Below are 72,089 nucleotides of genomic sequence, written 5' to 3' on the forward strand. Positions count from 1 at the left end.
ATGTGCTGGCAGTAAAAAAGGGGGGTTGGCTGTGAAATTGGGAATAATAGGATTTTCCTGCTGAATCCAGTAGGAATATATAACCTCTTAGTTTAAGCTCACTGTTCACAATCTTTTTTGGATTAGAACAGCCACAGGGGTTGTAAGACAAGCTCTTCAGGAATGAGATTAGAAGAATTGGGCAATGTGAGTTATAATGTTTTAAAAGCTGCATTTTCTTTACTAGCTTTGTATTTTCTCCAATATCCAACTGTTATTTTCATTTGTTGTGATTTGTCCTCCTATCATATATCATTTTTCACAATGAATTTGTCTTTCTGTCTTTTCCTTTTATAGTGCGTAATTGTATTACATTGTTTATGGATAAAACAAGATATTTATATTTATATAAAAAAAGAAGAGAGATAAAAAAAAAAGAAAAAGAAAAGAAAACAGAACATGGTATTCTTTAGGTGTCTATTGAGATAATAACCATGACTTTTATGTTGGACTGGGCAATGATTGCTTGTCTTTGGGTACTGTGTAACCGATGCAAACATCTACTGGCTGTGTTGGATGGTTCCTGGATGTGGCATGAGATTAGGCTGGCAAACAAAATCTCTAAACCATCAGGTGAACATGTTTGTAGCAATATAGGATTACCCTAAGGCTCAGTTCACACTGGGGCAACTTGTCAGGTGGCTTAGTTGCCTGACAAGTCAAGCTCCATTCAGTGCAATTGAGCCATTTTAATCAGAGCGACTCAAGTCCCTCTGACTTAGAAAAAGGTTCCTGCATGACTTTGGGGTGACTTCAGAGCAGCTTGCATTGACTTCTATTAAATAAGTCAATTGCAAGCTGTGCTAAAGTCGCGCTGTACAAGGCAGCTTCAGAGTCGGGTGACTTTGAAGCCACCCCAGTGTGAACCAAGCCCAACTATTGCTATTAAGTGATCACCCTATATAGAAGTTGCTGTAAAAAAGGCCTAACGACACCTTTATTTTCTCAGGAGACTAAGGAATCAAAAATGTAAAAGTGTTACAGACTCTTTCTATGCTGCATGTAATATGCAATCGCAGAACATTGCAATGAGAAACAGCACTGGCATACAGTTTCCAACAATCTGGTTATGTTTAAGCTAGCCATACACTGATTAAAATGCAACCGGTTCTGGCAATTTTCAATCAGCGTGTGGTCAACAGAAGTCGTTCATTTAATCACGGGACATCTTGGAAAAATATTCTCAATCAGAGGCTGCTGATTGAGAAAGGATACATTCATACCAGTGAGCTATGGATATGCATAGTAATTTGGTGTCCCTGATGATGTCATACTGACAAAACATGTTGGGAGGAGCTATAGCAGTCCAGGAGACTGTGGGACCAACTGTGTGAGCTGCCTGTATCTGATCTATCAATGTCCAGTATTTCTTGTAGGAGAGTGATAATGGGTTTGCATTAGTGTATTGTACACAATGGGATTCATTTACTAAAGGCAAATAGATTGTACACTTTGCAAGTACAATTGTACTCATTTTCCACATTGCTTCATCATCCAATTATGTGCAAGCAAAATTCTGTTTTTTTTTTTTTCCTAGCACATGATTGGGTATTCTTTACAAAGTAAAGCTTTACCACATTTAGATTTATTAAGGTAAATGAGTACGACTGCACTTGCGAAGTGCAACAGTTTTTTTGCCTTTACTAAATCAATACCAGTGTTTGTTAATACTTTAATCTACTTTTGTGAATGCATATTTATCTGCCTTTCAATAAAATAGTTTTTAGCAGTAAGCACTATGAAATATTATTTTCTTTTAGCCTCTGCTACACACAGTTTAGCAGAGATAAGTTTATTTTATGTGATTGAATAACCCAAGCAGCACTGAGTATTTTTTGGAAGTGGTGGGAGAGAGCCTTCATGATCTTTGGGAGTATCCAAAAAGGAGTTTGTCAGGATAGCTATCTGTTCATGCTTGTTTGACCTTTCATAATGGAGGTCAAGCCATTAGGTCAGAGCACACCCTTGGCCAATTACTGGTGGAGGTGGCCCATGAGTTGAATTGTTTCACTATTAATACAGCACATTTTCAGCAACTTGTGTGGACTTAATCACATATACACTATTTCTAGCTGTTTTATTTGGACTTTATCACTGACCTCATCAATGGTATATGGCTACATAGATATGATTGTGCTTGTTATTCACAGGCTATTCAGCTCTTTTATGTGGATTTTATCACAGATTGTTTTGGACAATATTTATGATACCTTGTAATATTGGTTTTATCGCACTTGTTAACCACAGTTGTGGTTTCATTTTCAGTTGCTGTGCACTGCAAATATACTTTTATTTTTTTGTTTATTTCTCATACAGCACAGCACTTTTTATACGTGAATGCAGGTTAAATGAGTTTGTGCACTGCAGTCCTATTCATTGTAAATGACATCTCAACTCACCTGTTTTGCAGAACACTGCACAGCATGGCAGTGCACTACTGTGCATATCTGTATGCTGTACTCACTAAATTTGGTGCTGGAGTGATTTTCAGCCAGTCATGGTGCCTTTGTAGCCCAGGCAAATAATTGGGCTGCCCTAATGTAATGGCGCTAAAGTGGTTGCAAACGCTTACCTATACACACTAAAGTGACAGAGATCAAATAAATCCTCCTATATAAGGTATACCTATTTATCTACAGTCCTGTCTTCTCTACAGCCTCCTAAATCACCCATTTTACTCAACATTTCTGAGCTTCAGAAGGCAGGGGGAAGGGATCTTATGTTACACACTGCACAGCACAAAGGGTGAGTGTAAAATGTAAGCTGAGTGTAATCTGTGACCTGAGTGGGGACACATGCACAGCTGAGGCTGTCAATCACCTGCTATGTGTTGGAGGGGAAGCAGGGCTGTCTCTCGGGATTCTGTGGTGTCAGCATAGTCAGAAGTGACTCATGCAGAAAGCAGAGGAATGACAGAGCAGACAGAAATCACTAAGTGCTTTGGATTGAGGCACATACACACTATAAAAGGAAATGCTTTGTTCATTTTTAATTTCAGAGGTTTACAACCATTAAAATGTGCAACACAACATAAATTAAACCAGTTCATTAAACACCACACAACTGGCCTCTCTGATGTGGATGGGCCCTACATAGACATCCCTGCCTCACAGCCCATCTAATCTCCCTCGACCCAGGTTCAGTTTTTACAATAGCTGAAGAAAAATAGATATTATTAAAATAGATAAAGTCAAAGTTCCTGATAAACCTTAAAGTGGAGCGTCAGTTACTACAAGAAATTCTGCTGAATGTCCTCCTCCCCCCTCCTCTGTGTGTATTGAATGGGTACCTAGCTTTGATAAGTTCATCCCCCCTCATTGCCTGCAACCTCCCGATGCATGTCACAGGTCCCAGGAGCCTGCAGGACCATTCACAGAGTGCTGTGCAGTTTGCACATGCGCAGTAAGGAGATGGCTGTGAAACCAAAGGGAGTCACAACTGTTTCCTACCGTCAACATCGCGACACTGGGGACCCAAAGACCGGTGAAGAACCAGCATGTGTGAAGATAACACTGGTTCCCTGAGCTTATAAGTGTCTTTTTATTAAAAGTCAGCAGCTATAGCATTTGTAGCTGATGATTTTTATTTATTGATTTATTTATGTATTTTTAAGCTTAAGCCCCTTTTTAAACTATACACGGAATCCTATGGGATAGAGCAACTGCAATACTGGGGAAAGAATGCTGGCAAAAAAAGATGTTCCTCTTAATGTAGCGTAAGGGAAGTGGCATAAAAGCAATTTTTCAGCAAAATCTTTAAAGGACCAAAATAAAATGAATGTGGTGTAAAAACATAGTTGTGCAGTGATGGCAAAACACGTTTTTATTCTCCAATATAGTTTATTGGTTAAATCTCTCTTATCACTTTATTGATCTTTAAAGCAATCTATCAGGTTAACACAATCCATCTCGAAAGGTGATTTCTAATCCACAACTTTCTTACCTTGGTTTGCTGCATCTCTTCTTCCATGATCTCTAATATTAGCTCATGTGACAGTCAACAGTCATCTTTCTGTACACCTATATATTTTCTAAAGGTATACAGAGGACCATCCCTGTGTGATTTCATTTCAGGTTTCCATGAAAATATGATAGTGATACATGCTATGCTAACAGTACAGAATGAATGTTTGCTAAAAAATGCATTCTCCAATTTTCTCCAGTAAAACATCTCATTTCCTTTCTAAACTTTCCTGCAATATAATTTTTTTTACAGTTTATATTGGATCCAGTTATTTCAGCTGCTGAGCCACCATTAGAGACGTTTTTCCAATTTTCTTCTTTTTTTTTTTATTCCAAGGCCTCTGACCTCCACCCATTCTCAGCCACTTCTTATCTAAATGCATGCACTCCAGCTATTGTATTATTAACCATTGTGCATCATGTCTGTGCAATGTTGGCACAGACATTTTTTTTACCCTCAGTCAAGAGTGCATGTGACAGGGTCACCATGCAAGTGCACAGCTTTGATGAGAGACAATTATTACCTCAAGGACCTTCATGGAAAGATAACTAGACATTCTATTATTGGGAGCTACTGATAAAAAAGAAGCACATTTTGATGTTGTAATAACAGGTTAAAACATGCTTAAACTAAAGGTGATGTTTCATTATAGAGTAACAGAGGGTTATTACCCCTGTCAGGTTTTTGTTTGCTACCTGTCACTTATTGGGGAGATTTTCCTTCACTTCCTGTCCCAACCAAAACCGGAAGGAAATTACTCCTTAAGTGAGAGAATCACCAAGGTCACCCAAACTAGTGTCCCCATTGAAATGTTCCCCCCTACTCCTGTTCTGGTGACAACCCACAATTTGGGATTTTCTTTCTCTTTCAGTGATAACGGTAAACATGACAAATAGAGAGTGTGAATCTTTCTAATGGGGCACAGACAGCAAAAAAAAAAAAAAGCAGACAGGTGTTCTAATCTCTCTGTACTCTGTCCAAAACGAAAATAAAAGTTTTGCTTGTAGTTGTACTGTAACCACTTGCTGATTGCCTTAGATACATTTACTGCGTCAGGTCAGCTCTATTGTGCAAAATCACGTACCTATACGTCATTTCATGCAATAGCCACTAGGGAGCGCATGCGCCGACGGTAGCGCCCTTGCGCGCTGATTGGACAGAGGGGGAGAATATCAGCAGATCCGGCGGCCACCCACGATCGCTCACAAGAGAGGCAGAAAAGTGGTCTGCCTATGTAAACAAGGCAGATTGTCATTCTGACAGGTGAGAAGATAGAGATCTTGTGTTCCTGCTAAGTAGGAACATGGATCTGTCATCCCCCAGTCAGAGCAACCACAACACATTTAGCATGCACCCCCTAGAGACATATTAAACCCTATGATCACCCTTGATGTTATCCCCTTCCCTACTAGTGTCACTAGTACAGTAACAGTGCCAAAAAGTGTCAAAAGTGTTAGGTGTCTGAATTTTCTGCCGCAATGTTACAGCCCCATTAAAAATTGCTGATTGCTGCCATATTACTATTACTATAAAAAGTAAATAAATAAAAATGCCATAAAAATATCCCATAGTTTGTAGATGCGATAACTTTTGTGAAAATCAATCGATATACGTCTATTGGATGTTTTTTTTTTTTATTAAAAAATATGTAACAAAATACATTTTGGCCTAAATTGGTGAGGAAATTTGATTTTTTACATTTTTTTTTTATTGGATGTGTTTTATAGCAGAAAGTAAAAAATATTGTTATTTTTTTCCAAATTGTCACTATTTTTTTGTTTATAGCACAAAAAATAAAAACTGCAGAGGTGATCAAATACCACCAAAAGAAAGCACTATTTGTGAGAAAAAAAGGACAGCAAGTGTATTTGGGTACAGCATCGCATGGCCGCGCAATTGTCAGTTAAAGTTACGCAGTGCTGTATCGCAAAAAATAGCCTGGTCCCCTTAAGGGGGGGGGGGGGGTAAAACTTTCTGGGGCTGAAGTGGTTAATGCTAATATGAGATTCTAGTGATTGTGTTTTGATTGTATTTAAGGGGTGTAACGAGCAGGGCCCTCTGATTCCTCTTGTTCCAAATTGTAGTGTAACTGTAATGTCTGCCTTCATTTTGTTAAGCGCTGCGCAAACTGTTGGCGCTATATAAATCCTGTATAATAATATAATAATAATACTTAAAAAAATGCAGTTCTATTCATCCGGCAAAATGTATTGTATGTTTATTCTGTGTGAATGCCAAAAATTAAAATAAGAAATTTTACAAAATGTTTTTTTCTTCACAATGTATATTCCTCATTCATAGGAATAGCGTGAATCAGAAAAATACTGCATTATGGCCACTAGACAGAGCTGATGATCATAGGAAAAAATTAAAGTATTTTTCTGTTTCACACTATTCTTTTGAATGAAGATCATCTGTCCTTGAGGGAAAAAAGCCTGGTAACATTTTTCATAAATGCATCTCTTTATTTTTTTAAAGGGTATTGTATGTTTAGTAAATACTACAGCAATTACAAAAAATGTTTTTGTGCTATAATAAGACAAAGCTTATACAACAAAATAGTGTGCAGAGACACAACTTGGTTTAATATAGACAAAAGATAGGGAAAATCTTTTGTCTATATTTTTTTATTTTTATTGATACATAAATGCATCTCTAAGTTTGCTATTTACTGTACAGACGGTCCCCAGGTTACAAACAAGATAGGGACTGTAGGTTTGTTCTTAAGTTAAATTTGTTTGTAAGTCGAAACAGGTAAACATTTTAAGTGTAGCTCCAGCCAAAATAATAATTTGTACATTTTTTAAATAGCATAGGGAAGTGTTAACACCCCTGTGCCATTTGTTTTGCTGTCTGTGCCCCTGTTCAGAAGATGTCACCTCACTTTCTGTCCCAATGAAAACTACATTTTGAAAATTTTGGGTTGTTGTGGAAACAAGGATTGGTGATAAAGCTTCAGTGGAGACATCTTGTTCCCATGGGAACTCTTACAGGAATGAATGTCCCTTCCTAGGGCTAGATTTCTCTTCACTTTCTGTCCCTGTGATAATTCAACTTTGAAAAATGTTGGGTTGCTGTGGAAACAAGGATTGGTGATAAAGCTTCAGTGGAGACACCTTTTTCCCATGAGAAATCTTACAGGGGTGAATTTCCCTTCCTAGAGGGAGATTTCCTCTCACTTTCTGTTGTTTCCTCCATTTGTAAGTAGGAGTTGTTTGTAAGTCGGATGTTTGTAACCCTGGGATCGCCTGTACATGCTATTTGCCTCCACACATTGCAGAACTGTGTAGTATTGGATTTCTAGCACTGTACACAGTACTGTAATAAGTCAAAATAAGGAAACATGTTGTTTGTTGTCAAGTACTGTACACAGGGAATTTTTTAGCCAGGAAATAGGTGCAGGGACTCAACCATGCCCCTCCATAAGCCCCATTGACCACACTGTAGGAGGCTTCGTCTGTCTCACATGCAGGGAGATCATCCAGTAGGGGCATCAGCATCTGGACACCAGAGAAAAATGGGGATCGTAGAGTATGCAGCTTACCATGTGTCCTCTCCCACCCATGACTGCACTGCACCCTAGGCACTTACATTTCCCTTGTCCCTGTTATGCACTCAGTGGGATCTGCCCAGGAGATCTGATCTGTGGGAGCCACTGGGAGACAAGCTATAACTTATAAACACAGGAGCCAGACTTCTGTGTTTACAAGTGATGGTGATGAAGTATTGATGAGCTCAGCTATGAGGAAAGATTAGAGGAACAGAATTTATCTCTTGAGAAGAAGAGATAAGGGGAGATATGATCAACATGTGTAAATACATAAGTTGTCCATATAGTGAACTTGGTGTTGAGTCATTTACTTTAAGGTAATCACAGAGGACAAGGGGGCATTCTGTAGGTCTGGAGGTAAAATGATTTAATCTACAAATACAGAAAGGCATCTTCACAGTAAGAGCTATGAAAATGTGGAAAAGACTTCTTTAAGAGCCGTTACTGTCCAGCTCAGTAGATTGCTTTAAAAAGGCCTGGATTCTTTCCTAAATGTACATAAACTAACTGGATACTAACATTTATAGGTAAAGTTAATCCAGAGATGTTTTTTTTTCCCCGGCTGAAGCAAATTGGATCATGCTTTGCTGGTTTTTTTTGCCTTCCTCTGGGTCAACTATAGGTTTGTATATATAGGATTGTATATATTTGTTACCCTTTAATTGGAAGACTTGTGTCTTTTTTTCAACCTGACTAACTATGTAACTATGAAGAGCAGAGGCTAGAAAAGAGGCTAGAGCCAGAGTTGGCGGAACTGAGTTTCACCAAGTTCCATCTGAAAAAAAAGACATGACTATATATACACGATATTGTCAAAAGTATTTGGACAGCTTCAGCTCTTCTGGGAAGGCTGTCCACAAGGTTTAGGAGAGGGTCCATGGGAAGATTTGACCATTTTTCCAGAAGCGCATTTGTGAAGTCAGGCACTGATTTTGGACAAGAAGGTTTGGCTTGAAGTCTCTGCTCTAATTCATCCCAAAGGTGTTCTATTGGGTTGAGGTCAGGACTTGTGCAGGCCAATCAAGTTCCTCCACCCCTAACTCACTCATTTATGCCTTTATGGACCTCGCTTTGTGCACCGGTCCAAATTATTTGGTGGAGGGGGGATTATGGTGTGGGGTTGTTTTTCAGGGGTTGGGCTTGGCCCCTTAGTTCCAGTGAAGGGAACACTTAAGGCGTCAGCATACCAAGACATTTTGTAGAATTTCATGATCCCAACTTTGTGGGAACAGTTTGGGGATGGCCCCTTCCTGTTCCCACATGACTGCACACCAGTGCACAAAGCAAGGGCCATAAAGACATGGATGAGCGGGTTAGGGGTGGAGGAATTTGACTGGCCTGCACAAAGTCCTGACCTCAACCTGATAAAACGCCTTTGGGATGAATTAGAATGGAGACTGCGAGCCTTGTCCACATAAGTGCCTAACCTCACAAATGCTCTTCTGGAAGAATGATCAAGTATTCCCATAAAAAAACACTCCTAAACCTTGTGGGCAGCCTTCACAGAAGAGTTGAAGCTGCTATAGCTGCAAAGGGTGGCCACCTTTGGGATGCCATTAAAGTTCATGTACATGTAAAGGGAGGTGTCCCAATACTTTTGACAATATAGTGTATGTGTTAACATGGGAAAGATAAAGCTAGGTTTCACTGCAAAATTCTATTGAGTATAAAACCTCAAATTATAGCATTGTCAAACATTCTTAAAGCGGAGTTCCACTCATTTTTTTTTTTTAAAGTCAGCTTCTACAAAAAGTGTAGCTGCTTACTTTAATAAACACACACTCACCTGTCCCACATTACAGCAATGCGGCCGCCCGAAGCCTTGCATCTCTCCCTCTGCTTTCCGCTGTTCCAGCTTTGCAAGTGTGGGCACCGGGCTGTGACAGCTTGTGGCTTCACAGCCGAGTGCGCACTGCGCATGCGCGAGCCGCTCAGCACCTCTCCATTGATCGGGCAATCTTTTGGTACCTGTGACATGTCCAAAAAGATTGCAAAGAGGGAAGGGAAGAGGATAACTTCCTCTCAAGCCACCTGTGAGCAGGCCTGTCAAACAACTATGTACCTTTTTCCCCGGGGGGAGAATGCTTAAAGTGGAACTTCCCCTTTTGGCACCGCTTTAATACAGTCAGCCCCTTTTTTTTTTATTGCACCTATACTTCTCAGAAAAATTAAACGAACACTTATTAATCAGAGTACAGCATCAAATCAATTAAACTCCTGGGATATTGATCTGGTCAGTTACGTAGTAGAGTTTTTTTCACTAGTTGTTCACTAGTTTTGCATTTGGCTAGGGTCAGTGTCACTGCTGATAGCATGAGGCAATACCTGGACCATATAGAGGTGGCACAGGCAATCCAATTCCTCCAGGATGGTACATCAATAGATGCCAGTGTCAGAAGGTTTGCTGTGTCACCCAGCACAGTCTCAAGAGCATGGAGGAGATTCCAGGAGGCAGTCAATTACTCTAGGAGAGCTGGACAGGGCCAGAAAAGGTCCTTAACCCATCAGCAGGATTGGTATCTGTTCCTTTGTTTATGGAGGAACAGGATGTGCACTGCCAGAGCCCTACAAAATGATCTGCAGCAGGCCACTGGTGTGAATGCCTCTGACTAAACAATCATAAACAGTCTTCGTGACGGTGACCTGAGGGCTTGAGGGCCTGACGTCCTCTAGTTGTCCCTGTGCTCACTGCCTGGCACCGTGGAGCTTGATTGGCATTTGCCATTGATCACCAGAATTGTCAGGTCCACCACTGGTGCCCTGTGCTTTTCACAGATGAGAGCAGGTTCACCCTGAGCACATGTAACAGACGTGAAAGGGTCTGGAGAAGCCGTGGAGATTGTTATGCTGCTATAACATCGTTCAGCATGACCGGTTTGGTGGTGGGTCAGTGATGGTCTGTGGAGCAATATCCATAGAGAGATGCACAGACCTCTACAGACAATGGCACCCTGACTGCCATTAGGAATCGGGGTGAAATCCTTGGACCCATTGTCAAACCCAATGCTGGTGCATTGGGTCCTTGGTTCCCCCTGGTGCATGACAATGCCTGGCCTTATGGGGCGAGAGTATGCAGCCAGTTCCTAGAGAATGAAGGAATTGATATTATTGAATGGCCCCATGCTTGCCTGACTTAAATCTAATAAAACACCTCTGGGATATTATGTTTCAGTCCAACCAATGCCGCTAGGTTGCACCTCAATCTGTTTAGGAGCTCAGTGATGCTCTGGTCCAGATCTGGGAGGAAATACCCCAGGACACCATACATTGTCTCATTAGAAGCATGCCCCAAAGTTGTCAGGCATACAAGCACATGGGGGCCATGCAAACTACTGAGTATCATTTTGAGTTGCTGCAATTACATTTCAGGAAAAAATAGACTAGTCTGCTGCATCATTTTTTCACTTTGATTTTCAGGGTAACTTTGAGTTCAGCCCTCTGTAGGGTGAACATTTTAATTCCCATCAAACAATGTGGCATCCTTTCCTTCCTATCACATTACCCAGTCCATATGAGTATAGATATCCAGCATGATATTTTTCCCCATTGAGATCTGTTGTGTTTTTAAAGTGTTCCTTTATTTTTTTTGAGCTGTGTATATGTTTTCTATAGCTTCAAACCTTTTGTGCAATACCATTTTTTAAAAACACAAATACACGATTCTGTTGAGTTTTACAGAAGAAAAAAGTCAGCAAAAACCTCATGCTTTATATGTTAGGTAAAGTAACTACATGCTATAAAGGGATCATGGTAGCAGCATGTGGGAATTGGAGCAGACTGAAATATACCCTAGGCACCTTGAGCTTCATGTATCAAAGTGTCACTACTAAGAAACTATCATTATTTCCCCATGGGCACCAATCAGATTTCAATCTAGCCTGGAAAATGACAATTGTAATCAGAAAGTTTCAATCGGATTGGTGGCTGTGGGAAAAGAAGATAGTTCTTAGTACTGACATTTTGAAACCCAGTGTAGTGACCTGTTCATTTATATTCAACGTCATACACCGCCTATGTTTGTCCAGCTGTACTCTTTTAGATGAGTTGTATCAGCTCCTGCAGTATACTGAAAGCATGTTCCTATCTTTTGTTCATAACGTATTTATGTTCCAGATGTCATAAATGAAGTATTTGCAGTAGAACTCCTCAGTGAGATGGTCCTAAGACATTTTAATACAGATACGTTCCCTGAGTTTAGTGCAGAACTTGATTTATCTGTAACTTAGCCAATGATTCCCTTGTGTTATAACTGTGCCTCTAATATTTGTGCCTTGAGAACTTCAACTAGCACAGCGTACTCTGCTTTACTTTCTTTCTGGGTCATAGCAAGTATGTCATTGTCTTGAAACAAGGGAAAAAGAATGCATGCAATTTTTCATAGAAAACATTCACTCTGTTAATCATATACAAGGCTCTAGTTATGACTTACTTACAGAATGTCTTTGGGAACACATCTGCCCTTTGCTGACACTCCAATTTACCATATTCAAAGACATGATTGCACTAGAATATAATGTGTTAATAAATGCAGTATGTCAAAAAGCTTTCTAACTATGGAGGGACTGTTTACTTTGGCTCAAAGTTTGTACGGTTGACCTTTTGTTTTGTTTTAGTTTTTACTTCTCTTTTTTTTGTGTGTGCTATGGGACATTGACCTAAAAGACAGATAATATTTTCTTGTGATTTTTATTATGGCTGTGTAATGGTATTTGTACTGATCTTTAATAGTTACACATAAATATTGATCTTCAGCTATAAAACAGCTACATTACAAAAAAAAATGTTCTAAGTCAATTTAGTTACAGTAAGGTCCCAGAAACATTCATCTTAGCTGTGGTTCTTTTCTCTGGATGTTCACAAATAATGGGCGCCAACAACTTTAGTAGATTTTAAAGGCTGAGTTCACTTTTTTTTTTATATTCCAGATCCCTTATGTATCAATATAGCATTAATTTACATCTGTTGCAGAAATAAACAATCGTTGTATCTATCTTACACACCCTTACGCTAGCTGGCTGTAAGAAAAAAAAATGTCTCCTTTACTTTCTGGACAAACCTTGGGACATGACAAAGGAAGGAGTTCACCAACTGACCTCATTAGCACACACCTTGCATCTGCCCCCCCCCCTCCTTCCAGCAGATTACTACCACCCACCTCCTTGTGTGCACGTTTTTCCATGCAGTAAGTTGATTACCATTCTTACTAAATACACAGCCATAGATCGTTCATTTGGCAGAGTGTACAGGAGCTGAGCAATCATACACAACCTACAGTATGTGTACAGCTGCTGTATTGGAAACAGGAGAAGTATGCCCTGGGTTCTGTAAAGCTCACCATAGACAATACAATTTGATTTTAAAAAATGAAACAAAAAACTGCGCTTGGGTCTATTAAATAAAAAACAGCTGCTGCACATATGCTGGATAAAACATAAAAACAGTATAAAATTGAAAAGCAGCGCTATATAAAAAGTCCAGGTATAAGTAGGGTCCAGCTGATTGGTCTCCTTGAAGTGCCACCACCACCAGAGAGAGAGAGCAACCCCAATCACACTGCCGCTTACCGTCCCACTAATAAAAGAAGGCTCAAAGGTTCCACCAAACTGCTCCTCCAGAAATCCTAAGCGATTCCAGGATCAAGCCAATTAGGTGCGACTCCATACAGATGGTACAAGGCAGACTGATCACTCATATATACCAGAAAAAAGCAAAAAAGAAAACCATAGTGCAAAAGCTAATGAACTACCATTTAATTTCCTTATGCCAAATAAATGTTTACAGGTAATAAGAGTAAAAAGAGCTAATCTGCCAGAAATGTTTGACCGCCAACAAGATGACCGCTGCTTCACTCCGTAGTGATGTCCCACATCACAGGTCCCGCACAATTTGATTGTACAAGCTCCTTTAGATCTTTCATCATCTATGTAGTGCAAGGACTCATATGACAAAAAACTCCCTGCTCCTTGGAAAGTTTTTAACCATGGAATTGAATTACGTTATTGAAGCCATTTGGCTTTGTCCCAAGCAGGTTTATGGGATTTTGACTATGTTTAATGATTATTTAAACTACAGATATGCATATGTATCATTGGTTTGTGTTATATGAATTTTATATTATTTGGCACTTATTATTTGTTTTTTCAGGAAAATGTTGATAGTGCACCTGGTCAAGACATTTTCCTTAACACCTTAAGGGAAGATGTAGGAAAGTGGGTAGAAATTAAACAAGGGGTGGTTGTATAGTAATGATGGAGATGTGGTCCAGGATGGTAATACACGCCCTATTACACCCTTTTCTGTGATGCAACAACACAGTGAATGATGGGCGATGACCTACAGGAAATGATGCAAGCAGAAATAATTTATTTTAAAACTCAGAAACATGAAATTTCAAACCATCTGTGGATGTGAGAGATAAGAACATTGGGATAGCTGGGACAGAAATTATATTATAAAAGGATTCTATTTATTATAAAAAGTGAAATTCGGCCAGAAAAGGTGAACTTATCCTTTAAATATAATACACATGGCAGTATTGGAAGAAGGGTGAGGTAAGGATCAGAATATCTCTAAGCACACTTGATCTCAAACATCAGAGGTCCGGTCTGCTTACCAATTACAGTTAAAGTAATATTTCAATTTTCCATTCCAAGGCAGGACAACATGGAAAGGTTCATGTGTTTAACTTCACACTGAATTATGTTTCACAAGTCCAGATGTGGGAAATAAGTGCAGCTTTGCTTCCCCTTGGCGGTATAATGTTTGCTCAACAGCTAGTACTTTCAGGGGTTCCTACCAGGAGGGGAGATTCCTTTATCTACTCATGTGAATAGGACTAATACCTAGGAGATTTTGACCTCTTAGGCTGACATCCTCAGAGGAAAAAACCCCAGTAGGGAAGATAGTTTTTTCAGCATGCCTCAGCAGGGTCCACAGGCGTACTGAATGACCACACTATTAAGCATCTATAAGACATAATATAATCTCTCTTTCACCCAGCTGGAGCAAAGAACATGTGGCAGAGAAAAAAAAATCATGCTTAGCTTCTGTTGAGGTTGAGGTATGTTGAGGTAGACTACCTGATTAAAAAATAAAAAAACGTAAGCAAAATATTACATCATTACAGCAATGAGGATAAAAATGTTTTATTTTAAAGCAGACTATGTAGAGGGGAAGTGATGAAAGAGTTGGGAACTTAAACTTGCTTTCAGTCCTGTAACATGACAGTCTTATCTTGTCATATCAAGCTGTTGCTGGTTTTTACTTACGAGCTCTCTAGGTAACTTTTACCTACTAAAACCATTATTGTGAACCGTTTTATCCACCAAGAGAATTTAACTGCCCTCCCTCTCCTTTAACCACTTAAGCTTAGAAAGAATTTATGCCCTTCATGACCGGGCAATTTTTTTGCTGTTCGTCACTGCGATACTTTAACTGGCAATTGTGCGGTCATGCAACGCTGTGCCAAAATTACATGTACAGTATATGATTGTTTTCACACAAACAGAGCTTTCTTTTGCTGGTATTGGATCACCACTGGGTTTTTTTTTTTATTATATAAACCAAAAAAGTCTTAATTGGCAGTGAAGTACAATACCACCAGATTGGCTCAGAAGAGAGCTGGAGTGCCACTCGGTCATGAATAAGCAGCAACTTCTGAAAAAGATCCCTTACTGATCTGAGAAGAAGTGGCTATCGCTAAAATAGGGGCTATAAGGTGACAGTAGGGATAAGGTTATTTAGAATTAAGAAAAGGTGGAAGTGCACAGATTGTGCATAATAAAACACTTCAACAATACAATTTTATTCAACATAATAACAATAACAGTATGCACTTACAAGGGTCTACAGTAGACGATGCTTTGTAAGCAGCCATTGTAGTTTATAGAGATGAACAGCTGACACCAGGGCCAGCAGTGCCACTGGATGAGAGCTCAGTTATTCCTCCTCTTCTACCAGTTTGCTAGCAGAGTACACTGATAAGATGGTTTTGGGGTAACACACTTCAGGGATGGGTCCCCCTTTTACAAACCCTGGGAAAAGGCTAATAAAGGCTTCAGCAAGGTTTAAAAAAGTGGGACTCATCCACAAAAAGCATTTCCCCAACAACCAGTGTACCCCTTGCAGCAGGGCCATTTTACCAAATGGGCACGCTGGGCAGTTTCCTCTTGCCCAGGGGGCCCCTTCTGCCCAGAAACCCAGCACCAGCCAAGCATTAGTCTTGATTCCCATGTGCATCCCACTTAGCAGGTGGAAAGCGCCTGTTGGCCCTGCGCTGCTTTTAGGCCACTTGGGCCATGGAGGGGGGCCCACAACTGCAGAAATGCCTGTCCGCCTCCATGGGAACAGGCACACACAGGACAGTCGAGTCTGACTCCCGTCGTGTGTGTTCACCGGACCCAGCCGCCAAACTTGGAAGCTGTCATTAGCCTGGCACTGCTGTACCATTAAATATAGCCTTATTGATTATTTGCATTTTTATTCTCATGAGTGGTTGTGTAAGCAGGGCCCCAGAGCACTGCATTGCCTGGGGCCCTTTAATGCTCTTAAGATGGCACTGCCTTGCAGGAGGAGGGAAGATACATGCGCAGACCAGATCTGTCTGCTGTTTGTATAGAGCCTTGGCTTCTTATCAGTCCACCTGCCAGCAACACGGTAATAGAGAAGGTAGGACAGAGCCCTTATGCAGCAGCACCACTATCTGCAGTGTCAACTGACTTCCAGGAACTCTGGAAGCTGTGTGTTTGTGGAGTAAATCTCATGATGTCACGCCGCCACTCCAAACAATCGAAGGTTGCGTTTGATGTAAGTGTTTAAAGTGGTTCAAAAGGCTCAAGGATTTAATGCATGATGGTAAAAAAAAAAAAAAACCTTCTTTGTGCAGAAGTCCCCTAAGCCCACCTAATTATTGCCTGAGCTCAAACTTCCTAAAGTGATGTGCACGGGAGCCTTGGCTCTCAAGGGACTCTCCCTCCTCATTGGTTGAGACAGCAGCAGGTGTCATTGGCTCCCAATGCTGTCAATCACAGCCAGTGAGCCAATGAGGAACGAGAGGGGGCAGGTAAGTATAACATGTTTGTTATTTTTTTTTTTAACCCTGTAGGTAGTTTTTGCTGTGTTTTTTTAATGGAATTTATTATGATTATTTGATAAGGACTTATGACTTTTTTACTGCTAATTAGACAGTTATAAATCTGAAAGGATACATTTTTTCTATTGACACTTTTTCTGTAAATTCAAATTATAGCATAATATACTGGCAGGGCCCATCAGAGCCATGTTGCTCTTCAATGGTTGCTCTGTTATGACTCATAAAGTCACATGATTACTGTACTGCACTTTGTGAGACATTTTCAGTCTGCAAGTTAGGACATGTTTCTGCATGTTAGGACTTGCTTTCTTAGCTTTTAAAGATACGCTTTCCTGACTTGGTGGTGTAGTTTCATCATGGCTCGTAAACACCTCAGTAACGAAGAAAACTCAGATTGTGAAGAAGATCAAAATGCATTAGATTACAAGCCATCAGATGCTAAAAACAAAATAGATGACATCCTTGCAGAAGACAACTCAGATTCTGAAGATAGCCCAGTCACAGCACCTACCACCCAAACCAATTTGCCATCTTCCTCTGCGAATAGAACTATTTTCTTTTCAAAGAATAAGAATGAAAAATTGAATTCCGTGACTATTAACAATCAACAAGGCAAAACGGGCAAGTGAACAAAATTTGAGAAATACCAGGTGCCAGCCGTTTTGCAAAGACAGACAGACAGACAGACAGACACAGTCGAATCATCATTTGTGCTTTTTTTCCTGAAACCCTTTGTTGAAACCATCTTTAAATGGACCAATAAAGAAGGTTCAGCTGTATTTTTGATGGTCTAATCTAACTACAGATGAATTGTACAAGTTCATTGGTGTACTAATTTTGATCGGCGTCTACAAGGGTAAAAATTAAGAAGTGTCTCATTTATGGAGCAGGGAACATGGTTGCCCAATATTCAACAAATCACTGAGCAGAACTCCCTTTCAGAACATTTCCAGAATTCTGACACTTGATGATGCTGCTGCTAGACGACAAAGCCATTCAACTGATAAGTTGCAGCCCATTTGAGAATGCTTCAATCAGTGGGTAAAAACTCTTTCTGAAGCATTTGTTCCTAGAGAGTCGATGACAGTTGATAAACAACTAGTAAGCTTTCATGGTCATTGCCCTTTTGAACAATATATTCCATCAAAGCCAGGGAAATATGGCATAAAAATATAGGCAATATGCAACAGCAGAACTTCCTATTCATACAATATGCAGGTGTACAACGGAAAATGTCAAGACCAAGGAAGGGAAGTGAATCAGGGGGAGCGAGTGGTAATGGATTTGACTCAGGGAATATTACATTCTGGAAGAAACATCACTTGTGATAACTTCTTCACGAGCCTGCAGTTAGCTAAAAAATTACTGGAGAAGAAAATCACAGTTGTTGGAACAATTCACAAAAACAAAAAAGAAATGCCCCAAGAATTTGTGACCACATAAAAATGAAATGTCTGCTCTATTCTGTTTGGTTTCCAGAAAGACATGATGATTGCATTATACTGTCCCAAGAAAAACAAAGTTGTTACCCTCTTGAGCTCTATGCATTCCCAACCTACTGTTCAAAACTGAGAAGACAAAAAACAGAGATAATTCAGTCATACAATGAGACAAAAGGAGGCATCGACATGTTGGATCAGATGGTTCGTACTTACAGTACTAAATGAATAACCAAAAATAGCCAGTGGTTATATTTTATAACATGTTGGATGTTAGTGCTATCAATGCCTACATTATCTGGATGTCGCTAAAACCAGACTGGAATGCAATTAAATCACACAAAAGGAAGGTTTTCCTTACACAACTTGGGAAAGCACTGGCTGGATTATCTGAGGGGCCTAATGTTCCTGAAACTTCTACCTCAGAAGAACCACTAAGAAAGTAGGCACATTGCAGTATCTGCCATAACAGCAAAGACAGAAAAACTCAGTGTGTTGTGTGTGCAAAAAATATGTATGTCTAGAACATCTGAAAGTGGCGTGTTTGAACTGTGGACAGTGAAACTTTTTCATCATATTAGCATAACTTTTCTAACTACCTATGCCCTACACCTACATATCAAAATTTCATGTTTCTCTCAATTGACAATTTCTTTATAATTTTTATCTGTGAATTTATGTTCAAAATATTATAGGATGAAAAACTTTTCACAGTTAGTGCTCAAAATATGTGGAATACACTTTATTATCACTAAATGAGTAAGCATTTCTTAGTATTTCATGGTTATTCAATATTTTACTATCTAAAACTATAATCAAAATTCATAATTACCCTGTTTCACAATAAAAAAAAATTATACTAAAACTTGATGCAACACTTATTCATTATATCTACGAAACTATAGTACAGGGCCCATTGGACCCTGACGGTGAAAGATGGTAGAAAAAAAAGCCGGTGGACCGATGGTTAAAAAAAAGCCTCTAATATCACTTTAAGTGGCTTTTATTTGGTAATTCTTTGGGATGAGGATGTGGTGTTTTTAACAGAAATTATAGGTGTGTGTTTTTTTTTAAATAAAACAGTTTAGTTATTCTTTATGTACAGTATTTTAAGAAGGAGAAACCAGCTACAGTATTCTTGCTCCAAAAACTTTCTTTTAGTGAGCTGGAGTCTTTCAGGAGGTTCCATAAATATGGGCTTGTACAAACTCTTTTCCCCAGAACAAACAAAGAGCTGGGGGGGCACACCCTGAACATGCATTTCTAAAGCTGGTGCAGCTATGAACCAAGCGACATGCATATTTACAGAAAATAGCGCACATGCAAAAGAAATGACTATCAAATATAAAGGCAAAAAATGGGGACAATTTCTTTATAATTTTATCTGTGAATTTATGTTCAAAATATTATAGGATGAAAAACTCTTCACAGTTAGTGCTCAAAATATGTAGAATACACTTTATTATCACTAAATGAGTAAGCATTTCTTAGTATTTCATGGTTATTCAATATTTTACTATCTAAAACTATAATCAAAATTCATAATTACCCTGTTTCACAATAAAAAATAATTATACTACAACTTGATGCAACACTTATTCATTATATCTACGAAACTATAGTACAGGGCCCATTGGACCCTGATGGTGAAAGATGGTAGAAAGAAAAGCCGGTGGACCGATGGTTAAAAAAAAATCCTCTTATATCACTTTAAGTGGCTTTTATTTGGTAATTCTTTGGGATGAGGATGTGGTGTTTTTAACAGAAATGATAGGTGTGTGTTTTATTAAATATAACAGTTTAGTTATTCTTTATGTACAGTATTTTAAGAAGGAGAAACCAGCTCCAGTATTCTTGCTCCAAAAACGTTCTTTTAGTGAGCTGGAGTCTTTCAGGAGGTTCCATAAATATGGGCTTGTACAAACTCTTTTCCCCAGAAGCTCTATAAATTAAAATAGTAGTAAACTGCGCTAAAAGAAAAAAAAATTGCCTCCTCCGCAGGGTAATGTCATATTGCGTTAGTATATACCACATACTAACACATTATGAGAGACTTATCTGTAAAACTGATCCATCCAGTTGTACCCTGTCATTGCTGCTTCAAGAGAATCCATCTTCACCTGGTCTTCCTTCTGGGTTTGTGGAATTCGGCGAATATGTCACTCCTTTGAATGTGCATGAGATTTACGGCCATGGCACAGCTCTCTCAACAGATGGCATGCTGTCCATTGAGAGCATAATGTGAATGCACCAGTGATGTCACTGGCTACTTCACATGTAATTATCTACTAAACGGTGCATGTACTCTGAATGATCTAAGATTATTAGTGGTGAACCCCAAGCTTCAATGTTGGGACTCTTACTTTTCATACCTTTATAAATGATATAATCTGGGATTAACAGTAGTATTTTAGTCTTCGCAGATAACACCAAGCTACACAGTGGAATAACTTCCTTACAGGCTGTCTCCAACTTACAAGCCAACCTCAATGCACTGTTTAATTGGGCAACTGTGTGGCAAATGAGGTTTAATGTTGATAAATGTAAAGTTATGTTGATAAATATAATGTTGATAAATGTAAAGTAATGTACTAAGTACTAGGGAGAGTACAACTGGGGGAATCAGTGGTGGAGAACGATCTGGGTGTTCTGGTAGATCCTAGGCTTAATACTAGCATGCAATGCAATGCTGCAATTTCCAAAGCGAGCACAGTCCTTTCTTGTATTCAAAGGGGTATGGACTGCAGAGGGAGAGACATCATGTTGCTCCTGTACAAATCCTTAGAAAGACCTTATCTGGAATATGCATTTCAGTTTAGAGCACCAGTTCACAAAAAGGATATCGGGGAACTGGAGGAAGTGCAGAGAAAATCAACCTAACTGATAAGATGCATGGAGGAACTCAGCTTTGAAAAAAGTTTTCACATTATTTGGCCTTTTACACCTATGTCCTGTTACCCTAAATGAACATGTTATGAAAAAAACACAGAGGATTATGCTCTACTTCGGTGTATAGCATTTTTTTGCAGAGAGAAAGTTCTTTTCAGCAGGTGCTTACATCGTGGGACCATTATTCATGTTCATTTTTCTTGCGCACAACAATCTAGTACCAAATATGCCCCATTTAGTTTCCCATTTTAGAAACCCTTCAGTCCCAAGGTCTTTGCTGTCTATATACTTGTGAGTGAATAGCTTTCAAAGAAAGAGGTGCATGTGCCAAGATCAGTCACCAGTTATATCAACCTCTACCGCTTTGCATATCCTTCAACATGGAACCAATGAAAATCATAGTGAGGGTGTCACAAGTCTTTAGGGTTGACTGGCAGCCAGTATCATTCAACTCACTTTCTCTGGGCCTAGACTGACATGGACACATATCCTGGGAAAGTGCATTAAGCAGCCTGGGCATGCAGTAGTCCTGGACGGAGGGGCGTTCACATGTCACTATGCGAGCACCATGTAGTCCAGGAAGAAAGACCACCACCAAGGAAGAAAGGAATGAGCTGTGACATCAGCTAACTGGCCTAAAAACTGAAATAGATTTAATGTGATACTAAAGTCCCATTTTTTAAAGTTTAAAATAAAAAATATGTCATCCTTATCTGCTATGTGCAGTGCACAGAGCAGCCCCAATTTTCCCTCTTTGGTGCTCCTGGCCCCTCTCTCCTGTTGAGTGCCCCCACAGCAAGCAGCTTGCTATGGGGACACCCTCGCTGAGCCACAGCTCCCTTTGTCCATTCAGACACTGAGCTGTAGTACGCCCCCATTTCTCTCCTCGTTGACTGAATGACTTTGATTGACAGCAGTGAGAGCCAATGGGGAAGGGAGTCGTGAGCAGTCGAGACACTCCTGCAACATGGCTGGATGTAGATGGACCTCATGTAAATATTAGGGGGGTTGATGAGAGCTGCTGCACACAGAAGGCTTTTTTATCTTAAAGTGGTTGTAAACGCCCTTTGATTACTTTTACCTATAGGTAAGCCTAAAAAAAGGCTTACCTATAGGTGCTATAAATATCTCCTAAACTTGCACTGTTTAGGAGATATTTACATTGAATGCAGCTGATGATGTCATCGGTGCATGCGCTCTGAAGAAACGGCCGCCGGTGCCATTTCTTCAGAGCCCTGTGCCATGACTGGCAACTCGCGCGTGCATGTGTAGGAGTGACGTCACGTGGCTCCGGCCAGTAATACAGCCGGAAGCCAACGGACCCGGAAGGAAGACGGTGAAGATGGATGTGGCCAGGAGCAGGAACAACGTGGGCTTCGTTGCAGGTATGTGCAATGCATACCAGCACTTTATGCATTTACTTTGCAGGGAAAAAAAAAGAAAACATTTTTTGAAGAATTTACTTCCTCTTTAATGCAACTTAATGCAACTTTCACATATCTCTGTGTACATTTGTCAGAGGATAAGAATGTATCAAAATGTTTGAATCAGGTAAAATCCAGGTAACTAGTCTTTGAAGAAAAAAGAGAGGTCAGCAATAGCAGGATATCTATTTCACTCCCCACAGGTTTTTCTTAAACCCCTCTTTGTCTCCTTAAAATCCCTATACTGCAAGCTAAAGCAAACTACGGCTTTAATAAAGATATTCTCTTAGAATTTGCATAATTTTCAGAAAACTGGGAAAAGCAATTTCAAAGTATACATAATTTAAAATGAACATTTTTTTTTTCTAATGAAGATTAATAACTATGCTTGATTTAAGACATGTGGAGCACATTGCCCTTAAGCAAATAATGTTAGTTTACGAATACATACATTTTAATTTAAACTAAATATTGAATTCTCTTGATTTTATGTTTGCATGTACTTTCATGGGATATAAATGAGCAACACATCCACCTTAACACTCTTCTTCTCAGGGTTCATTCCAATTAAGTCTGAAAGTACTAACGAAAGGCTTATGTGTACACATTTAAGAAGCTATTTGTTGACAGTCATGAATACTGGAGTGTGCTGTCATTTAACTTGCATTTAAATGCATGTCACTGGAATTGTCGTTGTGACAGTAGTGAGTAGATTATTACGTGATATAACTTTATCACAAGAGCTGCAGGAAGTAAGAAATAAGAGCATTTTAATACAGTGGAGGCCATCACTTGTAGTGGCGTTTACAGCAATAGCATTACAGTTCTAAAACAGCCAACGTGTTAAGCTATAATCTTGTGACTACATTTAAGATGTAACATGAAAATTGTCCAATTTATGCTATAGATCTTCACATATAAAGATTGCTATACTTATAAACAACATGAAAAGGGATTGAAAAAAAGATTTTAAAAAGAAATACTATATAGGATTTTTCAGTTGGCAGGGACAGCCTAAAATGGCGATAGTCATCCAGTCACATCGCTTACCCATCTTTTAATTTATTTGCCATATATTCAATACAAATCAGCTAACAATGTCTTATTATCTCAAAAACCAAATCTGGCAAAAGCTACTTTTTTTCACACAATGAGAGTGCGTAGACCCACCGCACCATAGCCAATTGGTCTAAAACATAAACTTTATTAACTAATATTTAAAAAAGAAAAAACTTGAGTGTGTAGGAATATATACACTTAAAGGGGAACACCTCAAAGAGAAAAATAAGAGAACATCTTCATGGTCACCCATTTGGTTGTAAGCGACATCCATTTATATAGTAATGCCTTCTGCCTACTTCCAGAAAATGCGGTCACACTCTCTGTATTATTTATCTTGTATTCTATATACACTGCCCAGCCCAAAAAAAAAGTCGCCACCAAAAAATATAAAGTTACACACTCTAATATTTAGTTGGACCGCCTTAAGCTTTGATTACAGTATGCATTCGCTGTGGCATTGTTTCGATAAGCTTCTGCAATGTCACAAGATTTATTTCCGTCCAGTGTTGCGTTAATTTTTCACCAAATGATGGGAGAGTCGAACCACTGTGCAAAGCCTTCTCCAGCACATCCTAAAGATTCTCAATGGGGTTCATTTTTGGACTCTCTGGTAGCCAATCTATGTGTGAAAATGATGTCTCATGCTCCCTGAACTACCCTTTCACAATTTGAGCCCGATGAATCCTGGCATTGTCATCTCGGAATATGCCCGTGCCATCAGGGGGGAAAAAATCCATTGATGGAATAACCTTGTCATTCAGTATATTCCGGTTGTCAGGTGACCTCATTCTTTGGACGCATGCAGTAACTATCCAATTGGGTAGTTACTGCATGCTTAGTTTAGTTAGTTACTTAGTTAGTTCAAGGTGGCGACTTTTTTTTTTGATCAGGAAGTTTAGCTTACATCAAATTTATAACAGCTATTAATTCTTACTGCCTGTGTAGTGAGTGTTTGAATTATACTGATGGTTTACTGCCAAACAATGCGGTCACACTCTCTTGTAATTCTTGACAGATATCCTTAAGGTCACCCTGCCTATATGGTAAACTAGTACATTTCTACTGACATTTTTGTACTGTGCTTGTAATCAATGCGGTCACACTGCCTATGCTCATAGTCTAATGACTCTAGATGGAGCTACAAGTTCTATATTGTTCCTGATAGGTGTTATTGAGGTCTCACTACTTGTATAGTCATTTACTTTACCTATACTGACATTATTGCAACTAGATTACAATCAATGCGGTCACACTGTCTATACTTGTATACTAGTTTACTGACTCTGACTAGGCCTACAAATTCCGTAGAATTTCTGGTAGGTGCCTGTATCGTGGGTTATTTCACCTATACTGACATTTCTACAGTTTTGTTTACAATCAATGCGGTCGCACTGCCTGTGCTAATGATCTAGTAAGAGTAAACATTGCAAAGGAGAGAGGAATGAGAAAACATTTCAGTGGTCGTTAACAGTAGTTTCAAGAAGCACCCATCACTACAATACTGCCTTCTCTGCAGCTGCCTCACATGAAATGTGGTCACACTACCTATGTTGGTAATTCTGGCTCTAGATAATCATAACAGATATCATCGAGGTCACACTGCCTGTATAATATACTACCACCTCTCTTCTGACAGTAGTGTAACTTGTAATTAGGGATGGGCTCTATGTTCGAGTCAAACGTAAGCTCGACTCGAACATCAGCTGTTCATGTGAGTCGCTGAACACACAATTAAATGGGGCGCTCAGCGGGAAGTTTGCCTGCTGATGAGTGCCACGTAATGCACTGCGCTGTTGCAGTGCATTGATTGCTGATGATTGGCCAAAGCATGCACCTGAACTGTATGCTTTGGCCAATCAGAACACAATGTCCTGTCAGAGCCATTGTTGGCCAAAGGCAGGGTGCCTTTAGTCAATCATGGCTCAGGGGCTAAGTCCACGCCCCACACTATATAAGGCTGCTGCTTACACAGCAGCCGTGTATAGTGTGTGACAATAGAGATTAGGCAGGTAGTTAGTGGATAGTGTGTTGAGTCAGTTTAGTGCAGTCAGTGTAGTGTACAGCCATACTCCACTTTTAAAATGTATAGCTACATTTGGTGTCCAGCGATGTCCACGAGTCCCTCGGCCGTCCGGGACTCTCCATCCTGATTGGCTGACTAAAACCTGCTACACCATTGACTCCCATGGCTGTCAATTAAAGTCAGTTAGCCAATCAGGAGAGAGGGGGGGGTGGGGCCAAATGCAGCTCCGTGTCTGAAATGGACACACGGAGATGAAGCTCAGTTTGGGTGCCCCCAAAGCAAACTGCTTGCTGTGACGACAGGAGGGAGGGGCCAGGAGCAGCGAAGAGGGACCTGAAAGGAGGCGCAAAACCAACTGCACAGAGCAGGTAAGTATAACATGTTATTTTTTATTTTTTTTTATTTAAATGAGACTTTACAATCACTTTAAACATGCACCTGGGAGAGTGTGCTTAGCAGTGAAAACACCTCCTCTACTCCTGAAGATTCCTGGGATGTATGACAACATTTGTCTAGGCAAGAAACCAGGAAGTAACTGAAGAAATGTAAAAAAAAAATTAAAATTAGTACATATGGTATACTTATCTATCTATTTACTAATGCTAACAGCATGAGGATAAAAAAAAAGTCAATGTTGATTGGGAGAGTGAAGTTCAACTTTACAAAGTATTATCAACAAAAGGATAGAAGGAATAAAAAGTGTGTTAAAATGATCTTTAATTTAATAGGAATACAAACATAGTTAACTACTACTAATGGAAGTAATCTACAATATTTGCAGATATTAACTGGGACTTATAAGGTGTCAAGCGGTACAAAATGTGGTTTTAGCTGAATTGATTTAGGGCTCTTGTAGGTGGGCATTATTTTACTGCATTTGATATGAATTAAAAACGCAGTTTGAATGACCGGTCAGAAGCTGTGTTTGACCAGCTTTGTGTTTCTTTTGGCACATCAGTTCCTGTTGATACGCATTTGTATTGTAGCCAGACACAACATTTTGCTGTGCTTAATGTTCAAACACATGCGTTTTAAAAGTCCTGTGTTCAAAAGCCAGAATTTGACAGCAATGTCTATGTACTTAACCTCTTACAGTCTTGGCTTATAAAATACGCAGTAAAAAGTGACTTTAAAAAGACATAGGAAGTAGTACAATGCAGTTAGATGTGGAAGAACAGAAAGCACAAATGATTTCTAGGATGCAATAGTGGTTTTACTGTGCAGTGTTTACAATAACAGATAATGAGAATTACACCTGATGTAAAGCCGGTACACAATTCTAGTATTTGTTTTTCCATTCAACCAAGTGAGAGAAACTAAAGGAAATGATGGATTGCTGTTGCCAACACAAGCGATATTGGTGCAGCAATCTCACCCACCTTGCCTTTGTATTCTGACGGGGGGCCACCAGCACACATTGATCAGCGCTCACAGCCACTGGTGGCAAGTGGTGATCAAATGCTGGTTTTCTAGCTTGTCTCTTCAGACAAAAAGCAGTACACACTGACCAAATGTTTTCAGCCCATGTGTACCTAGCATAAGACTTTGAAATGTACAGTATGGCTATTCAGAATTAAAAAGATGGAAGTTTATTAAAAGAATTGTATTGAACTGAAAGCATATACAGTGTAGTGTATCATCCTTATTTTAACCACTTTACAACCGGAGGATTTTGCTGTCTTACGTCCAGACCACTTTTTGTGCTTCGGCACTGTGCGACTTTAACTGACAATTGTGCGGTCATGCAATGTGGTACCCAAACAAAATTTACGTCCTTTTTTTCCCACAAACAGAGCTTTCTTTTGGTGGTATTTGATCACCTCTGCGCTTTTTATTTTTTGCGATATTAATAAAAAAAGAGCGAAAATTTTGCAAAAAAATGAAATTTTCAACTTTGTCTTTTAAAAAATATCCAATATACTCAATTTATGTCATATTTTTTGGCCAAAATATATTTAGCTACATGTCTTTGACAAAAAAAAATTCAATGAGCGTATTTTTATTGGTTTGCGCAAAAGTTATAGCGTCTACAAACTATGGTGTAAATACTGAAATTTTACGCAGCTTTAATTTCTGACTGCCTATCTCAATTCATGAAGTGCTAAAATGGCAGGGCAGTACAAGACCCCCCCAAATTACCACTTTTTGGAAAGTAGACATCCTAAGGAATGTTCTGAGATGCATGTTGAGCTCATTGAATATTTAATTTTTTTGTCACAGGTGTTTGAAAAATGAATAAAAAAAAAAAAATTTTTTTTTTTAACACAAAGTTGTCACTAAAAGATAAATTTCTCACACATGCCATGGGTATATGTGTAATTACACCCCAAAATATATTCTGCTGCTTCTCCTGAGTACAGGGATACCACATATGTGAGACTTTTTGGGAGCCTAGCTGTGTACGGGACCCCGAAAATCAATCTCCATCTTTAGGTTTTCTAATGGCGTAAATTGCTGATTTTACTCCTCACTACCCATCACAGTTTCGGAGGCCCTGAAATTTCAAGATAGCACAAAACCCCCCAAATGACCCCATTTTGCAAAGTAGACACCCCAAGCTATTTGCTGAGAGGCATGGTGAGTCCATGGAATATTTTATATTTTGCCACAAGTTTTGGGAAAATTACAATTTTTTTTTTTTTTTTTTTTTAACACAAAGTTGTCACTAAAAGATAAATTTCTCACACATGACATGGGTATATGTGGAATGACACCCCAAAATACATTCTGCCGCTTCTCCTCAGTATGGGGATACCCCATGTGTGAGACTTTTTGGGAGCCTAGCTGTGTACGGGACCCCGAAAATGAATCTCCATCTTTAGGTTTTCTAATGGCGTAAATTGTTGATTTCACTCCTGACTACCCATCACAGTTTCGGAGGCCCTGAAATTTCAACATAGCACAAAACCCCCCCAAATGACCCCATTTTGCAAAGTAGACACCCCAAGCTATTTGCTGAGAGGCATGGTGAGTCCATGGAATATTTTATATTTTGCCACAAGTTCCGGGAAATATATTATTATTATTTTTTTTTTTGTTTTTTTACACAAAGTTGTCACTAAATGATATATTGCTCACACATGCCATGGGTATATGTGAAATGACACCCCAAAATACATTCTGCTGCTTTTCCTGAGTACAGGGATACCACATGTGTGAGACTTTTTTGCAGTCTAGCCGAGTACAGGTCCTCGAAAGCCAACCCCCACTTTCAGGCTTTCCAAGGGCGTAAATTGTTGATTTCACTCCTGACTACCTATCACAGTTTCGGAGGCCATGAAATGCCAAGACAGCACAACCCCCCTCCAAATGACCCCTTTTCGGAAAGTAGACACCCTAAGCTATTTGCAGAGAGGCATGTTGGGTGTTTTGCAGATCTCACTTTTTGTCACAAAGTTTTGGAATTTGAAAAAAGAGGAAAAAAAATGCATTTTCCTGTTTTTTCTTCATTTTCCAAAAAAAATGAGAGATGCAAAATACTCACCATGCCTCTCAGCAAATAGATTAGAGTGTCTACTTTGCAAAATGAGGTCATTTTGGGGGGTTTTGTGCCATCTTGGCGTTTCATGGCCTTCAAAAGTGTGATAGGTAGTAAGGAGTGAGATCAACAATTTACGCCCTTAGAAAGCCTGAAGGTGGGGAGTGGTTTTCCGGGTCCTGTACGCGGCTAGACTGCAAAAAAGTCTCACACATGGGGTATCCTTGTACTCAGGAGAAGCAGCAGAATGTATTTTGGGGTGTCATTTCACATATACCCATGGCATGTGTGAGCATTATATCATTTACTGACAACTTTGTGTAAAAAAAAAAAAAAAAAATAATAATTTTCCTGAAACTTGTGGCAAAATATAAAATATTCCATGGACTCATCATGCCTCTCATCTAATAGCTTGGAGTGTCTACTTTGCAAAATGGGGTCATTTGGGGGGGTTTTGTGCCATTTTGGCATTTCATGGCCTTCAAAAGTGTGATAGGTAGTAAGGAGTGAGATCAACAATTTACGCCCTTAGAAAGCCTGAAGGTGGGGAGTGGTTTTCCGGGTCCTGTACGCGGCTAGACTGCAAAAAAGTCTCACACATGGGGTATCCTTGTACTCAGGAGAAGCAGCAGAATGTATTTTGGGGTGTCATTTCACATATACCCATGGCTTGTGTGAGCATTATATCATTTACTGACAACTTTGTGTAAAAAAAAAAAAAAATAATAATTTTCCTGAAACTTGTGGCAAAATATAACATATTCCATGGACTCATCATGCCTCTCATCTAATAGCTTGGAGTGTCTACTTTGCAAAATGGGGTCATTTGGGGGGGTTTTGTGCCATTTTGGCATTTCATGGCCTTCAAAAGTGTGATAGGTAGTAAGGAGTGAGATCAACAATTTACGCCCTTAGAAAGCCAGAAGGTGCGGATTGGTTTTCCGGGTCCTGTATGCGGCTAGACTGACAAAAAGTCTCACACATGGGGTATCCCTGTACTCCGGAGAAGCAGCAGAATGTATTTTGGGGTGTCATTTCACATATACCCATGGCATGCGTGAGCAATATATTATTTAGTGACAACTTTGTGTAAAAAAAAAAAAAAAAAAAAAACAAATTGTCATTTTCCTGAAACTTAGGGCAAAATATAAAATACTCCATGGACTCAATATGCCTCTCAGCAAATAGCTTTGGGTGTCTACTTTCCAAAAAGGGGTAATTTGGGGGGTGTTTGAACAGTCCTGGCATTTTATGCTCAATTTTAGCAACACATCACCCACTCTTCTAACCACTTGAAAACCAAGCCTTTTCTGTGAGTTTTTGTTTACATGAAAAAATATTTTTTTTTCACAAGAAAATTACTTTGAACCCCCAAACATTATATATTTTTTTAAAGCAGAGGCCCTACAGAACAAAATGGTGGATGTTGCAATTTTTTTTGTTACACGGTATTTGCGCACACATTTTCCAAACGCAATTTTTGCGTAAAAAAACACTTTTTTTATTTTTAATGCAGAAATACACTATATAATTCCAAATTGTTTGGTAAAATTTAAAAGATGATCTTATGCCGAGTTCATAGACACCTAACATGACATGCTTTAAAAATTGCGCACGCCCGTGCCGCGGCAACAAACTACGTACGGTTTTAAAAGCCTTTAAAAGTCTTTACAGGTTACCACTTTGGACTTACAGAGGAGGTCTACCACAACAATTACTGCCCTCGACCTGGCGTTCACGGCGATACCTCACATGCATGCTGAAATTGCGGTTTACATATGACACTAGACCAACGCTTGTGCGCGCATTTGCGCGCAAGCACGGGGGGACAGGGGGGCTTGATTTTTTTTTTTGTTTTTTTTTTTTTTAATTTGCTTTCTTATGTTATTTTGACACCTTTTCTTTCATTTTTTTTTCTTTAATCATTTTTATTGTTATCACGGTGAATTTAAATTTCCTCTATGATAGCAATCTGTAGTGACAGGTACTCTTTTTAAAAAAAATTGGGGTCTTTTATACTCTAGATCTTTCCTCTGACCTTAACGCATCTGACCATACCAAAATTGGTGTGATAAAATACTTTCCCAATTTCCCAATGGCGCTGTTTATTTCTGGCGAAACAGAAGTTATGAAATGCTCGTAGCCTCCGGCATCTTAGGCCATAGAGATGATTGGAGCCATTCTCATCTCCAATCAGCTCTATGGTTAGATAATTGAACCACCGGCTGCACTCTCGGGTTAACCGGTGGGACAGGAGAGCCCGAGAAAAACCGTGGAAGGCAGTGGAAGGCGGCAGGAGGGGGGGGGGAGTCCCCTCCCACTGCATGTAAAAGCAGTCTAGCGGCCAATTATCCGCTAGGATTGCTTTTACATGTAAGCCGACCGCTTGCTGTAAAAAACGATACCAAGATGATGCCTAAATCTGCAGGCATCATCCTGGTATAACCACTCAAAGTCCAGCAACGTACCAGTACATTGCTGGTCTTTGTTTGGCATATAGGTTTTTTTTTTTTCATGCAGCCTGTGGGCTGAACGAAAAAAAAGAGAACCTATCAGAAATCAGCACAGGAATAATGCGTAGTATTACTCATCATTAACCGCCCAAACAACCACCCACTGAATTTAATGATGGGTATACACGACACTATCCACGTATACCAAAATAGGATTTTAACTGCAGTGCTGAAATCAGAAAATCACCACAGCTGCTATCAGCAAAGGTATCCATATATGCTGAGCGCAAACGCTGTTTGTGTCAGAATATATAAAATCAATGCATGGTAGCCGACGAGTACCTGCAAGAGAAACAGGTCACAAAAGAATGAAAAAACAAACAAAGTACATTAAAAAAAAGTACATTAGGAAGAGTAGGACATATAAAATGACTGACACAACAAAAGTTTTTGGATTCTCATCATTAACCGCCCAAACAACCACCCACTGAATTTAATGATGGGTATACACGGCGCTATCCACGTATACCAAAATAGGATTTTAACTGCAGTGCTGAAATCAGAAAATCACCACAGCTGCTATCAGCAAAGGTATCCATGTATGCTGAGCGCAAACACTGTTTGTGTCAGAATATATGAAATCAATGCGTGGTAGCCGACGAGTACCTGCAAGAGAAACAGGTCACAAAAGAATGAAAAACAAACAAAGTACATTAAAAGTACATAGGAAGTGTAGAAGAACATAAAAAATGACTGAGACGACAACTATTTTTGGCTTTTATGTATTTTTTTTTTTTCTTCAAACGTCGAGTTCCAGGTTCCAGGTTCGGGTCTCTCAAAATGACGATAGCCATCGAACATCTTTTGAGACCCTGTGTAAATGTGCCCTAAACTGTGCCGTGCTGTACCCTATGCTAATAATCCACTAGTGTGTGGTAGCGACGGAAACAGTCACCGTGGCAAAGACCAGGTCGGTCAGGACAGTCGGGACAATAATTCCGGGTGTCACGCCTAAATCCGCGCTTGCTGCAGACACGGCATCTTTTTTGGGGGTATCGTTTGGTATCGGTACTCGGGAGGTATTGCGGAAAATGCCTCTCATGCAGCCGCCTCACTGCATCTGGTTGGGGAAGTTGGGCAGGAGCACCAGCTGAATACACAAGGGCTCTGATTATCTCTTCTTGGAATTGAAAGAAGGATAATGTTCCAGCAGAAGCTTTGTATAAGACAAAAGCGTTGTAAACAGCCAATTGAAATAGGTATACAGACACTTTTTTGTACCAGCGTCTGGCCTTACGGGCAATTAAGTACGGTCCCATCATCTGGTCGTTGAAGTCCACCCCTCCCATTTTACGGTTATAGTCGTGGACACAGAGGGGTTTCTCAACAACAACACCGGTGACCGTAGTAATTTGGACTGCCGTGTCTGGGTGAATGGAGGACAGCACGTAAACGTTTCGTTTGTCCCTCCACTTCACTGCAAGCAATTCCTCGCACCTCAAGCAGGCTCTCTCCCCCGAGCTCAGTGGGGCATTCACTAGCCGCTGGGGGAAGCCCCGGCGATTAGATCGCACGGTGCCACAAGCGCCAATTTGCAATTGATAGAGGTGTCTAAAAAGTGGCACGCTTGAATAGAAATTGTCCACGTACAAGTGGTACCCCTTTCCGAATAAGGGTGACACCAAGTCCCAAACTATCTTGCCGCTGCTCCCTATGTAGCCTGGGCAGTCGGGGGGCTCCACAGTGCTATCTTTTCCCTCATAGACACGGAAATTAACTGTATAGCCTGTGGCCCTGTCACAAAGCTTATACAACTTGACCCCGTATCTGGCACGCTTGCTGGGGAGGTACTGTTTGATAGCAAGGCGACCAGTAAACTTAATCAGGGACTCGTCAACGCAGACATCTTGTTGGGGGGTAAACAAGGCTGCGAACCGCTGATTGAAGTGGTCTATGAGGGGCCGAATTTTGTGGAGCCGATCATATTCAGGGTCTCCCCGAGGACGACAGAGTTCATTGTCGTTGAAATGCATGAACCGAAATATTTGTTGGTATCGAGCCCTGGACATAGCAGCAGAGAACACGTACATTTGATGAATTGGGTCAGTGGACCAATATAACCGCAATTCATTCTTTCTTGTAATGCCCGTGTTGAAGGAAAGGCCCAGAAAGGTTTTAAACTCCTGAATCGTAATAGGATTCCAGGCGAATGGTCTGGCAAGGGGTGAATTTGGGTTGGCGGCGATGAATTGTTGAGTGTACAAATTTGATTGGTCCACAATAGATCTGAAAAGATCTTCAGTGAAAAACAGCTCAAAAAAGTTTATGGGATTAAAACCAGCTGTTTCCACTTGGATTCCGGGTTGGGCGGTGAATGGGGGAAGTACTGGCGCTGTGGAATCTGTGGGCTGCCAATTAGGATATGCCAGCGCTTCAGGGAGGACACTATGGGCTCTACGGGCCTGTCTTCGGATACGCGGTGGCTGCGGGCCACTACTCGTGCTAGCCACCGCACCAGCTTCAACTGCACTCAGGTGACTCGCCACGTCACCAGGTGATACTGCAGTGCTGGTTGAAGGTCCAGGGTGTACTAGGCCGCTCGTGCTTGCCAGTTCACGAGAAGTGTGAGCGGCACTAGTACTGGCACTCTGCTGCATACCAGAAACCTCCAGTTCTTGCAAGTCAACAACTCCAGAATGGGGTCGGGTACGCCTGACCCTAGCAGGGACCCCTCTGTCGGAGCTATCTGTCAGGGAGCCTCTGCTGTCATCTGGTTCGTATATTGACCCTGATTCTGACAGTGAGGCTTCCCCATCGCTCTCACTTGACATGGCCATTATACTGTATATAGCATCATCACTGAACGAACGTTTTGTCATTTTGGTAGCTAAATTTACTCGTACAGTGATGCGACTACTAGGTAATAAAAGCACCTGGTTGTCGAGGACTATTTGGTCGCTACAAAGAAAAACTGCTAGTGCTAACAGAGATCAGGCCTGACTCTGCTAACGCAGCGGTTTTGTGTGATTTGTGTTTTTTGGAAGTGTCAGTAATCTATTGATTACTACACTTGCCTGGGTAAGGTGGGCTGGGCAGGGGGGCTAAACGCAGGTGCTAGCAGGAATCAGTGCTGATTGTGCAAACACTGCGTTTGGGGAACACTAAATTATGAGGACGCTAGTATAGTTCTGATCAGATCAGATATTGATCTGTTCAAACACTATACTAGTAACGGTGGTGTGTGTGTGTTAGTGTACTTGACTCTAACTGACGCTAAGTAACGGTGGTGTAGTGGGACCCTGACGCTAACTAGCTAGCCTAAGTTGTGTCACCCGTGACGCTAATACAGTGATCGGTAATCACTGTATATAGTGAACACTGTGACAGGGAAGTGAAGGGGTTAAACTGGGGGAGATCAAGGGGTTAAACCTTTATAGAGGATAGATGGCGGGTGGCCTAAACCTATTCGGGCCTAGCGCAAGCGCAAATTAGGGTCACCAGTGACACTAAATACAGTGATCAGTAGTCATCTGATATACTGTATATATTAGTGCACTGATTTATATGGAGTGAAGGGGTTAACTGGGGAAGATCAAGCGGTTAAAAGTTTATTAGGGAATAGGTGGCGGGTGCCCTAACCCTATATGGGCTTAGCGCAAGCGCAAATTAGGGTCACTAGTGACACTAAATACAGTGATCAGTATTTACCTATATACTGTATTTAGTGCACAGAGTAATAGGTAGTGAAGGGGTTAACTGGGGCTGATCAAGGGGTAAAAACTTTATTAGGGGATAGGTGGCGGGTACCCTAACCCTATTTGGACCACAAGTGACACTTATACAGTGATCAGTAAAATATCTGTATACCACTGTATATAGTGTTCACTGTGAGGGGTTTTGGGGGTGATCAGGGGGTGATCAGAGGTGATGAAGGGGTTAAATGTACCTATGTGAGGTGTGTCAGTGTAGTGCTTAGTGGAACTCACGTTTTTGGTGTGTCTCTGTCTCTCTCCTGGAACCGAAAGGACTCCAGGAAGGACAGTGACATCACTTCCCCTGTCTGTGTTTACATTACACAGACAGGGGACAGATTGCCATTGGTGGGGACCGATCTACAGACACTGACCAAAAATCATTGGTCAGTATCTGATGACTGATCGGTTCCCTACCGAATGACATCGGGATCGGGACCCGCGGCGCGCGGGAGCGCGCTCTGGAGCCGTGATCGCGCATCACGTTAATACTACGTGGCTGAGCGGTATCGTGCCGCTCTGCCACAGTAGTATTACCGTGAGCGGTATTAAAGTGGTTAACAAACTTTAGGATTATTAAACTCTAAATGGACTGTTTTTAATTATATAGATTAGCCACTCAGCAAATGAAAGATCTTCATTGCCATTTACAGACACCTTGCTTGCGTCAGTAGTCACTCCCTTGCATCAGTTGTCACTCCATTTTTGATTCCCATGCTTGGATGGACTCCCAGCACAACTTGCCATTTTTGTAATGCTTTTCATCCATTCTGTGAGACCACATGCGTATGCTATATTGTCTTATATATACATGTATTTGAATATATGTTATATTTTCAGAAATATCAGTATAATCGTATTGTCCAGTATCCCCTGAAGAAGACTGAACAAGCTGAAATGCGTTGGGGCTTTGGACAAAAACCAATGGGACTGTACCTTGCTGTGCACTAACATTGTCAAGTCCATGCTGTGATGTGCTACATGGGTCTGCTTGTTTATGTCGTTGTTTTAACCGTTTGTCATTGAGTCCCAGTTTGTGGAGATGTTTCAATGTTTCAACCCATTTTAACAATAAATGTATAACTTTATATAATAATGTTCTTTTTGATCATATGATTTCTGGCATCGCTAAAAGTCCCACTCCTTGCCCTTTTGGTCCACCTGGCACTTTTTGTCTATTCATTAGTGACGGATGCCTCTCTTCATGATTGGTATGGCCAACAGTTAGATGGTTGCAAACACTCCATTGTGAAGTCCTGCCAGACACAAGGCTCAGTCATGGTCTGACTATTAAGTCCCTTTTTGTCCAACATGTCCACGCAGCAACCCGCTAAGTGACCTCACAAATCATCAGGTACCCAAGAACTAATACAAGTGCTGCAATTGAAACAGGACATTTCAGTAGATGTCAGGAGAATTGTAGCTGTTATCAAAAAACCAGGAGTCCATTATTGGCTTATGAATATACTGGCAGCTGGACTTTTAAAAAAAAATCTTTTTTTAAAGCACTACCAAACACACACACACACACACAGAAAAGCCAAATGTATATTGCAGCACCCTAGACTTTTTAATGGGTGCTTTAAAAGAAAGCTACATTTCCATAAAAACACTATTCACAGGCAAGTTCAACTAGTTCACCTTGATATGAGTTCTCTGCAATCTGCAACAGTTAAATAAAGTAGACTATGCATTATGCAAAGTGCAGGTGCGCTCTGCAAGTGCAGTTGATTCAGAGCTTAGTAAAAGAGCAAAAGGTCAGCTGACTTCCATCATCCAATCATGTGCAAGCAAAATGTCTTTTTTTTTTTTCCTTGCATGTGATTTGATATCCTTAGCAAAGTGATCACTTACCTCATTTACTAAGCTCTGAAACGACTGCACTTGCAGAGTGCAACTATACTTTGCAGAGTGCACTGTCATTTTGCCTTTAGTAAATCAACCTCAAACTCTTCAGGAAATCAGCTAAACTGCATTTCCTGGAGCATGCAATGTTTCAATTCCTCTCTTTTTTTCTGGTATACCCAATCACATTCAAGCCTACAAGCAAACTAGTGGCTGTGGGAAACTTCTTAGGAATGAAATTTTGTATTTGAAAAGCAGCTAATAGCTTTCAGTGGGTGTAGTTGGGGATTTCATATCTACTACTACTACTACTACTACTACTACTACTACTACTACTACTACTATTACTACTACTAATACTACCACAAGTAGTTAGGTTTGTGTAAATAAATGTATGTATTTTTGTGAATGTATGGGAACTTTTCATACCTATCTGTGTGAGGAAGTACAAGTTAATTTTTATTTTGGTTTATGAGTTGTCACCATCTTGTTCTCCGTTTTCAATAGGAATTTTCAAACAGATTAAAAACTTGGCTGGGCAATAAAAGCAGAGTCTATTTCAGTTTTAAAAATAATGCATTAGAAATCTGTATCTTTTTTATTGCTGACTTTGTCCATATTGTAAAGGTTCCTCCTCATCCATTTAGAGTTTTTGACCCTTCCTCATACTATTTAAAAAATAATTACAATTATTGTTTTATCATTGGGCTTCAACTAAACCTGACCATAGTAAAATGTGAAAATAATAATAATTAATTCATTTTTTTATTATTATTATTATTATTATTATTATTATTATTATTATTATTATTATTATTATATTTATATAGCACCTTCATTTTCAAAGATACTGTAAAACATAAAATATAACAAAGACTGGTTACACAAGAACTATAATACATAAAAGGTTCTACAGATTAATGTTTAGTAATACAGCAGAAACAGAAAACAATTGCCCACATAAGATTGCAATTCATAAGAATATGGTGTAGCTATAATAGGTAAGGAAACTGAGTAGCTGTATCTGCGGTGACAGTTAGTGCTTTTCCAGATCAATGAGAAACAATGATCAGAGGCTGAAGAGAATAACCAAGTTTAGACTGCTTATCTATAGAGGCGGGTTTTGATATGGCACTTGAAGGTTTTAGAAAGTGCTGAAAAGCACATGGGAGAAAATTTCAGAGAAGGAGGGAGTCATGTGAGAAGTTCTGAAAATGGCAGTGTAGAGAAGAGACAAAACTGGAGTGTGATAAAACAAACAAGAAATATATGAAGGAATAACATTGGAAGAAAAAAGATATGTTCAGCAGCAAAATTAACATTGGCATCTGTTTGGTGGCCAATGACAGAGGAGCAGAGACATAACTAGAACATTCAGGGCCCCAGTGCAAGAAATCATGAAGGCCCCCCCCCCCACCATGGCATCAGTGATGGTGAGGGGGTAAGGTTGCCACCTCATCCCTTTATAACTGAGTACTTATTAATTACACAGGCTCTGTTTTAAAGGGATGGGTGGGATCAGTCCTCCACTGATGGTGGTGGTGGGATTGGATCAGCGGCAGCGGTGGTGGTGGATGGATGGGATTAGTGGCAGTGGTGGTGATGGGATCAATCCACTGAGGGTGGAGGGGGGATGAGATAATTGACAGCACTGGTGGTGAGGGGGGTCGGATCAGTCCACAGTTGGTGATGGAGGGATGGGATAAGTGGCAGCGGTGGTGGTGAGGGGGGGTGGGAGTGATTGGATCAGTCCACTGAGGGTGTTGGAGGGAAGGGGGGTAATCAGTGGCAGCCCTGGTGGTGGGAATGAGATTACATCAGTAGCGGTGGTGAGGATAGGGACGACATCAGTGGCAGTGATGGGATCGGGATGATATCAGTGGCGGTTGTGGGATAGGGATTTTATCAGTGGCGGTTGTGGGATAGGGATGACATCAGTGGCGATGGTGAGATAGGGATTACATCAGTGGCAGTGGTGGGGCTAGGGATGACATCAGTGGCGGTGGGAGTGATAGGGAGGACATCAGTGGCCATGGTGGGAAAGGGATGACATCAGTGGTAGTTGGGGGTATGGGGATGATATCAGTGGTGGTGGTGAGACAGGGATGACATCAGTGGCGGTGGTGGGGATAGGGATGACATCAGTGGCAGTGGTGGGAATAGGGATGACATCAGTCCACTGCCACTTATGTCATCTCTATCCCTCCACTGATGTCATCTCTATCTCCCTCATCACTGCTGCCTGGTGGGAGGGATGATGGGATCAGTCAGAGGCAGTGGTGGTGGGGAGGGGATTGGGATCAGTGACACTGGCACTCACCTGCTCTCAGTGTCAGTCGATTCTCCCTTTCCTTGCTCAGTGTGTCTCTGCCTCTCATCTCCCTTCCATTGCCTCCAGTGATGCCTCTCCTGACATGGGGGCTCTTTGCAGAGTGGAGAGTTCCTTCCCCTTCACTCTACTGGCCGTCAGTTCATAGGCTGATTTGCTGCTCCAGTTTCCTTCTGACATCATGGCATATGAGTAAGCTGAAGATAGAAGTTGATTGGCCACCATGCACAGCTGCACCAGATTCTGAGTGCTCCATTTTTTAGTAAATATCCCTCAAAGTTCCCATTAGAAATTTCATTCAGAAATGTTTTTTGTTGTTGTTTTAATTACTGTAGGTATTATTGCACATATATCTCCTGTGTTGTTTGTCTTACCTTGCAATGATGGGCCCACATGTTGTGGGTGCAGGTTGTGGTGTCAGGGATGTTTGAGCCCCCCAAGTGCATGTTTTGTTGCAGCTGTTCTATCCCTATTCACCAGAGGGTCAGGCAACTTCTTGTTTCTGGTCAGAAAGCATCCAATGTATGTCTAGCCATTTGCTATGTGTTGCATCACATACTGTATGTGGGAGTGCCAATGTGATTAAACACATCTCTTCCAGAATGGCGAGCTCTCTGTTAATTTCTCTGTCTGTTCATGTCTATGTCTATATCTAATTACTATTTAGTTCTCACCTGCTCCAGGGAGAGACCTGAGAATTGTGGAATATGACATTTCTTCACAGGAAATGTTATTATCACACTGCAGACAGCGATTGTGCATTAACCAGTGCACTGACATGCAACATGCCTTGTGTTTGAACACAAAAAGAAACTTCAGGTACATGACTGTAAAGATTTACTCTACTATTAGCTGTGCCTACAGGGCAACAAAGGACACAATGACATTACATAATCAATAAACAGCTTGATGCAGACGAAAAAACACAAGGTGCAGGTAGAAATGTTTATAATATATTTAAGGAGTTTTAAGATTTATTGTTGAATAATAGATCCAGCTACCCTGAATGCTGTAAAATTTCATATATTGTCCCTATAAAACCTATTTATCAGCCTTTATCCTCTCATTTGCTGTCACCTTTCAATATAATATAGTTGGGCAGTGTTCTAATTTCAAAAAGCAGGGACTAGGGATTTTAGCAGCATTTCAAAAGTGCAAAAGAACAATTTTTTATAATATTTGATGTGATTTGTATGAGTATCATGAAATATGAGTTGCAAAGGGTCATTACTGAGTAAACATGAGGACATCTTGTCTATCCAGGGTTTATTCTCTTTCTGTAATATCTGGATCTTTGACCACCGTTAACATATATGAAGAAAGATACAAGTCTCCACAGAAACTCTACAACAAATTGAAGAGAAACCTTGGAACATGATAACTAACTTCAATGGAGTTGTTTTACTAGAATGATACATTTGTAACGGGGCTTCTGGGTTTTAGTGATTATTTATTTATTTTATTTTATTTTTATTTATTTGAGGTACTTATATAGCGCTGTCAATTTACGCAGCGCTTTACATATACATTGTACATTCACATCAGTCCCTGCCCTCACGGAGCTTACAATCTAAGATCCCTACCCTAACTCACATACATACACAGTAGGGCCAATTTTATACAGGATCCAATTAACCTACCAGCATGTCTTTGGAGTGTGGGAGAAAAACCGGAGTAACCGGAGAAAACTCACCCAGGCACAGGGAGAACATGCAAACTCCAGGCAGGTAGTGTTGTGGTTGGGATTCGAACCAGCGACCCTCTTTAGATAGGAGAAAACCTCTTTTCCACTGTCTAGTTAGTGATTGGAAGACATTTGCAGCAAGAATTTGTACAATCAAGAGAGGAGGTGAGAAGTACCCTTATTTTCTTAGCAGAATTGCTCAAAGGCAGTAAGTGAGTGTGAGGGCCATAGTGTACTTGGGGAGTTATGAAAGAAATGTTTTTACTGGGTATATTGACAAGTACCCATTGTAATATGATTTTAATGTGAAATGTCAAGAGAAAGAATAGTGTACTTTGAGGGACAAAAGTATAGCATCTAAGATTCCCATTCATTCCCCATTGAAAAAAAAATGAAACATTCTTCCATGGGATAGTTCATGAAAAGCCCCCTAGTGGGGATCAAGTAGATATAGAAGATGCTAACTCTCCATGACAGTTTAGCCCACTGAAGATCTGTAAAATAACAGTAGAGAGGAGGACAATCCCCTCTAGTTGGCCAGAAGTCAAAGAGCATTAGTCAGGTTGCACCCACCATAAACTTTGCTAAAGTGACCCCTATTTCTCCCTAATATTATGGTGCCAGTTAAGTATATTAACTGATGGCATTGATTTTTTAATATATTTCCAAATCTAGAAGCCCAGTTGATGGTAGGGGGTAGCGGAATAAAACAAGAGAGCAGAAAAATTGCAAGATCATTTTTATCCGAATTTTTATCCAAAATAAATTTCAAGAAGTAAGAGGACATGAAAACAGATACAGCATATAGAAAGGAGAAGAAATAGTGGGAAAGTAAATTTTTGATGAAAAAGATAGATATAAGTATCATTTCATTGAAAATATTATTAAAATAAAAGATGCTCTGATCAGTTGAACAACATCAATAGTAAAAAAAATTAAATAGAGAGAAGTCCAAGAAAAGAACTATGTGCTACACCAACAGAGAGGATGATATTAAATTCTATCCAGAAATATAACCAGTTCAAAGAGAATGCAAGACATTTGACAACTAGATAGTCAACAGTATCAAAGGCTGACTGATAAAAATGAGAATGCAGTACATGTATTTAAATTCTACAATCAGGAGTCATTGACATATTTGTTAGGTGCAGTTTCAGTAGATTTGAAGAGATGAAATACAAATTTGAAAGTTGATCAAACATCACATTCAAAACTGAGCTACAAGGTCCTGGCAGACAATTTTCGATCTGTGTGTATATATATATATATATATAGAGAGAGAGAGAGAGAGAGAGAGAGAGAGAGAGCGAGAGAGAGAGATATAGATAGATGGATAGATAGATAGATAGATAGATAGATAGATAGATAGATAGATAGATAGATAGATAGATAGATAGATAGATAGATAGATAGATAGATAGATAGATAGATAATATATATATATATATATATATATATATATATATATATATATATATTTGTGTGTTTTTACCCCATATTGTGAAAGGTAGTCTGCACATTTACATAAGTTAGTTCTATAAAACTGTATTGGTTTTAACAAAATTATTCATGTTTTATGCACACATTTAGTTTTAGGATAATAACAAGCATCATGAATCCAAATCTCCAGTGATGGGGATGACCCCCCTCCTGAGGAGGGGAGTGTGTCTCCTGAAATGCATCAGATTTCCAACCGTGGAGGGGGGTTATCCCCGTCACTGGAGATTTGTATCCATGATGCTTGTTAACGTCCCATGTTTCTGAGCATTACTTTGGCGGTTTTCATTAAATTGTATTGGTGTTGAAGGTAATGCACTAGGCATTTGCACCCTCCTTTTGTCCCTTGTAGTGTTTTGGAGTTTTTTCCCCACCGGGAGAGCAGCATCGCTAAGAATACTTTAACCATCAGAGTGTGCGCCGAGGCTTCATTGTGTTTGGAGTAGACACATTTACTTTTAAAGTGTTTGTTACTCCGGCAATTCAAATTCCTGATATGTGCCTGCTGTACCATGTACTTGCATGATAAAGTATCCTGTTCTCTTTTTTTTTGCTTCCTTTGTGTGCAATCCCTGGTGTTCCTGCCAGTCCCCCTGCTTTCCTGTTAATAACTGACCACACTAGGCAGGAAAGCTCCTTGTGGTCAGTTCCCTAGCTGTACTGGGAAGTCAGAGTGGGTCTCCTCCAATGATCAGACTTGTCCTGACATTCCCCCCCTGCATAGCCTTTTACTGGGAAGAACAGGGTGCTGTTGCTTCTCCTCCCCCTGGCAGCTGAGAACAGTGGGGACATAGAAAAGGTATTCACAATGCTTTTTTTTTATATCTATACTCAAATGTTTGCCTTTCATTTCTTTTTTAAACTGAATGGGGTGTTTTACAAGGTGATCCTCTTCAATCACTTTAAGTATTTTATTATTACACTCTTCAATTAGGCTAAACCATGTCTTTAGAATGTTTTGACTTTGAATCTATTAAGAGGGTCTTTGTTGTTGACACCCACTCAAACAGGTCAATACCAGAGAGCTCTGAAGGTATCCACTTGAGACTTTAAAACAATTACACACAGGGACTCTCATGGAAATGACATACAATAACATATTACTTTATTGCATTGCAAATAATCAGTCTACATATTTGTATTATTCCCACCATTACAGAATCTTTTTAAATACTCAAATATATGGGGATTTCTTATGCACACACAGGTTATCACAACTGCTTTGATTTTCAAAAGCATGTGATGAAAAAGGCTAGCCACAGAGAAATAAAAGAGATGGATGGGAAGTGCTTCAGTCCAGAAGCAACTGTGACATCCCATTTATTTACATCAAAATTACTATAGGGGATTTACCAAGTTCAAATTGTAACAGCATCTATATTTGGATGCCACATACAGTCTAAGCATGAGTAAACAGCAAATAAACAAATAATAAATGCCGTGGTCCTCTGCGCTACCATTCATCTTGGGTACTAATTAGCTGCACAAATTCATTTTTATCTCAATGGAATCATTAATACTTTACTAGCAGAAAAATTGGATGCCTGCATGCAGAGCTGTGCCCAATACCTCTCCACTAAAATGCTTCCCAGAGGTAGAGGTCATGGAGTTGAATAATTGAGAAAATCATATTCTTTACACCTGGTAACTCAGCACAACTAAGAAAAAAATGTCAAGCTGCTCAATCTATTATTAACAAAGCAATTGTGGATGTGGGAGGGGCAATTCTGTACAGGTACACATCAATTTCCCAGCATTTTTTTTTGTTATTTAATAGCACAATAGACCTAATATAAAAAGAAAAATAATAATAATAATAATGTTCACAAATGCAGACATTTCATACACTTTACAAATATAAGATGAAGCAACACAACTGTATTAAGGTACCTTTGCAAGTATCACCAACCCCTTTTAACCCACCCCTTTGAACAGCAAGGGACTGAGTTAGTGGATCAGACTACCTCTAGACACCTGTAGAATGCATTGATTGTGTGTATGTAAAATTATATACATCAGTATTGTATACAAAGAAATGAGAACTAATACATTGTATGTTTAAGTCAAATATAAAAGAGAGGCATACCAAATACAAATTACTTAAAAACAAATTTATAAATGTATTACTTAAAAAAAGTTTACATTTATTTGTATACAATACTGATGTATATAATTTTACATACACACAATCAATACCTTCTACAGCTGTCTAGAGGTAGTCTGATCCACTAACTCAGTCCCTTGCTGTTCAAAGGGGTAAGTTAAAAGGGGTTGGTGATTCTGATCTGTAGATCCTTTGGAAAACTGAGCTCCCCCACATCCAATGGTGGACTTTTTCTGCTGTCCTCATGTCCAGAGCCTGTCTATGTGCTTGATGACATCAGGAACAGTCCACTGCACATTATTACTAGACCGCGGGGGGGTGGCAGGAGTGGTAGCGAACTGTTTGCGCTGGGAGGATTGTCAGATTAAGTTAATATATCTCCGCTCTGCAATCCCCCAGATAAAAATGAGCAGTGAAACCATGCAGTGTGGGCACATCCCCACTGCATGGGGGAAAAATGTCCAGGGTTCTTTAAACAATCTTACATTCTTTTTGATAATATCAAGGTATAGTTAAACGGTACACTCCAGTTAAAACTCAAAGTCAAGCCATAAGGAGCAAACAATGAGTCTAGCTTACTTGATCGGCATTTTAGATTTGTATTCAAGCACAGTTGTAGCGATCCAGCTTATCAAACCTAATTTTATCAGCGATCTGGTGATCTGAGTGCAAATGCGTGTGATGTAACAGAAGGCTTCCCAAACACACATACTGCAAACTATTTTCTGTCTCTCAACTACAGAAAGCTTATGTCTGTCCTCAGAATTTTCTGACAGGCATCAATTAGTTTCAAACTCACATTGAGAGTATAAAAGTGATTGGCAAGCAAAGAAGAGGAAAAGGTTACAAACCACAGGCCTCTGAAAATACACTATTGTGGGCAGAGATAAGCAATTTTTGTTGTTATTATTTCCATGAAATTTAGTTGAAGATATGTAGATTTCTGCAAAATTGTATATTTTTGGCAAAAGCACTTAGATATCAATGAGAAAGACATAATGTGGGTTGTTTTGAAGGATGCAATTGGTTTTTAAATGGTTTCTGCGGGATACATCATATCCTTTTGTTTTTTGGACTTGTACACAGACAGATGATAAAAAGCAAAAAAAAAAAAAAAACCACCCCTGCCCCCTCACAACTCCACCCCAGCAACCTTACCAGGAAACTTATCTTTAAAAACGATAAGAAGAGCTGCATAAACACAGGGCACATATTGCTTTTTCACAAGAAACATTTTAGAGCTACCACAATTCCTAAATTATGCGATCAACACCACCCTAAAACTATAGTTGGCCTTCATTGAACCAGACATAATTTGTTATCATGCTTTTATCATGATGGCACCTAAACTATTAGAAATCGATTGCTACTAAAGTCTGAAAATCAACCCTCTTACCCCTCCCCCCCCCATCCCGTGACTAGATATACCTTATGTACAGTATCAAGCAACCACTAGATAAATGCTTTCAACTTAACCTGACTCCAGGAATGTTTTCTATAATGGTTTGGGCAGCACACAGAAGCATTATTAGAAGCAAATTTAATAACCTACGGCCCAAACTCTAAGCCACCAAACTAAAACAGATATGCATAATCATCCAGATATCTCAGCTCACGCTCCGGAACAATCTCTTCAGGAGATCCAACTCTAAAATCTCTCCTTACTGCAACAAAAAATATTGAGGCTAATAGATCAGGAAGTCTACAAGTTGTTCTTAGCCAGATCTCTTTAAACCCTGAACACCCCACACAGTAGAACACATCTGAGACACAGAGGGAAAAAAATCCCTCTATATCAGGGTCTATCACTGGTCTATTAAAATCCTACCATGAAAGTTTACAGTGGGGATCGAAAGTTGGGGCACCTCAGGTAAAAATTTGTATTAATGTGCATAAAGAAGCCAAGGAAAGATGGAAAAATCTCCAAAAGGCATAAAATTACAGATTAGCAAGGTTTTGCCATGGCCTTCACAATCTCCTGACCTCAACATAATTGAAAATCTATGGATAGACCTTAAAAGAGCAGTGCGTGACAGACAGCCCAGAAATCTCAAAGAACTGGAAGACTTTTGTAAGGAAGAATGGGCAAAGATACCTCAAAGAAGAATTGAAAGACTCTTGGCTGGCTACAAAAAACATTTACAAGCTGTGATACTTGCCAAAGGGGCAGTACAAGATATTAACTCTGCAGGGTGCCCAAACTTTTGCAGACGCCATTTTTTGTTTTCTGTAATCTTCAAAGTGTAAATGATGGAAATAAAATTTAACTTTTGTTGACATATCATAAGAATGTCTAATCTGTAATGTGATGCCTTTTGGAGATGTTTCCATCTTTCCTTGGCTTCTTTATGCACATTAATACAAATTTTAACCTGGGGTGCCCAAACTTTCGATCACCACTGTATACAACCTGAGACATTTAGATTCCCTTCACTTCTTATCACATAGGAGTCATTAGAATCACATCCTTCTTACCACAACATTGTTCCCCAGAAATATCTGAATGCATTATCCAGTCTTTAGAAACCCCATTCCACCTGGTGAGCTAACAATTCATTATTAGCACAACTGCCTTCTTGTGCTACTTCTCCCTCCTCTATTCTGGGCTGTCCAACTGTACATGGACTGCAAGAGGATGAGACCAATCAGACCCAGGTACTTACACTACATTTGTTTGACAAATACTTATAAGATTATTAGCCACCATCACGTGGTCACTTTTTACAAAAAACAGCCAACATATGTTAATGTTGAAAAGATGCTTTAGAGAAAAATCTTGGGGTTAATTTACTAAGGTGCAAATGCAGTTTCTTAAGAGCTTTGTAAATGAGATAAAACTTCACTTTACAAAAGAATACCCAATCACATGCAAGGCAAATAATAAAACAGTAATTTTGCTTGCTCGTGATTGGATGATGGTAAGCAGGGCCCTCTGATTTCTCTTGTACCAAGTGTATTGTAACTGTAATGTCTGCCTTCATTTTGTTAAGTGCTGCACAAACTGTTGGCACTATATAAATCCTGTATACTTATAATAATAATAATGGAAGTCAGCAGAACTCTCCCTCATTTACTAAGCTCTGGAGCAACTGCACAGTCTATTTGCCTTCAGTAAATCAATCCCCATGTCTGCATGTAGGCACTAGGAGATGCCTGCAAGTTTAGGGCCAGACCAGTGGATTCACTTATTCACTTTAATTAGTCCTGTCCCTTTTATAAATTGGTCTCGGAAATCTCAACATCTACAACACAATGATAAATTTGATTTTATTATTTACTGTATATAAAAAATATAGTATTCAAGTTAAATGTTAAGTATAAGGACACCTATGTGACAAAAAATATTTGCTTTGACATATCATACCTGGCTGACATATTTAGAGAATCTGCAGTCTTAAAATCATAATTTTTATAACCCAGATCATCCAAAGGATCAGCAGTAGCTCTGGCAGCTTTTCATATAAATAGGACTGTGCAAGACCTGATAACATCCATTGTTTCTGTCATGCATTCAATGCTTTGTGAATGACTAGGATTTAAAATCAACTCTGACATGTATAACACTCTGGTACACATTTACTTATATGGCTAAGAACTACCAACACCTTGAAAGATCTACAGCTGGGAAACCTTACAGATATGAAGCTGAAATGTACTGTGTATACCATAAAAAGGGGGAACAATAGCTGTGGTTTAAGAGAACATTTGTAAATCATGTTTGATATTTCAATCCTATGCTCTGTAACTAAAATACTCATTAGGGATGAGTGATTGTGTTTGAGTTTGGTTCAAGGGGAATTAATCAAACCCATTGAGACTGAGTTAATAGCCCAAATAATGTCTAGGGTTGATGAAAATTGAAAATCATTTATGGCCATTTTCAAGGCTAATATACAACAAATTATCAAACAAAAGGACATTGGGAGCTCAGCACTATTTTTTAGAAATTGACTGGAGTCAGGACAGTTTGTGAGCACTTGAATAGGTACCAAATAGTAGAAGCTCTGCAATCTAGGCCTTTTTCAAAATATCTACTGCCGACAGCATTGGTGTGTTCTGCAACCTCTGCCTGCAGAATGTCAAATATGGTAAAAGTACAAGCCATTAGGATACCACATGCATGAGGAAACACATGACTCTGCACCACAGAGCCCAGTAGGAGCAGCATCTTAAAGCGATGTTCCAGCTTCCCCCTCCAAAAATTAAAAGTCAGCAGCTACACATACTGTAACTGCTGACTTTTAATATTAGGACACTTACCTGTCCGGGAATCCAATGATGTTGGCACTGCAGCCGATGTTTCCATTGGCTGTCAGATGCTGCTGCTGCCATTGCCAGTAAGGGAACCCGGCAGTGAACCCTTGCGGCTTCACTTGCTGGGTCCCTACTATGCATGAGCGAAGCGCGCTGCACTCGGATACTGGCCAGAAAGCAGAGGGAGGAGGAGGAAGAAGGAGGGGGACTGAACTGCTGTTGTACCTCGTCATGGCAAGGTCCGACGGAAGTGGGACAGGGTACCTGTCAAAAAAGAGTAGTTTCAAAAAGTCACAATGCCCCAGCTTTATACATTACACACACATTTATCAAAATGAAACAAAGCATGTATAAAATCAATTCCAGCAGTTCTCACATGTACAGCTTTAAGACCTTCCCCCCTCTGGGTACCTCCACGTGTTATGCCACATCTCACGTAGCTTCCCATCCCAAGCTGGGGCAATGTGACTTATTGTTGTATAAGGGTATGGAATTGGCGCTGCACAAGGGGCAATTAGGTAGGTGCAATCCAGTAATTATCACAGATAATAAATAGTAAAAAAATATAAATATAAATGTGGTCTGTTCACAAAGATAAAAATGTATAAAAAATTGATATAAAAATTGGTATATAAAAAATGTTACATAAAATAGTTAATAATCACAATATGAATGCATAAATCTAGATTAAGTGTAGTGGTGCAATGAAATAAGGTGCCTCTGTGATATAAGTGCAAAGTGATGGCGAAAAAAAAAATGGTGAAAAAAAATGATGATTTCCAGTGAATAAAGGAGAAAAGCGAGAACAAAAAAAGGAGAGGGGGAAAAAAGAGTGCAAATACAAGTATGCATAATAGACTCTCCTAAATTATAAGTGCAAAAATTAGAACATATTGAAATGATTTTTGAAAATTCTAGAAATAAAGTTCATATGTGAAAGTGCTTGGTCTTCAAGTGGTAATTCCAAAATCTTCGTGCACAAAAGAGAGTGCCCAGGGTGATTGTAAACAAGATTGCACTCACCAGAGTGCCCAACCCCACACGGGGGTGTTAGGCAGGGTATATTCAAGCTTTATATCACAGCATGGAGATGTATGCTCCTAATGGTCCTCTACTTCCGTGCTTCTCTATGCCAGAGGGAGAGGGAAGGGACGGTGCTATGCTCCAATATTCAGCCTGTTCCCAGTTAATACTCCGGTGGTGGGATGTATGAAATGAACAAGGGGGGACATATAGTGTAATACCGTAGGGTACTTTATTAAAGCACATAAAAGAAAGGTACTCACATTATTTTAGTATATTTACACCTTTTAAAATATATCCCTCTGCGGGGAGAAATCATGCAGGCAGCCATCAGTGGTGTGCGTAGTAGTTCTGGAACACTATGCGTTCCACAGCAATTCCAGATCGGGAAGTGACGCAACTACGCTGTACGCGTTTCGTGTCAGACGGTGCTGAGGACATCTATGACAAAACGCGTACAGCATAGTTGCGTCACAGCCCCATGTTTAATATTCTCAGTGTCCCCATTACTGTCTTCAGCCCCCCCCCCCCAATTAATGCCCTCAACCCCCTTCATTACTATCATTGGTGCCCTAATTACAGTCCTCAACTCCCCCTGCCACATTACTGTCCTCAGCTCCTCCATGAATGTCCTCAGCCCTTCCATTACTGTCCTTAGCCCTTCCATTACTGTCCTTAGCCCTTCTATTACTGTCTTTAGCTGCCCCAATAATGTTTTCAGCACCCCTCCATTAATGTCCTCAGAGACCACCTTACTGTCCTCAGCCCCCCAGAAAGTCCTCAGCTCCTCCTCATTGTTGTCCTTAGCCCCCTCCATTAATATTCTCAGTGACCCCATTACTGTCCTTAGCTTGCCCCCATAATGTCCTCACTATCCCTCTATTAATGTCCTCAACTCCCCCATTAATTTCCTCAGCCCCCCGTTACTGTCCTCAGCCCCCACATTACTGTCTTCAGCTTCCCCATTAATGTCCTTAGCCCCCCCCAAAAAAAAACTTTCCTCAGTGACCCATTACTGTCCTCAACCCCCCCCCCCTTATTAATGTCCTCAGCCCCCCTCTCATTAATGCTCTCAGTGACCCATCACTGTCCTCAGACCCCCATTAATGTACTCAGCTCCCTCCATAATATCCCCACCCTCCTCCATTATTTTTTTCAGATACCCCATAAAGGTCCTCAGCCCCCCTTCATTAATATCCTCAGCTCCCCCATTAATGTTCTCAGCCCCCCCCCCATCAATGTCCTTAGTCCCTCTTCAATAATGTCCTCAGCTTTCCCACCCCACATCAACCCATCATTGCCCCCTCCTCCTGTCTTATTTTACACAGTGTGGAGGACCACCCTGCATCCTAAAAAACAGTCACCTGCTTGTTAACTCAAGCAGCCCTCGCCCTCTATCCAGAACCATCTTGCCTCCCACTAACTGCTCTGAAAGAATGAAAGTGGCTCCTAAATGGTGAGGCCACAGCCCCCCCATGATACCTGGTGTAAACCTTAACCGCTTGCCGCCCGCCCGCCGTCATATGACGGCGGAGCGGTGCGACCATTATCCTGGGCCGCCGTCATATGACGGCGGCACTTTAAGCAGGGCAGGCGCGCGATCGCGTGCGCGCCGCCCTGCACTGCCGGTGTTCCGTGAGAATTACCTACCCTGTGAGAATTACCTACCCCTCGTCACTTCCGGCCAGAAGCATCTGAGCAGCGCAGCAGTGCGCATGCTCAGAGCGCCGGATACCTAATGGCAGAACAGAGGAGCTTACTAGTGCGCATGCGCACTAGTATAAAACGATCACGGTGTACCGTGAAAAAAACCTACCGACGCGGCACTTACCTAAAACAGCTGTGCTGACATACGAGTCATCCCCGCTCCTGTCCCGGTCACTTCCCTGCTCACGGCAAGTAAATATAAAAGCGGCTGGCGGCTCAGTGATTTATGTTTTCATACAGCCGCCGCCGCTTTTATATTTACTATCCGAGAGCAGGGAAGTGACCGGGACAGGAGCGGAGATCACTCGTATTTCAGCACAGCTGTTTTAATGTAAGCGCTGCATTCCATACAGTGCCGTGAACCGGAAGTGACGAGGGGTAGGTTTTTCTCACGGGTAGGTAATTCTCACGGAACACCGGTGTCGGTGTGTCCCCGGGACACCCCCCGTCACCGGCAGGGGGGAAACAGCCAATGGGCGTGGCTGTTTCCCACGTGATCGGCTGTGTTCCAATGACACAGCCGATCACAATGAAGGCGCCCACAAGATGACCGCGCATGCGCGATCGGGAGCGCGCAGCGCGGTCATGTCGGTGGCGCTGTGTTCCGTAGGAACACAGCTGTCACCGGCGGTAGTAAACAGTCACTGACAGTGACTGTTTACTATGTGATCGGCTGGGAATCCATTCACAGCCGATCACAAAATGTAAACACAGAGCAGTAACTCAGTGTTACTAGCTCTTCTCTCCTCATACAGTTTCCAGTATGAGGGGAGCAGAGCTAGAAACACTGAGTTACTGCTCTGTGTACCTGCAAAATGTAAAAGCACAGTAAAATCACATAAATAAAAGGTCCCCACACAGTCCTCAGTCCCCCCCAATGTCACCTGTCACCCAACAGTCACCTCATCAGTGCCCAGAAATTGACACCCATAACGTTCACATGTGAGCGTAGCGATCGCAGGCAGAATCACTGCGATTCTGCCCGCGATCCGGAAATCATTGCAAATTGCGGGACGCCTGTGCGTTGCCCCTGATTTGCAATAGCACCCCAAATGCTGTGCGATGTTGCCGCCATTTCCGCCTGCCGAATCGCGGTAACATCGCGCAAACAACGCATGACGCCCAAAAAAGGTACAAGAGTTTCTTTGGAGCGTCATGCGTTGTTTGCGCGATGTTACCGCGATTCGGCAGGCGGAAATCGCAGCAACATCGCACAGCATTTGGGGTGCTATTGCAAATCACGGGCAACACACAGGCGCCCCGCAATTTGCAATGATTTCTGGATCACGGGCAGAATCGCAGTGATTCTGCCCACGATCGCTACACTCACATGTGAACGTAGCCTAAAGTTCACCGGTCACCAGAGACTGCCATCAGTACCGCCGTGCACCATCGCCCGTCACCTGTCACCCATCAGTGACCATCGCCCGTCACCTGTCACCCCATCAATCACCGTCACCTGTCACCCCATCAGTCATCGTCACCTTTCACCCCATCAGTCATCGTCACTTGACACCCCATCAGTGATCGTCACTTGTCACCCCATCAATCATCGTCACATGTCACCCCGTCAGTGATTGTCATCTGTCACCCCATCAATCATCGTCACCTGTCACCCCATCAATCATCGTCACCTGTCACCTCATCAATCATCATCACCTGTCACCTCATCAATCATCGTCACCTGTCACCCCATCAGTCATCGTCACCTGTCACCCCATCAGTCATCGTCACCTGTCACCCCATCAGTCATTGTCACCTGTCACCCCATCAGTCATCGTCACCTGTCACCCCATCAGTCATTGTCACCTGTTTGCTATATACATGCAATCACTTACTGACCGCCTAACGACTATATGCGTCGGCCATTAAAAGCTAAATACTGGGGTTATGGCAGCAGATAGCCCCCATAACCCCGGTATTTTTTGAAACGGCGGGCGGTCGGCTTTCAGATAAGGGTGGTCCCAGTGGCGGATTCGCCACGGAATTACCCTTACGGTGCAGGGCAAGAGGTGCCCCCCCCCCCTCCTGCCACGTCCCAGACGTTTTCCCAGCTTACCGGACCCGCCGGCAGCGGGGAAAACTATCCGATCCCGGATCCTCAGAGACAGGAAGTCGAGTGAGGGCAAAATGGCCCTCATTCAACTCTATGGTCTTGGAGGACCGGAGCTACGTCAAAAGACGTTGCCTAGCAACCGGTTTAAAGGGCCGCTTTTTTTTTTTGCTTTTTTTTTTTCCTCTTTCAACAATTTTTTTTTTTTTTTTTCTTTTTTAGTGTAGTTGTGAGGTTTGAGGTCTTTTTGACCCCAGATCTCACAATAAAGAGGACCTGTCATGCCTATTTCTATTACAAGGGATGTTTACATTCCTTGTAATAGGAATAAAAATGATCAAAACATTTTTTTTTTTTTAAACTGTGTAAAAATAAAAAAATAATAAATAAAATAAATAGGAAAAAAAAAAAAATTAAAGCACCCTGTCCCTGTTAGCTCGCGCGCAGAAGCAAACGCATACGCAAGTCCCGCCCACATATGTAAACGGTGTTAAAACCATACATGTGAGGTATCGCCGCGATCATTAGAGCGAGTGCAATAATTTGAGCCCAAGACCTCCTCTGTAACTCTAAGCTAGTAACCTGCAGAAATTTTTAAAATGTTGCCTATGGGGATTTTTAAGTACCAATGTTTGGCACCATTCTGTGAGCATGCGCAATTTTGAAGCATGACATGTTCGGTATCTAATTACTCGGCGTAACATTATCTTTCACATTATGGAAAAAAATTGGGCTAAATTTACTGTTTTCTTATTTTTTAGTTCAAAAAAGTGAATTTTTTTCAAAAAATCGCATTTGGAAGACTGCTGCGCAAATATGGTGTGATAAAAAATATTGCAACGATCTCCATTTTATTCTCTAGGGTCTCTGCTAAAAAAAAATATATAATGTTTGGGGGTTCAAAGTAGTTTTCTAGCAAAAAAAATGATTTTAGCTTGTAAACACCAAGTGTCAAAAATAGGCCCAGTCTTAAAGTGGATAAATGGACAACTTTGTGTAAAGCGCTACTTGGATGTGAGGCCTATGTATGTGGCCAGGCTGTGAAAAAGTGTTACACATGTGGTATCGCCATACTCAGGAGGAATAGCAGAATGTATTTTGGGGTGCAAGTTTTGCTATGTACATGCGATGTGTTAGAAATATTGCATAAATGGACAGCTTTGTGTAAAAAAAATGTGTTTTCATTTTCTTTCCACATTTTCCAAAAACTTGTGGAAAAAAATGACATATTCAAAAGACTCATTATGCCTCAAAAATTATACGTTGGGCTGTTTGCTTTCCAAAATTGGGTCATTTTATGGGGGTTTCCATTGTCCTGGTGCTCCAGGGCCTTCAAAAGTGCGATAGGTTGTCAGGAAATGATATGTGTAATTTGTGCTCCTAGAATGCCGGACGCTGCTACTTGGATGTTAGGCCTCTGTATGTGGCCAGGCTGTGAAAAAGTCTCACACATGTGGTATCGCCATACTCAGGAGGAGTAGTAGAATGTGTTTTGGGGTGTAGTTGCAAGTATACATGTGCTGTGTGAGAGAAATAACCTGTTAATTCGGCAATTTGTAAAAAAAAAAAAATAAAAAAAAATAAATCTTCATTTTGCAAAGCATTGTGGGAAAAAATTACAACTTCAAAAAACTCATCATGCCCCTTATTAAATACCTTGGAATGTCTACTTTCCAAAAAGGGGTCATTCGGGGGGTATTTGTACTTTCCTGACCTTTTATTGTCTCAAGAAATGAGATAGGCCTTCAGTACATCAGGTGTGATCAAGTGTGATCAATTTTCAATGATTCGCACCATAGCTTGTGGACTCTATAACTTTCACAAAGACCAAATAATATACACTTATTTGGGTTTTTTTTACCAAAGATAAGTAGCAGTATAAATTTTGGCCAAAATTTGTGAAGAAAAATTACTAATTTGCAAAATTTTATGACAGAAACAAAGAAAAATGCGTTTTTTCACGATATTTTCAGTCTTTTTTTATTTATAGCACAAAAAATAAAAAACCCAGTATTGATCAAATACCATCAAAAGAAAGCTCTATTTGTGTGAAAAAAAGGACACAATTTTTGTATGGGTACAGTGTTGCATTACTGAGTAATTCTCAGTCAAAGTGTGAGAGCGCTGAAAGCTGAAAATCGGTCTGGGCAGGAAGGGGGTGAAAGTGCACTGTAGGCAAGTGGTTAATGTAAAAAGGTAGCTACCCAGGCCCCCTGAAGGAGGGACGGGGTTACGGGGGCCCTACAACCACTAATGCTACATCAGTGGTCCAGATTTGCTGCGTTTGCACTCTTTTCCTCATCATTTTCAGTTAATCCCACCATAGACATGGTAACTGGCTATGAGGAGTCAGCATCTTTTTTGACTGCTGTCTACAAGGCCATCACACAGACTTCTGCAAAAAAAAAAAAAAAAAAAAACGTAACTCACCCATGTGAGTGGTCTTGTGACCACTTACATGACTTTGTGACCCCATATGCAATCCACCATTGCTTTGCACTTAGACCATCCCTGACCTCCACCAGCATGTGAAATTCCATAAGGCAGCAGAAGGCAAAGGGGGAAAACAAGGAGGAGCAGTGTTGGGGTGCTGCCAGTGAGGAGAAGGAGGAGTGTTGTGGAGCTGGCTGTGGGAAAGAGGGTTTGAGATGGAGATGGTGGGTTGGGATGCTGCCAATGAGGAAAAGGTAATTGTTGGGAGGTTTAAAGGGGGGCATTTTACCCCTCCTCAATACAAGGGAGAAATCTTGGGGATTCACTGTGACCATCCCAGGGGGGTGATCTGTAAAAGTCTCTTCCCTGCATTACCTGATAGTGCAGGAATTCCCATGCCGGAGGCATACTTGCAAATTACTTTATGCCCTTCTATAATTCAAGGGGAAGGGTAGGAAGCAGAAAATGGAGGTCTTAAATCCTATAGCCAGGGGGGAGGGCATGCAGCAGCAAAATATATTTGTACAATCATACAGCCATGTGCTGCAAGCCCTTCTATAAATCAGTAATTTTTGTTTAGTGGAAGTATATTTTATGGAATTCCATAAGGTAGCAGAAGGCATAATAGGAATTTGAGAACGAGGAGTGCTGGGGTGCTGCAGTGTGGAGGATTTTTTTTTTTTGTGGAGGCTTCTTGGGGAGTGTTTCAACCCTCCCTGATATAAGAGAAAAAAAAAACCTTAGGGGATCTACAACACTGTCACCATGTCATAGAATACCCAAAATGACCCACTTCGATGATGCAGTACAAATCAATTATTTGGTGAATTTGCTGATGGTGGCTAGATCATGTGCACTAGAAGTATAGCTGCAGAGGGAAAACCCAGTGCTATAGGCTGCCCAATTTCCACAATGGGGCTTTGGCATATACACATATTGCTTAATCTGGCCTTTTGTTTGCATTAAACAAACATTGATGTTTGCATATTAAATTTAGAAAATACCCTTAATTAAAAAAGAAAAAAAAAGAAGGGCAGGTGGACCTAAAGAGCGAGACATAGGTTCTGCATGTAGAAATAAAATACATTTTTAGGTATTTTTTTCAAACCAGTGCATACAGATTTTATCTTTTTGAATGTTTTAGCATTGGAAACTAGGTGGAAGTCTAACTCAAGATAACCAATGAAAGATAAGAGGAAAAATTAATTAGGACATATGTATAACAGAGTTGTTATTAGGGATGAGCTCAAGCTTTGGTCTGGTCACAAGTTTGGTCACAACCTTGGCTGTTACCCATTCAGCAGGAGCTGAACCTCATACATAATAGTGGTATTATTTCTGCTATTACACATGACAGCTTCACACAGCTTCAATAGGTTTTAGGAATGCCGATGGATGCAACCACTATGGAGTCCTTAACAACTGGTGACATCACATATACAAATTTACTTCACTGGCCATGTAAGCAAAGGGTTGAGAATAGTTTAAAAAAACTTTGTGGGGTTCCCCCCTTTCCTCATACAAGGTCCTTTGAGTGTGATATGGATTTTAAGGGGGAACCCCATGCAAAAAAGTGTGAGGTCCCCCTTTAGGTCTGATACAGATTTTAAGATGGACCTCATGCAGAAAAAAAATTGTGAGTTCATGACTTGGAAAGGGGGTGACTAGTTTGTGCATTTCCCCTGAACTATACCCTAATCATGGTGGGGGCACATTGTCAGGGGGGAAGTCCTTGATAGAGCACCTTGTCCCCATGTTGATGAGGAGATATGCTAATGGTTGTAGGGGTCCGAAGGTAGGAGGCTTATCAGGATCTGGAAGACCCCTTTAACAAGGTAGCCCTCTGTAGTTGAAGTATGGAATACATAGTATCACACACAAAAAAATGTTGTAAGCTAGAATAAAAACACCCATATGTTTGAAAAAGTCTTTTATTAAAAATGTTAAAATTTCAAAAAAACTCTTGTTGTAAATCCATCATCATTCACGCCATCCAGCCATTCAGACTCATGTCAATGATGATGTGGAGACACAAACCGGCATTCACTTGTCTTCCAATATATGACAAGTCAGGTGGATGACAGCTGTTATATACAAGGGGGCGAGGTCTCCCGGGTAAGATAATTTACCATATCTGGACATAACCATTAATGGTCAGTGATGTCACTGGGATAGTTTTCCCTACCAAAATTAAGCACCACCTGGCTGCTGGGAACTCTTCCTTTTTATAGTAAGGGGCTGGCACATAAGAAACCCCCCTTTAATGGCCATTCTTTAGTGGTCAAGAAGTGAAGCGAAGTGGTGAATTGTCAGATTGATTGCTCTGTCTACATACTGGAATTAGTTGGATTTGCAGCAAACCCAACCTGAACCCAATCTAAAGCTCATGCCTGCTACTGACATACCAGAATGATTGTGCAACATAGTAGATTCTAACCCAGTCACTAAAATCATATAATCTTTAGGATGTCAGGGTAATTCTGAAAGATGTTTTCAATCTTTTTTGAATTTGCAGCTCTCATTATCTTGTTTGCTGCTGGTCCTTGCTCTTCACTTTTAGCCTCATGTGCCCAGACGATGTTCACTATCTTAAATTTCTTTATCACGTTTCAGTATTTTGTACTTACTACTATTTGTAAAATGCCCCCCCTCCCAAAAAAAAAAAATTATACATTTTCTGACTGCACAAGAACTGTTGAATAAACATATGGCGCTGCTTATTTTGTACACATTGTGATAGAAGCACAAATGTTGATTAAAACAATCATTTATATTACAAACACAAAAAATTCTAGCAAAAATAAAATCTAAAACTAATATTTGTGAATCTTAAATTGTGCCTTTTTGCAAAACTGTGAAAACTTAGAATTTTGCATGAATACATTGCAATGCAGCAATCGTAAGAGTTGCTAAACTGGCCGGCTGCAAGCAGTTCTATTCTGATATACCCCTTACGTCTATAGCAGTAAAATGTTTTAAAACACTGCATTGTGATCCTGCCAAGAAGGTCTTAGTTCAGGTACTTTCTCTCTTAGGGTGACAACTGTCTGTCAATCCAGCTTTGGCATTGTCACCCTGTCACATGTACCTGAGGTGGAGTCTGCACTCAGCTGTGTGAACACACCTTAGGCAGGTAGTCCAACATTTTCTTCCTTGTAAGCTGGTTCAGAAGGGGATTTTGAAGTGAGTGCATGCGTACAATTAGGTGATTTAATAGGCTGGAGGAGATCAGAGCAGCACTGAGATGTAAAGAAGTATAAAAATACTTTAGAATAATGTTTATAAAAAGAGTGGCTTTTTTATCTTATACAGTAAAATAACAATCTAATGGTCAACTATTTAAGGTTTATATTTACTTTATACAGGGATCTATCTATCTATCTATCTATCTATCTATCTATCTATCTATCTATCTATCTATCTATCTATCTATCTATCTATCTATCTATCTATCTATCTATCTATCTATCTATCTATCTATCTATCTATCTATCTATCTATCTATCTATCTATCTATCTATCTATCTATCTATCTATCTATCTATCTATCTATCTATCTATCTATCTATCCATCTATCTATATCTCTCTCTCGCTCTCTCTCTCTCTCTCTCTCTCTCTCTCTCTCTCTATATATATATATATATATATATATATATATATATATATATATATATATATACACAGATCTATCCTCTCAGTCCAAGAATAAAGATAAGACTCCCAAACACTAGGTTCAGAGTTTTGGTGTCTCTTCAGACTTATTTATTACTTACAATAACCAGTAACCTTAAAGTTATATAAAAGATCAATGAATATATTTCATGAATATAGAAAAGCACAAATCCCAGGAGCCTAATAGTGAATGTACCTAAAAACTGCTATTGTCTTACTTTTCTCAGCCTTCTTTATTGCTGGCAATGGAAGACACATTTCCTGGCTCCCTAAAAGCACCTCTTGACCTCCTGATTAGACTGGCTGGCTCCAGAATTCTGCATAATGCTTGGAGTTAAAGTGATACCATTTATTAGCTAACTAAACAGATTTGTCAGGAAATATTTTCCTTGCATTTTATTAGTATATAAGTTGTCTAATAAATAATATATCACATTTCAGGACTGCTGTTTCTTCAATGGTTACTAAGGCTTAGTTGTCATGCCAGGGAAATTAACATTACATTTTCCACCAAAACATATATATACATATATATGGATTTTATTACATTTTTTAGGACTTTGCAAATGAATTTGTTTTGGTAATTCACCCTTCTCACATCTGCCTTATATTTCACAGTCACATTCACTCTATTCAAAGAGGAGTATCACCAAAGCTTATTTGGTCACATTTACCTTGTGGGTCACAGGACTGCATTTACTGTTGCTCTTCTGTGACCCAGAATCAGCTTTTAGCAGGCTAAGGCCTGCTGTCAACTGTAGTCACAAAGTCGGTCCAGACTTTGAAGGAATCCTAATAATATTGTGGGACTTACCCAGCTGCCTGACTCTAGAGCTGGCTGCAGCTGTCGGCACATGGCTAAAGCCAGCTGCCTCTGCCTCCTTTCCATCCTGGAGTTAAAAGTGAGCTCTGGAGGGGTAGAGCTAAGAACAGTCAGTTACTGTTCTCTGCTCCAAGAAGACAAAGAACTGAGCAATCGCCCAGTTCTCAGGCTTAGAGACTGCGGGGGCAGTTGTAACATCAGGCTGATGCTGCAGCAGAGTACAGATGTTTTTTTTAAATATCCCTCACTTCTCCTTTAACCCCTTTGCATTTTCCAATTCTGACACTTCAGTGTGATTTTGGTTTTTACAATTTGAAACATTTTTAAAGCATGCATCCCGCCAAAATGTTACCAGCCTGACACACCAAGCATTGGGGCTAATATCCCCAGGGCAAGGGGCACTTGGTATGCATCCTTCTGCCATGTTGATTCCAGACCTCATGCACTTCTGCATTTGGGGATTTTTGAAAGGGGTTTCCCAAAAAAGGATACCATTTTCTAAGAGCTGCTGCACTGCAACCAGTTTTAAAATCACAAATAACTCTGGGAATGAGGGATTCTGTCATGCTCATGGTTCAGGCTCAAACACCAGTAGCTATAGCATAGAGAGGCTCCTACAGACCAGCTGCATAAATACAGGAGCAGATCATCCAGGCAGGTGACCCAGGCTCATCCGAGACATGGAGTCGAAGTACTAATCAGTGCTCCCCAGAGCTTCTGATGGTGAAGATGGATTTGCTGTGTGTTGGTACCAGGTTGTAGCCCTCAGAATAGACTCACTAGGAGGCGAAAAAGCTGGAGTCCAGCAGCAGTTGTAGCAGATAGGGATTAAGCAGAAGCATTGTTGAGGAACAAGTCAAAGGTCAGTAACGAGCTGTAGCAAAGATACAAACAGCAGCAGAAGTGACAAGAGCAAGATATTAACTGGAGAGAGCACACAAATCTGGCAAACAGGAAGTGCAAAGGTATGGCTAAAATGGTAAGTCAATGGGAGGAGCAAAGGGTTCAAGGTTCATTAGAAACAAGGCCCAAGGCAGGATTTCCAAAGAAATGTCCAGCACACCACATGGCTAATCAAGAAGAGACACCACCAGGCACAGCAGAGATTGAAAGTTCAGACCTGGGTCCTGACAGTTTCCCTGTTACATCACTAATTACAAGACAATATTTGGTAGGAATATGATAAATGATATCAATACATTTTGAATACATTTGTTCTTTTGTATTTCAGAAGGCTAAATTAGTTGCATATATGCTAAAACCTTCATCACATATTATATTGTTTCCTTTTGTGCAGTGAGAGATGGTCCATAAAAACATTCAATGTCAAATTTGATTTACTGTTACTAAACATTCCATCAGTATTTACTGGACAAACATTCACTCTGTATATGAAGCACATTCTTGTACACTCCAAACATACCTCGGGTGAGAAAATACATTTTGTGACTTTTGTGACTTTGGAAATATCTGTTGTTTAATGTGTGCCAGTGCCTAATGTAATACTACAATTTACCATGCTAAATTAAAAAAAAATGCCTAGGGAGAGTGCTGAAATGGTGCTTTTAAACAGGTTAAAGGCTTCTAGGGTTCATTCATTTAAATTCATTACAATTTTAATAGAATGCCCTCCAAAGCACAAGGGCCTAATTTGTTTGGCACTGGGCTCTTCAGTACACTCAGTGCCCAGGAGAGGGTGATGACAATAAAAGGTGATTTATGTGCACCTATCTTCTCCTCATAAGGGGCCATTAGGTTTCACCTACTCCTTTTGACCCTACCGTGTATGCAAGTTAGAAATGCTAAAAAAAATAAAATAAAAACATGGCACAATGAAAAAAATACATTTAATGCTGTTATGAATACGTTATATTATTTAGTTTCCATAGACTTTCAAAAATTCCTCCACCAAATCCTAAAAGTGGGAGCAAAAAAAAAATCTCATATTTGAACTAATATCAAATATATACTTTTAGTTAGTAATGTGTAAGAAAATCCAAGGAGAGTTCCCTGTGCTCCTAAAACCATCAAATTGGCAGGATCCCTCTTGTTTTTAAACCAGAGGTTTTATTCCTCCTATGGGACACTGCATAAACGGGGGGAAACCACCTGGAGACCTGGATACTTTCTTTTACGGAAGCCTGGAAGATAAATATTAGATATATTAAGAATTTTTTTGCATGGTATATTTTAATTATGTTTTCTCTGATCTTGCAAATGCAGTGAACTGGTTAGGGCTCCTGTAAGTGAAACATAAGCCCACCTCTCTGCCAGCACCCTCACTTGAGCATTTGGGCTGCCAAGGGGCCCAATGTGGTGCTTTGGGGAGAAAGACTCAATTAAAAGAAAAAAAACTCTCTCAAAACCCCTCATTCCTTAGTGCTGAAGTTTACATGGGCTAGTATTGACATAGTAGGGAGCTGCATAGTCCCTGCCCATAGAGATACCAGCCTACTATAATTATTGGTGTACATATACCTGTGTGAGGCTAGGCAAATGCCATAAGGATGAATTGACCAAATGTTCTAGTAAAATTGAAAAATTGATAAACTTTACCCAGCACCAGGGTAGCACCCCTTTATTTTGCTGACATGGTCATGTTCATATTTTCTACTCTAAGTCGCAAGGGGATAGAAGACAAGGAAGACTGACAATGACAGAAGACTTATAATGGGAAACATTTGAACAAAACAAAAACAGTGCTACTCTCAAAGCATAAGTCCAGTAACAGAAAGGATCATGGTTCCAACTCAGACAACACCATTTAATATACATTTAGAAAAACCAAGCCTTCCAGAAAATTTCTCATTTGCCCAATTGCCATTTCTGGCCTCTGTCACCTGCATTCTTGAAGCAGTCCCATGCGAGAGCTGGATTTATAAATGTAGAGCTTAGATTCCTTTGTTAATGGGAACACATTTTACTTTGAATATATCTTTATAAAAGTATTTTACCGTACCTTCACATTCCTTTGCTCACTATGCTCTTCTTATGAATGGTGATTAAAAAAGTAAGATAAATATATATTTATACCTCATAAAACTGTTCTACTTTGCAAAGAGTTAATGTAGAGGAACTTGAAGTAATATCTCTGTAGTTGCGGATAAGATATTAATGTGCCTGACTTCTTTATGGGAGAGTGTTACAGCAATGTTCCTCTTAATTTTCCATGGACGGTGACAGAATTATTAGTTGCTACACAGAAGTGGGTAGTAAAGCAGCAAAAATCTAAAATGTGATGAAAATGTGCATTCATGTTTTTATATCACATACACCTTAGCAGTTCTCTAGGATAAAATGTAGAAAACGCAGTCATTTCAGCTTGGCAGAAATGTGTAAATATATGAGTTACCATTTGATTACAGATCATAAGATAATATATTCCATCTTCTGCAGCGATAATGTTAAACATTTCAAATATGAAATATGCGTTCCTCTTTATCGTTCTGCGGTTCACACTATTCTTCCTGTTATTATATTAGAATTAAAGCTCATGCATTGTAAGGTGTGAGAGCCATGCTGAGCAGGCAAAGGGAGTTGAATTTTACCTTCTACAACATCTGGAACAAAAACAACAAATAATGGCTTTTTTTTTTTTCAAACAAGTTTTTATTGAAAATAAAATATTTGGAATATACAAAAACCATTGTACGGTCATTGTACATTGGAAAAACCATTGAACGGTCTTACAGTGTTACAGTTGGTGTGTTTTACAAAATGGCAAGAATATTATTACAGTTACATTAGGTTGGTAATCAAACAGCTAATAGCGTGCGAAGAAAAAAAAAAAGTAAGTATGTCGATCACCAGACTATAGGCATCAGATATAAAACAGGGTAAATCCCACAACATAAAAAAAATAGGGAGGGGGGGTGCTAATGTGTAAAATCTACCTGTCTAGGAAAGTAGAATTTGTTGAGGGTGTAAATGACAAAAAGGGGATTTTGTACAATGGCCAATGATATTCTCCTGGTGGAAGTAAGATCAGTAATTGCAGTGGGGGGGGGGGGGGGGAGAAAAGAAAAGGAAAGAAGGGAAAAGAAAGGGAAGAAAAGGGGGTAAAGAGGGGAAATAAATCTGATCAGATCACTACGAGATCTCACCGGCGAAGAAGGGGGCCCCCAATCCATGATCATGGGGAGGTGTGGTGTGTAGCTTATGTATGAAGTCCTGGAAGAGGTGTGGGTATGGATGTCCTTTATCTAGTTAGAGATTAAACCTGAGGTGTAACTAGGTGTTAGTAGTGATCAGTTGTACAATAGTGGCACCAACAAGTCCAAGTAACTGCAAATTTGGATGGGGAATCTTTTGCAAGGTGGATAAATTCTTCTATGTCTGCATTTTTTTGTAAGTGTGTGAACCATTCTGAGAGTGAAGGAGTTTGAGTTGTGCCCCAAAGTATTGGTATGCATAGTTTCGCTGCATTCACTATATGTATGGCGAGTGAATTATGATAATCTCTTTGGTGGAGAGATGTGTGGTGAAGAAGGAATTGTGCAGGTGAATAGTCGAATGGCCCTTTTATCTGCTTTCCTATGTTTATTTACAAAAGCAGGAAAGGTTACATACAAAGCTGATCTCCATTCAAACAGCTAAATACATAGATGAAATACATGTATGGGAGCTGTTTTCTCTTCCAAAAGGTTTGCATTTCTGTCCATCTAGTTCTGGCTGATATTTCAGGTTCAAATAGAAGGGTGTTCTTTCCCATTGGAACAGATGAATTGGAGCAGCATCGTGTTCATATGGAAAACACAAGAGAAGCAATACATTCTTACAACTGCACCTCAATAAGACCTGCTGCATCTCAAGAAACATAACTCACAATATGTAAATTGCAACAAAATTGTCATCTATACTATGCCATTTAAGTCAATGGGTCTTGTGACATGCATTTCAAAAACATGCAAAATGTAGGAAAATAGCAATCATCTTCATGAACCTTTACACAGATATGTTGCATAGCACATTACTGTCTGACAGCAGGTTAGGTGATCACATTTTTGTCTGCTGCAGTTCTGTAGCACTTACAGGTATCCTCCTCATCCTCATCTCACACAAAGCAGCAGACTAATGAACTCTTCTCATCTTCCATTCTACTTCTTCCTGCTATCAGCATGCTCCCTGTATTTCAGTACAATTGATTGGCTACTTGTGCTTCTTCTCCCTCTCCCCTTCTGAGATCTACCATTCAGGAGTTGCAAGTGGCTGATGCTAAGTCAGATTTAATAACTTGCACAGATTACATAAAGAATATACATTTTTGGATGTGTTAACTAGTGTAAGTTTTTTTTTCTTTTTATTTGCATCTTTTATATCTGTCTAGATTTTGATCTAAACCCTTTTACTGCCACCACCATATGTCGGAGAGCAGCAGGGAGTTTTACACACACATATAAGTACATTAGACAATCGTGTCATCAAGTGGTAGATCAGTTCCTGGTAAGATTTTCAAAGGGAAGGAAACTTTGCAAGAGAATGACTCAGTCAAGGGGTTATTAAAAAATCTTATAAACACATACTTACACCCACAGAAATCATCTGAAAATATATGATTTTTACATGTCAACATTCACAGCTAAAATAAATTATGCGCAAACATTGGCACTCATTTTAGAAGGATAATTAATGTCAAAGGTATTATCTTTTTGTCCAACACTCACTTTTTATTGCGCACCGGGCTTCAGGGATAAAATTTAGCCATTATAGGAGACACAGTTCAATCAGGTATATACAGATATGGCACATGTTCAATGCACACATATATGAGGGATGGATCTATGATTGATTTACCAAAGGTATAAACTATTTTTGCAATACATTTTATCAACTGTAACATGGAAGGTGTCATCTCATTAAAAAAGCATGCCAATGTGGCTTTTTTATGTTGCAAATACCAAATCGCAATTAAGGTGTTCGCTGTTGTCAAATGTTGGAGCAAATAGACCATGTTTTAAAAGTTTTTTTTTTGTGTTGCACACATAATTAACGATGATGGGAGGATGGTTACAGATGACACAGAGAAGGCAACTGTGCTAAATGCTTTCTTCTCCTCAGTCTTTACACAGGAAAAGGAGGGGTATACTGACCATGACTGTATGGTTAGCAGTACTTCACAGGACATTCCACTATGGCTAACAGAGGGTGAAATCATGAAAAGGCTTGATAACATTAACACAAATAAATCATCAGGACTGAAGGGCATGCATCCAAGAGTAGTAGATAGTATTTTGACAGGAACTGTACCAGGTGACTGGAGGAAAGCTAATGTGATACCAATATTCAAAACAGGGCAGGGACATATCCCGGGCAATTATAGGTCAGTCAGCCTGACGTCAATAGTATGTAAACTACTGGAAGGGATGATAAGGGACTATATACAAGAATTTGCTAAAGTCAACAGTATCATCAGCAGTAATCAGCACGGGTTTTCAAAAGGACGTTCTTGTCAGACCAATCTGTTAACATTCTACGAGGAGGTGAGCTGTGAGGTAGATAGGGGGAGACCTGTGGATGTAGTGTATCTGGATTTTGCTAAGGCATTCGATAAAGTCCCCCACAAATGCTTAATTTACAAAATAAGGTCTGCAGGCATAGATCACAAGGTTTGCTCTTGGATAGAAAACTGGCTAAAGGGGTGTGTCCAAAGGGTGGTAATAAATAACGCGTACTCAGACTGGACTGGAGTGGTAAGTGGGGTCCCCCAAGGCTCAGTACTGGGACCAATTTTGTTCAGTTTATTCATAAATAGCATTGAGGATGGGATCATTAGCTCAATCTCAGTTTCTGCAGATGACACAAAATTAAGCAGGGCAATAACTTCACATCATGATGCGGAAATCTTACAGAATGACCTGAACAAAATAACAGAGTGGGCAACTACATGGCAAATGAGGTTTAATGTGGAGAAGTGTAAGGTATTGCACTTGGGGACTAAAAACATAAACGCAAAATACGCGTTGGGGGGGAACCTCTGGGGGAATCAAGAATGGAGAAAAATCTGGGAGTCTTAGTGGAAGATAGACTTAGCAATAGCATGCAATGTCAAGCTGCAGCTGCCAAACCGGCAGAATATTAGCATGCATAAGGAAGGGGATATATTCCAGAGATAAAGCTATAATCCTCCCACTTTATAAAACCCTGGTCCGACCACATCTGGAGTATTCTGTCCAGTTCTGGTTGCAAATCCTCAGAAAGGATGTGCTGGAAATGGAGAGTCCAAAGAAGGGCAACTAAGCTAATTAGAGGATTGGAGGACCTAAATTATGAGGAGCGTTTACAAGCGTTCAATTTATTCTCCCTGGAGAAGAGACACCTGAGAGGGGACATGATAATGCTTTAAAAATACCTTAACGGTGATCTCAGCATAGAAAAAAGAAAATATTCAGTCGCAAGGAGTGTAAAAGCACGAGGCTATACAATGCAATAAGAGGAGAAGCGATTTAACCTCAGGCTACGCAAGCAATTTTTTACAGTAAGGGCAATAAGATTGTGGAACTCTCTTCCATGAAGGGTAGTAACTGCGGGGAGTATGGCTACTTTTAAAAGACTCTTGGACAAACATCTCCAAGATAAAAACATTCACGGGTATGGGAAATGAATACGTCCACACACACCTACACAGGTTGAACTGGATGGACTATTGTCTTTATTCAACCTCAACTACTATGTAACTATGTAACCAAATTTAACACACCTGCTCCCCATTCATGCCTGAGACCTTGTAATATTAATGAGTCACAGGACAACGGGGAGGAAAATGGCTAATTGGGCCCAATTTGGACATGTTCCCTTAGGGGTGTACTCACTTTTGTTGCCAGCAGTTTAGACATTATTGGCTGTGTGTTGAGTTATTTTGAGGGGACAGCAAATTTACACACTCACTACTTTACATTGTAGCAAAGTGTCATTTCTTCAGTGTTGTCACATGAAAAGATATATTAAAATATTTACAAAATGTGAGGGGTGTACTCACTTTTGTGAGATACTGTATATAATATATATATATATATATATATATATATATATATATATATATATATATATATATATATATATATATATATTAATACTCACAATTTTGGACACTGAAATACATAGAACATAGTGATTTTTGAGATATCAACATTTTCATGTGAAAGATATTTCAAGGGTTCAGGGCTGTTTGTATTCAGCAGTTGGTGACAGAGCATTAACACACATTAATGCACCCACATCAAACACCGTTTTAATTGCAGTTTTAAAGATCTGCTGTTGTTGCTTTTCAGAGGCTCAGAGTTGATTAATAATATCTTAATAAAAAGCTTAATAGTGCATTAAATTAAGAAAAAAGTTCCTGTTTTTTTTTTTTTTTTTTTCATAAAACTGTGCTGTAACTTGTTAGAGTGAAAATGAGAAAAATAAAAACCTGCACCATAATTTGAAAATCTGTTGCCTGCTCGTAGCACCGTGTTGTAAAACTGTCTACCAGAAGCTGAACTTACATGCAATATTTAACTATAAATTCCTCAGAATAGAAATTGGGAAGCAAAGCAATCTTGCCAATGAAGACATAGACAGCAATCAACCTTTTTAGTAGGGCAGAACTTCCTTCAGGATATTTTGCTGTCTGTGTTTCCATTGAAGATAGTTTCCATTATTCCTGTCACAGTGACACCAAAGTCTTTATTCAAACAAATAAAGAAGTTTTCTTTATGGTTCAATATAACCTAAATTATTTATATTAAATAACAATAAAAATGCAGTCCTTACCTGATTTGCCCATTTCTTCTATCTTCTCATTTCCCCTAAAGCTACAAGGATATTTTAAATAACTGTTAGTATATACATTTTTTTAAATGCATTTCATTATACACTTGTGCCGTGAGGATGTAAAAAAAAAAAAAAAATATATATATATATATATATATATATATATATATATATATATATATACATATATATATATATATATATATATATATATATATATATATAAGACTAGAGACGGATCTTTTCCATGCCTATGTCACATTTATCATATCTGAGTGTTTTTAATTCTTTATCTTAATAAATACTTTGAGCCTACTGCACTTAGAGGCGCCTTGTCTTCTTATTCCTATAGAAGTCTTACCTTCCAACATGACAATGACCCAAAGCATACAGCAAAAATGAGCACACAGTGGTCATAGGAGAAAAAGGTGAATGTCCTTGCATGGCCAAGTCAGAGCCCAGACTTAAACCCCATTGAAAATCTGTGGAATGACTTGAAGACTGCAGTCCACAAACAGTTACCATCAAATTTAACTGAACTTGAGCAGTTTTGCAAAGAAGAGTGGGCAAATATTGTCTAGATGTGCAAAGTTATTAGAGACATATCCCAACATACTAAAGGCTGTAATTAAAGCAAAAGGTGGTTCAACAAAATGCTGACATAAGGGGGTAATCCTTTTTCCAACTCAGTGTGTTAAGATTGAGTTCACCTGCTGGTGGCACTGTGCTGCTCTGGGCTGATTGCTGCAGTTCAAATGTCCACCAGCAGGTGTCTCCCAGAAGCCAGCAGGCTGTAATGATCAGTTACACCTATGTTCAGCTGCAAGGTGGCTATTTAAGGCTACCACTCCCTTTCCCCAGTGCATCACTATTCTGATTGTTTCCTTGCTCCCAGATTGGTCCTGTGATCCTGATCTATCCTGCAGCCTACCCTGCTGCCTTGCTCTTGTACTCAGTCATGATTCCCCCCCATTCCTTGCATCCCTGCATTCCCTGTTACTCTTGTCCATTATATTGTAAATATTTGTAGATAGTCAGTTATTAGGTTCATTAGTTAGTTATTTTTGTCTTTGGGGTTGGTTCTTGTTTGCTGGCGTTTCCTATGTTCATTGTTTGCTGTGTATGCTTGTTTGTGTGTTTCACTGTTAAAAATCAAAATAAAATTAAAATCTCACTTTAAGTATATCTACTTTGTTTGGTCTCAGTTTTAATGTGTAGCTACATGTGTCTTGTCTCCCTAGCTGCTGCTGAATCCTGATACAGTGATTCTGTTTTGATTTTTTTTTTTAAATTTTCTTCTGACATGTTGGTGTTATATCTTTCTCTTGCACTGAGTAAATACAGCCGGATGAAACAAAAACCATGTCTGTCTGCATTTAATATATATATATATATATATATATATATATATATATATATTGTGAGGGATTAGCTCGGTGGTAGGCGTGGATGACCCCTTTGGGGGTGCGTTTTCACAGAGAGATAGCCGAGCAGTGGTTGCAAACAACACTGATTTATTCATGCAATTTACTTCACACAATTGCAAGCCTCAAAACAGCCAAAATAAAATAAAACAAAATAAATCCTTGCCACTGTGGGCGGCTACCTTCTCACACACTGGAACCTATCTAATGAAGTCTGTCACCAACCTACTGTTGGGCAGACTTGGCTGGTCATACAGCAGACTCTAAATAGTCCATGTTTTATCTCTCCACCACAGCACATGTTCATTTAAGCTGTCCCTTTGTTTTTCTCTTCACATTGAACATGTCCCTTTATTTCTTCCACATAGAATAGTTCATTTATTTACCTTGAGAAGTCTTCACAACTGGTTACCCTTCTTAGCGCACATCACTTCAGGGGGTCTTCTCCCATGCTCACCAGCTTGTCGGGAGGCACACATCTGACTGTCCTCCTTCTCCCAGCCCACATGGCTTCAGGAGACAGCTTCCGGAGGCAGCAGTCCTTCTCCCATGCCCACACGGCGTCGGGAGGCACACGTATGTCTGTCCTCCTCTCCCAGCCCACACGGCGACAGGAGGCAGCAATCCATAGACTTCCTTTGGACAAATTATAGAGGCCTTAACTTCCTCATTCCGAACAGCTGAAGGCCTTTCAACTTCCTTAGACAGTTCTGGCTACCTCTGCAGCCGACACCCTATAGTAATTGGTGATTTGTCTAACCCAGGTGGAAGTGTAGCTCTTGTCTGTGACTACATTCACAGATTTACCTGACTTCCTGTCACAATATATATATATATATATATATATATATATATATATATATATATGAAGATTTAACCATCAAGGGCAATGACTGGGCTTTTCATTGCCCCCTCCACCCCCCCTACAAATGATATGAAGTTTATATGCTTTCGCCTCTATGGGGTTTTCCAGTTTCCTCGTTCAATCCAAAATCAATTGGTAGATAAACTGGCTTTCTCACAAAATTAGGCCCCGGTGTGTTCATGAGCATGGCTGTGACAGGTTTTTGTGTGCTTCTTTCTTAAATATTCAGACAGATAGATTTTATTTCAACTATATATATGCATCCTAAGTAAATGGTATTTTATGTCACAAAGTACTCTATATCATAAACAATACTCATGTTTTTTTTTTTTTCTTTTTCAGTAAAATACAATTTTCTCCTCCATTCAACTTTTGCTTCATGTTAGCACTGCTAATCTGCAGCCTCTTTGTGCATTTTTTTAATGACTGCATTGTATTTCTCAGGGCCATGTTTCCAAGTG

The sequence above is a fragment of the Pelophylax lessonae genome, assembly GCF_965119305.1.
Source record: "Pelophylax lessonae genome assembly, chromosome: 2".
Lineage (NCBI taxonomy): Eukaryota > Metazoa > Chordata > Amphibia > Anura > Ranidae > Pelophylax > Pelophylax lessonae.